The 72,089-nt window shown below is 39.5% G+C and overlaps 3 protein-coding genes and 1 long non-coding RNA gene across 5 annotated transcripts; 3 read left to right on the top strand and 1 right to left on the bottom strand.

Moving 5' to 3' along the window:
* The first annotated feature begins 12,322 nt into the window (after positions 1-12,322).
* fitm1 (fat storage-inducing transmembrane protein 1) lies at positions 12,323-16,027 on the top strand. Its single transcript, XM_034137119.1, has 2 exons — positions 12,323-13,303; positions 14,032-16,027. The coding sequence occupies exons 1-2, from the start codon at positions 13,125-13,127 to the stop codon at positions 14,699-14,701; spliced, it is 849 nt and encodes a 282-aa protein (XP_033993010.1). The 5' UTR covers positions 12,323-13,124; the 3' UTR covers positions 14,702-16,027.
* Positions 16,028-18,239: 2,212 nt separating this feature from the next.
* LOC117488971 lies at positions 18,240-19,610 on the top strand. Its single transcript, XR_004556557.1, has 3 exons — positions 18,240-18,281; positions 19,186-19,321; positions 19,528-19,610. It is a non-coding gene; the product is annotated as an uncharacterized LOC117488971 (long non-coding RNA).
* A 13,496-nt stretch (positions 19,611-33,106) lies between these two features.
* On the bottom strand, positions 33,107-42,666 carry trnau1apb (tRNA selenocysteine 1 associated protein 1b). Of its 2 annotated transcripts, none has more exons than XM_034137909.1 (9): positions 42,502-42,666; positions 41,636-41,733; positions 38,847-38,946; positions 37,925-37,977; positions 36,890-37,018; positions 36,367-36,483; positions 35,601-35,868; positions 34,548-34,593; positions 33,107-34,185 (listed from the first exon to the last, which is right to left on the bottom strand). In XM_034137909.1, the coding sequence occupies exons 1-9, from the start codon at positions 42,535-42,537 to the stop codon at positions 34,049-34,051; spliced, it is 984 nt and encodes a 327-aa protein (XP_033993800.1). In that variant the 5' UTR covers positions 42,538-42,666; the 3' UTR covers positions 33,107-34,048. The 2 variants fall into 2 exon arrangements, with proteins under 2 accessions (XP_033993800.1, XP_033993801.1); XM_034137910.1 differs by having other exon boundaries at positions 34,548-34,590.
* Positions 42,667-63,292: 20,626 nt separating this feature from the next.
* LOC117488604 (sodium- and chloride-dependent GABA transporter 2-like) lies at positions 63,293-68,606 on the top strand (the record flags this gene model as incomplete). Its single annotated transcript, XM_034137603.1, has 9 exons — positions 63,293-63,305; positions 63,407-63,463; positions 63,972-64,084; positions 64,809-64,946; positions 65,091-65,193; positions 65,708-65,808; positions 66,760-66,930; positions 67,535-67,670; positions 68,119-68,606. Coding segments are annotated over 8 exons (807 nt in total), but the record flags the coding sequence as incomplete, so codon positions are not given.
* Positions 68,607-72,089: the final 3,483 nt, after the last annotated feature.

The following is a 72,089-nucleotide window of genomic DNA, read 5'->3' as shown; positions in this document are numbered from 1 at the left end:
TGATAAAAACTGATCCAGATTTGAACACTGTCCTGACGTCAGGACGGTGGCGCTACGGCTATTGGGCCAACTCTCCACCTATCAGGGGGATGTGGGGTTGGGCCACGGCCGGCCATTGCCGCTCGAAAGCGCTGGAGACACTGTAGTACATATGCCAGGCCTGTACGTGGCACTGTAGTCTGCCACAAAAGCAGCGAAGAAGACTTCCCGCGCATGGTTGCCATGGTTACCCTTCTGTTTATTCTCCGCTGTGGCTTTTGTTCTCCCTCCCCGAGGCAAGCACTGTAATTCTCTCCGGTTAGTCCACCAGCAGATGACAAACACCCACCTCTCCGCCTCTCCGCCTCTCCGCCTCTTCCAAGGAACGACCGTGCGGCAGAGTTTCAGTTAGGTTTTCTTTCGCCGGTCAAGATGTCCGTTAAAGTTTAAATCTTCCGGACAAAATTAGAAAAGTGCCGGTCAAAGGTCTTCTTTGTTATTTATTGAGCTTTAAAACAAATGAATAACGACTCTATATAATAATATAAGAATAAAACACGGAGGACGGAGATCTCTTTTTCTCCCCCTCTTCTGACTTGATCAGAGCACGCTCCCCTCTCCTGCAGGGGGGCGTGGTCAGCTGCAGCTCACAGAATCAGCCCCCTGCAAAAACAGGGCTGGAGAACAGCAAATAGAGTGAAATGAGGCATGGCTAAAATGCATGATCTGTTTGGTATTTTGAAAACAGAAACGTATAAATACACCTTCTATAGGTATGGCCCTACAATATATCATTTAAATATAGCATGATAGGTGTCCCTTAAATAAGTACTTTAATTGACGTCAGTGCACCCCGCTGCCTGATTGTGCCTGTGCTGTATGTCATTCATTCTCAACATAGATAAAAGTACAATAAGCATTCTTCAGGTGTAGGTAGATTCTCTATTCGGACATTATAGCCTATATGTGCGACTGTCGGTCCGATGTTGTAAAAAAAAAAAAAAAAAAGAAAAATCTCAAAATATTTTTTGATTTTTTATTCTCAAAATGACGGACCAAATATTATTGCTGGCGGGCCAACAATGGCCCGCGGGCCGCCTGTTGCCGACCCATGTGCTATACCATGTTGTTTTTCCTGATATTTTTGACATTAATTAAATGTATTGTTATCTAATATTAATCAAATGGGTTTTTTGTTCGCAATTAAATAGTCTTAAATAAACATCTCCTCCTTCTCCAACATTAAAACATCTATAAATGTTTCTGATATTTTGGACATACTATAATATGTCGTGTTTTCTGATATAGGCAAGGCAAGGCAAGGCAAGGCAAGGCAATTTTATTTATATAGCACTTTTCAGCACGTGGCGATTCAAAGTGCTTTACACATTAAAAGCAAAAGAAATTTAAGAACAAATACAGCATAAATACATTATTAAAAAGGCATTTAAAAACAGGCATAAAAAGCAAAGATAATGAAAATAAAATAAATAAATAAACACAGCTGGTACAGAATACATGACTAAAAAGGCATACTGTAGTGTGAGTATGGGCAGCTCAATTAAAAGCAGCGGCAAATAGGTGCGTTTTTAGTCGGGATTTAAAAATAGGAAGTGTTTCGGCGGACGTGCACGATTTAGGCAGTTTGTTCCAAATTGTTGGGGCATAATAACTAAAAGCTGCTTTTCCATGTTTAGTGGTTATTCTCGGAACAGAGAGCAGACCCGACCCAGAAGACCTGAGACTCCTGGATCCTTCATAGTGATGGAGTAGGTCGTCTATATACCGCGGTCCTAAGCCATTTAGTGATTTAAAAACTAGCGGTAGTATTTTAAAATCAATTCTTTGGCAGACTGGGAGCCAGTGTAATGATCTCAGAACCGGAGTGATGTGATCCACTTTTGTAGTGTCAGTGAGTACTCGAGCAGCAGCGTTCTGAATCAGCTGCAGCTTTCTGATAGATTTTTTAGTGAGCCCTGTGAATACACTATTGCAGTAGTCGAGTCTACTGAAAATAAAAGCATGGACAAGCTTTTCTAAATCCTGTTGCGACATTAGTTTTTTAATCCTTGATATATTCTTCAGGTGGTAGTATGCAGACCTAATGACTGTTGTAATGTGACTGTTAACATTCAGGTCTGAGTCCATCACTACACCCAGATTTCTTGCTTTGTGAGTTACTTTATAGTCTGCTGACTGAAGCTCTGTGATTACTTTGAATCGGTCCTTCTTTGCTCCAAAAACAATGATCTCAGTTTGTTGCTTGTTCAATTGGAGAAAGTTCTGAGTCATCCAGTCAGTGATGTGCTCAATGCAACATGCTCAGTGTTCTAATCTGAGAGTAGTCTCCCGGTGTAATTTTAAAATAAATCTCGGTGTCGTCTGCATAGATGTGATAGCTTAGATCGCTCTTTTTAATAATTTCAGCCAGAGGTAGCATATAAATATTAAAAAGCAAAGGTCCTAAAATGGAGCCTTGAGGAACCCCGCATGACATATTTATCAGGGTTGATTTGTAATTGCCTATTGAGACAAAGTTTGTTCTGTCCTTCAAGTAGGAGCTCAACCAGTTTAGAGCTGTTGCTGAAACTCCCACCCAGTTTTCAAGACGGTCTAGCAATATGTTGTGGTCAACAGTATCAAAGGCAGCGCTGAGATCTAATAATACTAACACTGATATTCTGCCACTGTCTGTGTTCAAATGGATGTCATTTAAGACCTTAACAAGTGAAGTCTCAGTGCTGTGGTTAGGTCGAAAGCCCGACTGAAACACATCAAAACCGTCAGTTAAAAACATGAAATTACTCAACTGTTGAAAAACTGCTTTTTCAATCAATTTACTTAAAAAGGGAAGGTTTGATATTGGCCTGTAGTTATTCATTATGGTTTCGTCTAGGTTATGCTTTTTTAGGAGCGGTTTAATTATTGCAGTTTTCAGGGCCTGTGGAAATACACCTGATTGAAGAGACTTGTTTACTATGTGTAGTATATCTGAGGCCAGATATAGTATGATCGACATACTATAATATGTCAATTATTCCTCATTTTTTTGACATACTATACTGTGTTTTTTATTCAAATATTTTCCACGTACTATACTATGCGTTTTCTTTTCTGATATTTTCGACATACATGTTAGATGTACTATACTACGTCGTTTTTCCTCATAATTTAGACAGAGTATACTCTGTCGTTTTGTAACATTTTCGAAATTCCATACTATGTAGTTTATTCTGATATTTTTGTCAGATTTAAGACATATTATACTATGTATTTTCTTCAGATATTTTCGACATACTATACTATGTCGTTTTTGTTATATTTTCGACATCCTACACTATGTCGTTTTTTCTGATATGTTGTTTTTTCTGATATTTTCGAGTTACTATACTATGTCGTTTTTCCTCATATGTCGTTTTACCTCATATGTTAGACGTACTATACTATGTCGTTTTTCCTCATCATTTAGACATAGGCCTACTATACTCTGTCGTTTTGTAACATTTTCGAAATTCCATACTATGTCTTTTATTCTGATATTTCCACATAGTATACTACGTATTTTTTCGTGTTTTTTTCGACATACTATGTCGTTTTTTCTGATATTTTCGACATCATATACCAGGGGTTGGCAACCTTTTCGATATGAAGTGCCATTACAAAAAAAATGTAGTGTGTGGACCTGTCAGCGCAACTTACATGATGCTGAATTTAACAAACAAATTTAAATAATTGGTTTGAACGGCATAATAATAAGGACGATCGTCCGTTCTGTGATTCTCCAGAACACACATGTTATGTATGCAGCAGAGTGAGATGAGATCGCTGTCCCTTTAAGAGAGAGAAAGAGGGGTGTGGCGTGTGTGCATGTGTGTGTGTGTGTGTGTGTGTGTGTGTGTGTGTGTGTGTGTGTGTGTGTGTGTGTGTGTGTGTGTGTGTGTGTGTGTGTGTGTATGTGTGTGGATCAAGCGGCAAACTCTGGGGCAGAGCCGGGGCGCCAATAAGGAAGTGCCACAAACTGCAGTTCATCTATTGGCCGACTGAAGAAAGGATGAATTTCCACAGACCCCATGTTAAAATGCCCAACTTTACAGCAGAAATAAACATGTTTCTACCCCTGGATGCAATAAAAATTATTCGGGATATACTTAGATTCCACCTTAATGATTATTAATTGTTGAGTGAATTGTTTTATAACGCGACCCTTTTATTTATATTAGGTCTTGAAGTGTTTGCATAAATTAGGGCGTGGTCACTTTGATGGACAGGTACGTGCCTCACTGTCAGCTAACAACAACTTGTCCACTCTGCTAGGCTACAACGTTAGCTAGTTGTAGTTACTGTACTTGACCCTTTAGCCGTGTTCGTGGTGATTGTGCCTTTTAGGGAATGTTGTTACAAATACCAGACAATTAAAATGTCGTGCTGTGCTAACCCTTGAATGTACTAACAGAACTTCCAAGAAGTCTAAAATGATAATATTATACATGTTAACCCTGTTAGCAGGTGTTTGTGTGCTTGTTAGCTTAGCTTGATATAGCTTATTAGCCAGCTAAGGACGTAACCCTTTATACATATACATATACTGTTTAGTTTATGATTCAGCCTTGGGTAAGACTTCTATAGTCTATGGCTATGACGCCCATAACGCTAAACGGGAGCAAATGTTAAAAGGGGACCCAATTATCCCAGTGGTGGCCGCCGGAGCTAACGGAGCCGCAGGGGGCTAGCTCCAGCCGGCGTCCCGGAGCTAGCCCCCTGTGGCTCCGTTAGCTCCGGGCGGCGGAGTCCGGCGTTATAACTGGAGATCAAGGAATGCAGCGAAACGCGGACTTGGTTTGCCTGCAGCCCGCTGTAGTATTAGCTAAATAAATTATGTTGAACAAGGCTTATTAAGCTGAACATCGCCACAATTGTTCTGCTATGTATCGGTACTTCTTTTATTTTATTAACGTGTGAATGACAAGCATTAAGAATAACAACAAATAACAAATTCTCTTGCAGATTGTCTTGTTTGATTATGAATGTAACGTTTATATAGTGGAACTACACTGTTTTATCAAAACCAAAGTGCCATGCAGTGACTTGGTATGCATGTATTTCATGTTAGCTTAGCTTCTTAGCCTGAGCTAGCTCTGTTACTTCCAGCTCGGAGGCAGCAGGTCCCGCCTCGGCTCCGCCTCTTTGCCCTTATTTGGATCAGGCTGGAGCAGGCGGGAGTTATGGCGCATTTCCACCATGGCGCGGAGCGCGGTTTAAGCGTGCCGTGTCGTGCCGTGCCCGTTTTTGGTTGCGCTTCCACTAGGCCTAGTTACGGCCCGGCCCGGCCCGGTAGTAAAAACCATGAATTAATGCTTTGTCAAGTCTGCAGACAGACGGCAGGTGAAAAACCTTTTAAAATGCGTGTTTTCTAATTGGAGATTGGCTAAGCTAACGCAGTATATGCTCCGACCGTCCACACTCACAACAACGGCCTATACAGACATAAATAAAGCAGCGACTGTACTCGTCATGACACAGGCAGTCTGTGGTGTGTACTTGTTTAACTTTTGTCTAGTTTCTGAACATATATAAGGAGCTGTGAGCTCTGAGTGCTAACAGCTAACGGCTGTGTTGTTTTTCTGGGGTTCTCATTGAAGATGACGTCACGGCTCCGCCTACACTGCGTTACTATAGTAACTACCCCAGTTCCTAAACTGTAATGGAAGCGCAGCATGAAGTGAGCCGGCCCTGTTAAGGCCCAACGCGGCCAAGCAGTACAGAGCGTGGCCGAGGCCGACCGTGTGGTGGAAATGCGCCATTAGACTCTGACGTCACTGTCGAGACGTTAGTGGCCGACACCGCCTACGGCTTCTCAGCAACTCTGCAGAATCCTTTGGGTGACGTCACGGACCCTACGTCCATTTACAGTCTATGTTCTATACCAGTGGTTCTCAACTGGTGGGTCGTGACCCAAAAGTGGGTCGCGGACCCGTTTCGAGTGGGTCGCAGATGTGTGAGTGAAGAAAAAAAGAATTGAAAACATGTATTTTCTTTTTTGGAAAAAAGTCAAACTTTTATTTTGAAGGCCCGATTTTCTAACGCTGTGCATGCAGTATGCGTTGGACTGGAAGTACCGGAGACCATAAACGATTTTTGAAAACTCCCGGAATTGATCATCTTCTCAATAAAACATCTTTGCTGATGTTTTTTCGAGTCTTCTGGCCAATCAGAATCAAGATTGTTGCCGGAAGTCCCCTAACTTTGCGGTAGAACTATTCTTTATACATACATGGGTACAACTTCAGATAAAAATTAACACATAATGAAATATGACCCCCGATTTGATGATTGACAGGTCACAGAACAATGGGCGCTATCTACCCTTACCCACAATTTAAAGTAATTCAGACTATCTCCTCTTTACTCTTCTCTCTGTGAGGAGCAGCAAGTTCAGCTGTCAGAACAAAGTGAAAAACAAACAATGGCATAAAATATTATTAATATGTCGGGTAGTAATAGATTTATTTATTTTCTTCTCAGAGCGTACCAGAATGCGTAATTTATGTTAGTATTTCAAAAAATCTCCTGGGGGACAATCCCCCCAGACCCCCCTTCTGGGGTTGGGTTTTCAGCATGTGTGCCTTTTTATGTTATACAGTTCACCTTTGATTCCATCATCTCATTAAACCTTTTTTAAAAGCATACTTTAGTTCTGTGAAGGGGTATAAGGGATTTATGCACTGTACTTCACTTTAACATGAGAACCGCCAGAGGTTTTTGTATACCTAAAATCACCACCGGGTCAAATTGACCCGCTATTAGAATGCATTGATTTTCAAGGTAAAATGTTCTTTTATTGAACAGTGAGTTTTGATCGCACAGGGATGAAACGTATACCAATAGAATCTGTGGACTCTCAGCTTTTCATATGATATACAGGGCTCGACATTATAAATGGCCAGCATAGCGTACTTTCAACTTGCCCGCTCGGGCCACTAAAAATATTGCTTTAAAAAAAAAAAAATTGTCCTGTGGTATTGGTATTTTGACAAGCAATTTTGTTAAATTGTTTCGTTTATTAATGCTACAACATAGCGTCTCGTGAGGCGGTTGTCGTTGTTGGGTTAAAAGCAAACAGCTGTTTGCTGCGGAGCGCAGCGCGAGCAGTCTCCCGTGAGCGGGAGCGCGCTCCTTCACTACAGACTGTCGCGCCACCTAACCATTCGCCAAAATGTTTTTTCTCTCTCTCTCTCTCTCTCTATAACTATCTATCAATATATCTATCTATCTATCTCTCTCTCTCTCAATCTATCTCGCAATCTATAAGGAACCGCTGTAGACAAAAGGCGTTGCTATAGCAACACGTCATGTTTATGTTTACTCGCGAAATCAATAGCGCGAAAAGGGGTGGGGTCAATATGACCCGCTGGTGGAAATAGGTATAAATGGCCATTTTTTGGGCGATTTCTTCAATCTGACTTCATATTGACAATTTGACAAACAGAGGGTGCTACATAACACACTTTCAGGAAAAGTCACGGACTGGGAGACTTTAATATTTTATTGAAAAAAAGTTACATACATAAAAAACAGCTGTGGGTCAAATTGACCCGATGGCGGTTCTAGTGTTAATTAATATTGTATATTACAGCACAATTATTTGTTGAATAGATTTGAGTGGTTCAAAATTTCGGGTCGCGATTTTAAGTGGGGGGTGGACCTCATATCCTATAGGGTAGTCCGGGGGCATGCCCCCTGGGAAGATTTTTTTTATATATTAAAGTTAAATGCATAAATCTGGTGCACTTTTAGAGCAAAATTAGGAGATCTATGGACACATCTCTCAACACCCATATGAAACTGAACTCCAAACAGATTTTCTTTTTTTTATGGATATTTTACAAATCACTCCCCTTTTAAACTGTATTCTTGTTTTACCGTCATATAGTATTTCATAACTGTTTTTCACTTATTCTCTCATTGTTTTATAACTATAATGATCATATCAAGGTGTGCCTCGGAAAGTGACGTAGGTGTTACTCTCATCCAGTAGCGTGGCGTGGGGAAAACATGAGGCGAAGCCAATAATACGTCCTTTTTTGGGGGTCGAAGAAATCACTCTGATTGGCTGTTCAGCTAGCGAATCAGTGCATGAGAAGCGAAACGGTTGCTTGAGAATGTCTTCCACAAGCAACACTCCAATGGCTGATAGCTCCAGTACCGCACGAAACATGTTTTCGATGGACGAGAGTGAAAATGGAACGCACACGCTATTTGTTGTTTGTTTAGATCACGCAGTCTGTTCTTCTTCTCTGTCTTCCGGTTGTTGCCTCTTTTGAATGACGAATACACACTACCGCCGCCTGCTGGTAAGGAGAGTTATTGCCACTCACGCATGCGCAGTTCGTACGTGCTCGGCTGAAGTCTTTGCGGTGTGTTCCAGTGCGACACATGGCCAAGACGCAGGAGAACACGGCGACGCAACAGTCGGCGTCGGCGAGTTCTCTGGTGACTGCTTGGTGTGTCAGGGCCTTCACTCTCATCTTTGTCATTTTTTCTGATGTTTTTGACATACTAAACTATGACGTTTGATCAGATATTTGTAGACATACTTATCTATGTCGTTTTTTTAAATGCTTTACAAAAAATGAAAAACCCAAGGTCTTTATTGAACAGCAGGTTTAGTAATACATTCCAAGAAGAGCACACAAATAAAACCAGTATAGAAGAAGGCAGAGATCCAGAAAAATGTAAGACAAAGGAAAAGTCCAAAATACCATAACCATTACACATAACTGATCTTAGTTTATTGTTCACTTGTATTTAATCATTTCAAATACATAAATATATGCACGATTTGTGTTTGCATCTGTGGGTTGTATCATGTCACTGACATGGCAGAGACACCCAGAGATAGAGCATACTACATACCATTTTCACTCTGTTAACCTTTATACATTTTTCAAGGCAGAATTCACAATCTGTACACAGGATTTGTACTCAAATGAAACTGTTCAGGCTTTGAGCAATTGTTCTTGTTGGTATAAATTGTATCCTCACCGTTGTTCCACATGGTGGCAGTATGTTTTCAGGATAAAGGAGTCAGGAGGAAGAAACATTGTAATATGCTCATATATTCTCAGACCCGGCGCCAGAACAAATCTACAGAGAGGGCATATGATTTTCATTGGAGGGCACACAAAACCGCCATGTGCTGCGGCCAGTGGCGGCGCCAGAGATTTTCTTTTGGGGGTGCTGTGGGGTAGCTTGACGTTTCATAGAGGGTGCTCAAACATGTAGGGTTTCCCATTAAGGTACCGGGCGCTACAGTGGAATTTTCTACTGCAACACTCCCCACACGCACATACACAGTACACCCGCGACTGTTACAATGAAGGCTTCTCTGTTACAATGAAGGCTTCTCGTTGAACCTCCACTAGGGGGGACCGGGGGCATGCTCTATATTGAAGTTAAAAGCATCAATCTGGTGCACTTTGAGAGCAAAATGAAGAGATCTATGGATACATCTCTCAACACCTATTTGAAACAGAACTGTAAACAGATTTTCTATTTCTTTATGGATATTTTACTAATCATTCCCCTTTTAAACTGTATTCTTGTTTTACTGTCATATAGTATTTCATACCTGTTTTTCATTTATTACTCTTATATTACTATCTGACATCACATACATCGTAGCATTAAAGTTCACAGTTTATTTATAATTAAAATAAAACATTTATAAATAATAAAAAACGTGTTTATTGGGGGAGGGCAGGAATGTCAAATGGGAGTGCCTGGCCCTCCCACGGCGCCGGGTCTGTATATTCTATGTTCAAACTGAGGGAAATAAAAATAACACACGTATGTTAATCATGTCATTTAAAAAAGTTGTATTTTGTGTTATCATAAACAGCAAATGGATATAGTATAGGATATATGCGTTTAACCTGTTCACATCTTTATGCTTTGTAGCCAACATATTTAATCTTTCTGTAGAGCAGCAACACAAATATAATAATGGTAGGTGGCGCCACAGTTTATTACTTTAATATAACTCTTCGAGGTGCTGTGGAGCTATATATTTATTAGTAACAGAACCATATTTTGTACAGTAAAATCTAAACAATCATAAAACAGATTAAAGTAGAGGTCAATAAAATAGTACAGTTAAAATATGATATTATTAGTCTTGTGCAGTGTAGGATTGTTGCTAATAAATAAAGTAGGCTACGGCAGCCTATTGCATCATGATTATGACACACTTTCACCAGTAACACCAAATTGAACAATAGAATCTTCATTTTTATAAAACTGTAACTTACAAATTAACGTAATGTAATGCAGCAAGTAACTAACGTATGTTAGCTACGCAAAGTACATAGCAAAACAACAGGGGGAAAAAAAGTGATATTAAAATAATGCAGTTGCATTGTTATCAGCCGTGATGGCAAAGCTGGTTTGTTTTCAGCCTGTGAGTCAGTGTGTGTGTCATCATGGCAAAAATTGCACAGCCTGCGAACATGAATAGCTTCACATAAGTAGGATCTGTTGCAGAGCTAGTGTATAAGGTTACATTGCCTTGCAGAAGTGTTTCTATTTGTCTGGACACTGTTATTAATAGCTTTTTTTTTAAGTGAACTCACTAATTGAGTCATTGGAGACAAATAACATTGACAGACCATGTTAACATCTGAGCAGTACAAGACATTCCAACACAAATAAGAAGTGTGGTTTCCGGTATTTTGTTAATCATAATCACTGCAGACTTGTTTGGATTGGCCCAGAAAAATATATAATTTAGGTGCCCTCAAGTATGTAAAAACATTGCCTTTTTATTTTTACTTGAGCTTGAATAGAAATACAAATAATTGTTACTGTGAATTCCTGGTATTTATTACTCAGATGTGATGTAACAAATGCTGTCTGTAACTTAATTAGAAGGTTTAAACATGGCACGCAGTTGGAAAAAGAGATGGGAGACATTTAACACTTATCAGGTCAACCTGTATTTCTGGACTGATGACAGAGAGGTGTTGAAGAGAACAGATTGACAGGACGGTTCAGCTCAGACGTTTCAGAAATACAAAGTACAGCAGGGGAGAGAAGAAAGATATAAAGGGGTAGTGCTTCAAATTAGAGGAACTTACCTTATTTTATATGACACTTAAGCGGTCGTAACATTTTTTTTTTTTCAGTGGAAATATCAACCAATGACAAGTGTTCCACCAAGTTGGGACATGACACAATGCACCGCTCCAGATACTTTAGGCAGGCAAGAAAATGCATTTGCTATAACACTGTTTTTAAACGTAAAACATCCAATAACACCACCTAACTTCTGCCTTTTGTCTTCAGAGTGAAATGTTAAAATTCCCAGGACAAATGACTCTGCAGTAGTCATGGTGTTCATCGGCTCCAGCTGCGATTGGCAGAGATGGAAATACAACACCTATTGGAAATGCTAATTTTCACCCGCTGTAATGTTATTAATTTCTGCAGGGATTTGGACAATTCAAATGTATTTAAATGCTTAACATTCACAAAACCAACCTGATTTGAAATGATACATGACATAAAGCATAATGAAACTCATTTATATGTATTAGTTAGTATTTTATTGTTTGTAGGAGTTTGATAGAAAGACAGAAATAGTTACATAAAAGAAAGCGAAGTGCTTTCTTCTTTTTACTAACCCTGTGTGTGCGCGACGTTGAACACCATTTTCTTTTTGTCTTTGAAAAACTTGCATACACTTGCTAATTTTGGTGGAACCAGGATGGGCCTATAAGTCAACTTGTTTTCTGAAGGAGCTCGGTGGATAAAATATTACTATGTGGTTGTTGATAAAATTGGGTCATATCAAGACATTTGATTAAAGTGGGTAATACCTGAGAGAAAGGAGAATAAGGATTACAAATGTGGACTGTGTGTGTGTTACCATTTTCTGATTGACAGAGACAGACTGCTGCAACAGCTGAGTACAAAGATACAGTACAAAGGTTATTGCTATTAATACACACACACACACACACACACTCACAAACATAAAAATACACTCACAATTTGACTCATTACATCTAGTTTCACATTATTTTAGTCAACTCAGGACTTCTCTGTTACAATGGCTCGCATGATACTGCTCAAACTAAGCAGTGCCATGAGACTCAGATTCAGCTGGCAATCGATACTACAACCTAAGGAACCCATGTCATTGGCTCAACCTCTCTGTCCCCTTCAGGCAACCCAGTAGGAGCAATGTGACACCTTCAAGGCCCTGCAGACATATGTACGGGGTGAGAACAAGGTGGGTGTGAGTGACGGAGAAGACCAGAGACACCACGGTCACTGAGATAGTTCGTACAGGGAAAGTATTCTCAAATCAAACCAATGGAAGCCTTACGGTAACACAGTGGTGGCCATTGCTGAGTGAAACACGGCGGAGGACATTGCATTTATGCAGAAGTAATCTAATGGGAGAAGAGAAGAAAAGGAATGACAAACCAGGGAAACCTGTTTTAAAGATCAGATAAGACTGAAACTCTTCCCAGGAAAAACCTGCAAAGCAACTGTCATGTGGTTTGGTTGCATTGTTCAGCTGTAGCTTACTCTGCGCTGAAACTACTTGCAGATATATTAAACAGCACTGAGTCCGGAGAAGGAGCTCCTACTGGATTAAAGAATTTCGTGGTTGGGTTTCACAGTGAGCACATATTTTCAGTTGGTGGAATGCTAGGGTCCAGCTGTCTCTTCATTCCTTGTATGCAGTAAGCTCTACGCATGGATTCCGAACACTAGCAGCTAACACAAATGGACTTCGACTATTTTTACTACACAGCAGCATCTTTGGATTTCTCAAACTGGATTAGTGTTCGATCAATAGACTGATGGATCCACTGTCAAACTGAAAAAAATGCAGTTTGTGTAGTACGTTTGGACTACTTGGTAAACTGGATTGTTGTATTATGCACCAGAGGTGATCCACAGCATCAACCTGTGTGTTAAGTGCATTCTAGAGAGGATTATCACATTAAACAGTGCATGCTATTTAGTCCAAAGTGTATAATCTACACCAACAGGCTGCTGCATTAAAAGCCAGCAGAAGTGTCATTCTCATATAGAAATATTGAGTTAGTTTTACATCTGGTCAGTTCTGGGTCCAGATGTTCTTCAACACGGTGCTCGTGGTCCTGACGGACCTGGCGGCCCGGTGCCTGGGTAGCGCTATTTTCCGGAAGCACTTCCATCTGGTGCTGTCGGTACTGGTGATGTTCGGCCCTGCACTAAGCTTCTGGGTCTCCCAGCACAGCGTCTTTGCCAAGAAAACCCACTTCCTCTACAGGTGAGGCTGCTTCCTGTTTACTTCCTGATCACTTGTCTTCTTTGAACCATTTATTGTGACAAATGAGGTACCTGCAATGCCAATATTTTCTGAGCGTTATTGTATAAAGAAAAGCCTTATGCTATTTTTAAGACGTTTTACTGTTTGGATTATTTTAAAGCTGATGTACAATATATATCTAAATGATGATGAAGAGTCTGAAGACCCCTTTCAGATTAAACCCTGTTGGCTTTTTGATAACATAAAAAAGTAATGATGAGGAAAAATGTATACAATGACCAACAAAAGTAACTAACAGTGATTTTTGATTATATTTCAAGTTGAATTAACCACTGTAGATAAAGGGACAACAGATTATTTCTGATATGTTGAATCGTCTAAAAAAGGAAGAGACATCAGAAAGAGCGACATTAAAATAAAGAACGGACAATCAGAATGAAAATGAAATAGGTAAATTGATAGATAGCACTTCTGTGTACCATGTACCATTAGATCAACTGCTTAACCTTGCAATGTGTGAACTTTTGCTGAATAGGAACCATTAAGGGATAGGACTACCAGTGGCTGCGTTCATATAACTCTAAATGTGGAATAAATGCCCTGATGTTTAGTGTAATAAATACTTAATTTTTAACATGACAAAATCTAATTTCCTCCCATTACTTCTACTTCCATAGTCTCTCACTAACCTTCCAACCCTCATCAAATCTCCCCTCTTCTTCTTCCAGGATATTCTTGCGCTCTGGTTGGGGCTGGACCTGCATCTTTGTTGGCTCCTTCGTCTTCCTCCTCTCCTTCTCCATTCGTCGCTCCATCTCTCTGTCCATCCGTCACCTTTCTCGGCTCGGGGTGGCAGGCGGATTGTGGGTCGGTTTCTGCAAACTCCTGGACCTTCTGGAGAACACCACCGGAAGCTGCTACGAACGTTTACTCAACAGCCCGGAGGTCACCAACGGGCAGCCTCTGTTGGTGCTGCGAGAGGGGGCGAGTAAGTCAGAGTGCCTCAGAGCTGGGATGCTGTGGAGGGGGTATGAAGTTTCAGAAGATGTCTTCCTCCTCTGTCTCTGCTGCCTGCTGTTGGCAGAGGAAATCGCCGTGTTTGGCCCTTACCTGAAACTGGGTGGCTTCGCAGGTGGCCCTCTGAGGATCCTCTTCCTGTTCTGTGTTCTCCTGCTCTGGCTCTGGATCTTTCTGCTGCTCTGTCTCTTAGCTTACTTCCCTCAGTTCCCCACGCAGCTTCTAGGGGGCGCTCTGGGGTGTCTGAGCTGGAGGGGACTGTACCAGAGCTGGTATCGCCTGGGGCCCAGCTGGTACTGCCCCGGGAGGCCTGGACAGGGACTTCTCAACACCAAGACCAACGGAGCTGCAGCAGAGGACAAACTGAACCATGATCAGTAATTCATTCAAGAAAAAATAACCACTGACACAATGGAATTAATCAGGAGCTCTAGGTGGTTGTTTGGAGACAACCTTGACATTTGTGTTTGTTTCCTTCTCTTAAAAGTAAGACAAAAAGTCCTGTTGGAGCTTGGGACAAACAGATGAAGTGGGCTTTCAAAAATGTATGTGTTTTTCTCTCTATATGTATCACACATGCTCTTTCCTACTGTAGTTATTAAAGGATTGTTTGTGTGAACTCATAACTTGGGGTCATGTTACTCCCAGGAATACCCACAAGAGAGGAATTCAGGGGACAGTAGCCATTTAGATTCAGGCTGAATGTATTTGAGACACACAGACTTTGATGATATACAGCTTGTTTACATGTTGAGAAAAAAATGCCTTACTGAAATGTTTTGATGGGTATTCATTGTGCTAGTTTTATCAATTTGACAGTTGATAATTATATAAATGTATAACTTGTGAAATAATAAACTCAAATTCTGTAAACTCTGTTGATAAGATCGAATATTAGCAGGTGGACAGATGCTATAAAACATTCATGATTTCTCTGTCAGTTTTAAATTCTGCAACAGTAAAATGTTTGATAAAAATCAAAACAATGTTGTGACATTATCTGAACAGAGAGGGGAACATGGTTTTTAGTTTGGTTGCAGCTTTTATCTGGTTCTAACACACAAATTCAGTACTGTATAGGCAAAGCAAGTCATGGAAGAAACATAGGGATAGGCGAAGAAAATAACAGCATTAAGAGAATAAGCAACAGAAATGACATGTACAAATAAGATTGAAATAATTATAAGCCTACATAACATTGAATAAAAAATACCAGAATTAGAGAAACCAATACATCAAATGCACAGGAGAACAGGGGTCTTCAGGTGCATACTGTAAGTGGCTAGGCCGGGGAATGGTTTTAAAAGAATCTAAACGCATGCTAGCAGCCCTGTGCGGCTGTACTTACAACAGCAGTGTTTTGAATTACATGCTTATTCTCATAATTAAAATGCTACCATGTTAAAAGGTATTGTATTGTGTGCCTCCACTGTGTATGTTTACATGCTTTAAGTTTCAAAACGTGCTATATTTTCTCATACTGCCTGTGCTGCAGCACCTCTTTTCACCCTCTTTCTGAAACCAGAGTCCTGTCCGCTTTGATTGGTTAGTTGGCAGGCTCTTTGGTGATTGGTCAACCGCTTAGAGATGTCCCGCCCCTTAGCCTATCAAACACATTGGGCCTTTCTTATTTCTCTAAATTCCCCTCCTCGACTCCTCGACTCCTCGGTCCTCCGGTAGTGACCCGGAAATGGATTTCAGCGTGCCATGTTGAAGGACGTCTCATTTCTCTAATGCACTTCGAGGACCGAGGTTGCGGTCGGATAATCCAAAAATCAGCTCCTAACATCTAACCCTATCGTCTATTCCTTGACCTCTGAGTGAAACGTCATGGGGTTAAGGGATAGTGGATAGGAGAATTCAAAAGGATTTAGGAGAAGAGACTGCGGTACTCTAGAGAATCCGACTGCACTTTCACTATCCGACGTGTTTATGATGCGCCAGCGGACGTCATAAATGTGCGTCTGCTGCTGTGGGGAAACTATGGAAACTACAGTTTTCTATACAGCGGACTACAACATGGATGTTTAATAAGAACGACGGACTACTGTAAACTCATCTAGAGACTCTGCACCGTGCTCTGATGCTGTTGTTTTATGCTTTATGAATGGGGACAACAGAGAAACATATTCTTCATGACCAAAGTTGGAATTGAAATAAAAAAGGAAAGTGAAACTTATGCTCGTCACCCTCTCTCTCCGGTCCACATTAATACAAATGATCCCAATACGTATGATTGTATGAACTATGAAAAGATCTTAAAATCAATACAAATGTATTTATTATAAACGTTAGTCCTTAACATCTATCACTGTGTATATCACCATTCAAACATCTTAAAAGTTGAACAAACCCCACACAGCTCTGTAAAGACTGTGAAATGTTGACTTTATTTGATAATTTCAGTAAAAACTAACGTTCATATTTCTCTTTTTGATTATAATACTGCTGAACGTTCAAAACAAAGCACTTTGGCAACTTACCACATACGTTTTAAAAAGCTTAATAAGCACCGTAAATTTCATGATATCATTTCTCGTTCATAATCGGTTGTTTCCGTGAACGGCCGACTGTTGTGTGACGGCAAATGCTGCGGCTGCAAGGCATTGTGGGGCAGCATTTTCTCCTCTCCTTTCGGCGAGGGAGGTCCAGTGGTTCCTAAGCTAAAGGAGATTATAAAGGAAGTTTGAAACCTCCTTTCCTTTCATCTGGAGAATTCGAACGGCACTTATCATGGCTGCCACTGAGGGACTTCCGGGTCATTTCACTCCGTTAGGAAGGTTCCTAAGCTAAATGGACTATTCGACTTCAGCCCGAGGATCGAGCATCGAGGAGGCTCTCTGGAGGAGCTATAATCGAGGATACACTGATGGGTCCTCCGCTGATGTATTTCCGGCAACAGTGATGTTTAAATAGTCGTGCCCATATGGCGCTGGTCGTGCCGCACGGCCGGACTTATCTCAGCCAATGACAGCTCTGCATGCATCCCCTGGATATTATTTTATTAACTACTTGAATCGCAATGCGATGTTTACAGTGAGAAAAGCTGTGAGGTCCGTGCAGAAAGCAGAGCAGTGTATAATATATATCACTCAGTATAACAGGCCTACATTACTCTCTTTATTTGTATGCTTTAGTTTAGTAGATATCTACAAACAAAGAGTTGATATTTTTCTAAAACCATTTTGTGCTTAACATAATAAAATACACAACGGCTGTATCCTGATATATATGATATGCTTTAGGAGCTGTAGGTGTGTGTGTTGTACAGTGTGTAGGTTTGTGTGTGTGTGTGTGTGTGTGTGTGTGTGTGTGTGTGTGTGTGTGTGTGTGTGTGTGTGTGTGTGTGTGTGTGTGTTTGTGTGTGTGTGTGTGTGTGTGTGTGTGTGTGTGTGTGTGTGTGTGTGTGTGTGTGTGTGTGTGTGTGTGTGTGTGTGTGTGTGTGTGTGTGTGTGTGTGCGTGCGTAGATGCGGCGGACAAATAGGTCTCAGTTAGTTTGGTGTCCCATGCTTACTTTTAATACTTGTAAATAACACTTTTAAAAAATAACAATGAATTAAAAGTAAATAAGTCATCATGAACACAGTTCTGTCCATCAGTGCTGCTGTGCCTCCTGTCATCATTAATGGACGTCTCTTTAAAATGACCGTTCAGAGGATTTCTCATTTCTCTAACCGCCTGCTGCTTCCCCTCCTCTCTCCTCGGTTCCCCTCCTCGATTCCTCCGCTCGCATCTCCTGTGGGCGAGAAGGGTCTAGCTGCGGCCGCGGCCAGTACACGACACTACACGACACGCCCCCTACACGACACGCCCACCTGACACGACACTACGGTGGCTGAGAGACATTACGGTACATGGCAGATTAAAAGCGAATTGACGACACTGACGCTGACGCAAGGATATTTAAGGAGACAGGAGGTTTACAGAGAACAGACAAACAATATGGCGCACCGAGTACAGGTAATTAACGTATTGTGGTTTTAGATATAATTACATACTATTTAGGTTCTCGTTTGTTTGTCGATGTGGCTGTTTAGCGCAGTGTAATTGTGTTTATTTTGCTAATTTGTATTTTAAATATTAAATGTAAAGGAATGGAATACATATATATATATAAATATATATATCTTAGCTTGACATGCTCGACGTTCAGTTAGCATATATGCTAACTGAACATGCTCGTTCAGTTAGCATGTCAAGCTAAGAGCAAGATATATGTATATATTTTAGCTTGACAGATGGAACAATGCATGTACTCGCATTTTTACAAGAATCTGATTTTGTGTAAGTTTTAAATATTCATTGAAGGTGTCTTTCACATTTGAATGTTTTAAAAAAAAAAACATGTATTAGCTGCTATACTGACATGCACATATGTATAATTATATTATTATTTTAAGTGTGGTTTAAAGTTAAATGATATATAGTTATTGGGTAGAGCCAAGTAACCCAGGTGGATGCAATCAGGCCTCTGTTTTTAGATGGGGTTTGTGGCCATGCTGTAGGCCTGACATTTAAACCATAGACTGTATATATAAAGATTTAAACTAGCTGAAGGGCTTTCTGTTCGAACCACAGTGACATCTAGAGGTTGTTTTGTGCATAACATGTCAACCAAAAGGGTAGAGCTGGCTGAATCAGATGGAGTTAAACTTTTTTTTTTTTCAACAAGATATCAAGACACAAAATGTGCTCTACCAAATGGTGGCGCTGGCAGTTAAAGGGTTACCTTCTGAAAGTGAGGAAGTATGACCAGCTTTGTCCCATAGGATTATACAGGCCAGTCCATTGCTGCTTGTTTAAGGAGTTAACTATTTCCAATATTAAAGTCACTGAAATTGTATTCTATTTTATTCACCTATAGACAAACAACACAACACTCCGTGATGGAGCACGCCCAGAGCTCAACAAATTGGACTCGGACACCTTCCGTCCGGACACAGACGGAGAGAAGGTTCACAGATGAGGTGGCATTCGTCATGGATGTGCTTCTGCCAGAGGTTAGATTTCACTGACTTTTTATTTGTCGACTACACATTATATAAAATTACATATGTTGCACTTAAACTCATGGTCAATGTCCAGTAGAATGTTGATGCCAATTGGTCTGGCATAATTGTCACCTGCAGAATGGTACAACCTTTATTGGATGTCTACATTTTACTCTAACTGTTAAACGTGTGGCTTTAATCCCTTCATGTCACAGGCGACAGTCCACGCCCTTGCAGCTGTACTCTCGGTTTCCCTTGAAAGAGCCAAGGAAACGTATAAATGTGGACCAGAGTATGACTGGAGGTAAGCTGGAAACATGAGGAGAATGCTAATACAATTTCCATTTAAAGTGTACAACCCCTGATGCATGTGAATTTATAATATTACATATATGACTTCTTTATACCATCTTGTCTTATCAGTGAGATGGAACTTTGTTCTCATTACCTCACCAAGAACATGAGTGAGGAAGCGCACCAAAGGCTGAAGGACTCCAGTGAAAGATTCCGAAGAGCTTTGGATTCCGAGGAGTTTTTAAATAGGCTTTAACCTCCTGCAGGTCAATCCTGGCTGCTTACATTTTTATTTAAAATCATGTTGATTTTACTGTTGGGATCAATTTAAAAGGTTATTTTTTTTTTTAAGCAGACCAGGTTGAATAGTGCCCCTCTGATTTTCCACATAATGTTCTGTTCAATAAATGTTCATTGAGGAAAACGGTATCAGTGTCTTATTGTATATTCATCACAGTGAATGCAGTGAATGCTGAACTTGCCGGACCATATACTGTAGTTGAAAGTACACAATGAAACACTGGCTTGCTTGTATCAAATCAATACAATTCCCACATGCCCTACCCCAGAACCTGCGGTCTTCAGACTCTGGCCCCCCGCAGCAACCTGCGATCCTTCGGGGACAGAGCCTTCAGTATGGCAGCCCCCACTCTCTGGAACGCTCTCCCTGCGGAGATCTGCAACATCCCCACGCTTGACGCCTTCAAAAGGGCCCTCAAGTCTGCCAAGGTCTTTGGCCCCAAATCTATTTGTTTTGTCTGTCTAACTGTTCGTCTGACTGCCTTTTATGTTTGTTTATACTCCTGTTCTTTTTAAAGCGACCTTGGGTCTCATGAAAGGCGCTATATAAATCCAAGTTATTAATACATCATTGGAACGGTAAGAATCTCAGCTACAACACTGACTAAAGCCTTCCCATCTCCAGTATGCCTACATGACAAGCATTTTTATAATATACAGTAAACATATCTTTGACTTATTGCAAAATTATAAAATGAAATTCACCCCTGCTGTCATTCTGGCTTTGACTGTTCAAATGAGATGTCAACCATCAAAATGGGATAAGGGGTTCCAGAAATATCACTGTGCAAAACACACCGGCCAATTTTGACCGATAATAGTATGGGAAGGGGGGTATGACCGAATGCAAGAGAAGAGACAATCATCAAGCCAGATACCAAGGTATTTACAACAGGCAACCACTTCAATTACTTTTCCTTTATGTTATTTGGTTTTTATTAGTGCTTTTGTCGTTTTGAAGGAAATTAAAATACTGTATTGAGTTGGTTTCTTCTGTTTTGGAAGCCTTGCATATCTTTTTGGTCTTGTTAGAAATACCCCATGGTAAAACTGTGTTCTAGCAGCAGTTAAAGAAGCTTAGTTTGCTGTCTTAGACTGCCAGATGTATTAAGATGGTTTGTTCACAATTTACACATAAAACCTAAATGTTTATCTGTTTATTGTTCTTCTTCCTTTATATTCAAAGCATGTTGATTGTCTATTGGCTATATCTTGACATTATGTTAATTTGAGCATACTTGCCATACATTTATTTTAATTGATGCGATTCCTTCAAAGGTTTTGTAATAGACCCCTAGTACTTTTAATTTATAAAGTAATAATAATACATGTGAATGATTGAGCTCATTAGTGGCCTGACTGGCCCTCCTACTGTAATTTGTTCCTTAATGACCCCATGATGTGATTATGTATATCTTAAAACCTTTAACAACTATATTTAGATGTTCACAAATATCTACATTTATGTATAAAATACATGTGTAGCAGTTAGACAAACATAATCAATAGATTATCTCATTAATACCTATTTTATATCTTAAAAAAAAGTTTAGTGTAGTGACCCGGAAATGGATTTCAGCGCGCCATGTTGAAGGACATCTCATTTCTCTAAATAGAGAGGCGAAGTCCCGCCCATCTACTTCCGACCCATGGGACCTTATTTCGGAAAAATTATGTATTGAAGTCAATGAGGAGAGAAAGATTATCTTTCGATCCCGTTTGAATTGTGCCACGAATTACACATAGCCTATGATGTTTGTCAATCTTAAAAAATAATTTCCACGTCAAAAAAGTCACAGTTTGTCGTAAAACTGTTGAAATATAAGACAATGACAAATACGCAACTAGAAAGACTACGAATGTGTAATTCGTGGCACAATTCAAACGGGATCGAAAGATAATCTTTCTCTCGCCATTGACTTCAATACATACTTTTTCCGAAATAAGGTCCCATGGAGTTCTTTGGCACAAAATCTATGAGGTGTGATTTGTGCCAAAGAACGAACTCACTGAGCAGACAATCGTGTCGATCGTCGCCTACCATGCCGTGAACTATGCCGCCAGAGAAGTAACGTGACACTCTCGTCGCCACCCCTCTCATCTGAGAAGCTACGTGACGTCTGGGTCTGAAGTTACTTTACTTTGGTAGTTATCACCAAATAACCCAGTAATGTTACAGCTACGTAGTTGCTGTTCAAGCGAGACTCTATTTCAATATAGTTTTGATATTTAAATAATGTTACACCCCTTGTATGCCCTGAACGCAAAAACAACCACAAACAAGAATATATATTTGTAATTATCAAAATGATAAAGGCTGAAAAAACAGGAGAAGCCTGTCTTCCCTTGGTCTCCAGGAGAAAACGCCACTGTATATCACCAAGTTTTCATAGTTTTGTGTGTAAAATAGATCGCTGCAGTGAACACTTAATCTATTTGTTTATGGTTTATTTGATATGGAGGGATGCAGTATACATAGAAGTTCAGAGAAGAAGCAATCCCTATATTGTTTATTTTATTTCGTTTCATTTTGGCACCATGGCAGAGGCAAATATAGAGTTAATGTGCGGAGATTATGTCCCGTTCACTAAAATATGTATTGTTTTATGATGTTTAGTTGACAAAATAGTCACTGTGCTACATTTTGCTGCACTCAAGCATATATCTGAAGACAAGAGTTGTGTCTCCCTTTGGCCACAAGGGGGAGTATACCTTTAAGTGAGCGCTTCTGTCAGGAGGAAATAGGTTCGCAAACACATTGCACTCTACTGCTGAAAAAGGCTGTACAAAGATGTGAAACGATGTGCTGCAATGTCTGTGTATTTTTGAAGAATGCCAAGTAACGGAAGAAATAATCACTCGCACTGAGTCTTGATATATTACTTTATTTCCTTATTTTCCCCCTTCATTTGAGAAACACTATCCAATGATGTATTATTTCTGTGTTACACAGACCATTACTGAATTAATGCTAAAACCAAGAATAACCTACAAGGACGGACAAAACAAGGACACCACACATGATTCTTTTCCAATTACAGTATATTTATTTAAGTAACTAAATTGTGATATCAGTTTAATCAGTAATGTGTGTAGTGTATGGGTGTTATGTGTCAGTATATCAAGCAAAGAGAGAGAGAGAGAGAGAGAGAACACCTTGCATTTTATGCAATAAAAATAACTTTATATATTATAATATAGATAATAACAAAATGTAAAAAAAACTATTTACAACATTCGAAATAGGAACCAAAAGCCAACAGGCTCAGTGACCACAAACCGGCAAAACATGCCACAATCTTAATAAATATTGCCTGATTTGCAAGTGTATGAAATATACAGAAATGCAAAGAAAGGGGAAGCGTTAAACTCTAAACAGCAAATGCTACACAATCCCAAAAATCTGACATACATATTTACAAGAGATTTACTGGTGAACAGGAATCTTAAAATAAAAGGCGATGTACTTTCCAAAAGCATGGACTCTTGCAAAAATAGTCAAGCTTAAAAATGTCCAGGTTCTGCTTGACTCGTGTTACAAATTGCTGTACGAGGAAATGAGCAGAGCCCCGATAGAAGTCTGTAGAAACCCACAACGAAGAGTTTTCCCTCTGAGGCTGAAACGCAGCGAGCCAGGGCAGTGGACAGACGCAACATGGAGAGGAGGGTTCGGGCGGAGAGAGAGAGAGAGAGAGAGAGAGAGAGAGAGAGAGAGAGAGACTGGGGAACAAGGGGCCATTAGATCCTCCCAAATGTCGGGGACTGTATGATCCCCGAGATCATATATCGACAAAACTCATCAAATGCGTGACCCAGGGGAAGCTTTATGCTAATGGCACAAGTGTTCGCTTCCGGAAACAATCTTCTTGCGCCACACAGGTTGTCATGCAGGAATGTGACTGTTGGGGTCCTCTCAAAACCGAAGGCTGGAATGGCTGATGCCCCAGAAGCGAAGATGAGGACATCTTCCAAGGACACTTGCATACTGTCTCCACCCTCTTCTTGGACTGCTGCGTCTCCATCTGTAACATACAACCCAAAATCACAAATCGAGCATGATGGGGTTTTTATAGCAATCTTGAGAAGTGCCTCCATACAAATAACGGTGTAGTTGTTGAATTTATATGATTCAATAAACTCACCTTCAACCAGGATCAGCCAATCCCGCCAGTTGCCAACTGCCACCTCCTCCAAAGCCCTCCTACTGCTTCCTCTGGGAGAATAGTCCACAGTGAAGATGCTGAGCAAGGTTGCAGCTGACAAGGTAGGGGCTCCACCACAAAACACCTGTTCGAGAAGTCCTGCTTCTGTCTGCAGTGCATTTAGGACCCCCAACACTGCCAGTCCTTCCTTCATCCTTTCAATAAGAAAGTATAGTATGTATATTTTCAGATTGAAACAACATGTTTTATCATCAGTAGGATTAGATAAATATTTGACATGCAAAATAACTTTATACGTGTTCATACTGAATGGTGGATCAATGACTCATATTGAACAATCTTACTGTTTCAGGGAGGTCTCCAGTCTTCCCTCAACATAAAAAGTAATGGCTGCCTGGACCATGTCATCCCTCTCTTCGAGGTTCGAAACCCTGGAAAGGGCACCCAGCATGCTGAGGCTGTTTGATGCCTCCATCATGGCGCTTCGGGCCTCTTCTAAGGTCTCTTTTTGATCTAAAGTTGAGGTTGTAACGACAGGTAATGTTGAAGATTAAGCTTTTTTTCATTGAATATGAATTCCTTCCAAAATAGCTATATGAAAGAATCACTACAAATCTTGAGTTTGACATGAATACCAATAAAACATATTTTTTACTACTCCAACACGTTTCTTGAGCGTAACAGCACTCTAGTTCTCATTAATCAGAAATATCTGTCAAAACAGCTCTTCAGTATTGTGCTTTGTTTACATTATTTTGTTTTGGTCTGATGTGCGAGTTGGATTTTAGTAGGTAGTAACTTACTAAACTATACATTTCGCCTGAACTGTCTGGTATGGCCATCGATAGCAACCCCTCATGTATACCCAGTCAAATCCTTCGCACACATCAGACCAAAACAAAAACGTGAACAAAGCACAATACCCAAAGGGCTCTTTTTCCTATAAGCCGCTGATGTTGGAAGTGCAGGACCTCACCCGCTGGTATCAGTACAATAATCTACTCCTTAACATTAGTAAGACTAATGAGCTGATAGTGGATTTTGGGAAGCACCAAGAGGCTCAGGAAGAGCTTCTACCCTCAGGCCACTAGTACCCTAAATGAGGTCACTGCCCCCACCTACCCCCTGCTCTATTCCATTTACGCAATGATTTAATGACCTTTGACATGAAACAGATGCACCAAATATGTACATACATATAGTTTTAACTTACATTGTCCAGTTGCTCGCGGAGCTCAAAGTCGTCCACCTCTGTTATGTCCACTGGGGGAGCAGGGAGCCCTGACAGCTGCGCAAACATCCTTCTGGACAGCACACAGGGACCCACCCCCCCATGGACAAGGCAGACAGCGAATATCATGCCCAGCATCTTGTAATTCCCCCTGGAGAAGGCTGCAAAATTGTTACAAGAATACATTTTTAATTAGTGATGCAATTAGGGTTGTAAAATGCTGAAAATGTTCCATTAGAAGTTAAATTCTGGTCTTTCCGTAAATGTCCCCTAGTTTCAATAAAAAAAAAAAACATAACTTATAATGGTGCAATTGTTTTGGTGTGAATTATATATTATACAAGCGATAGTAGGTCTTGTACCATGTTCTGGGTTACAATAAACCCATTTAAATGGACATTCCGTTTTTTTTTTTTCTCATACTGATATTCTGCACAAACTGTGCTGTTGTATTTGCTGTAAAGTGTCCTTACTGTAAGGTAATTATTATATGTACTGCACTTTGGCTCGACCAAAAATCGTTATTAAAATGTGCTATATAAATAAAACTTGATTTGATTTATTGCAAACCTGCACTCCATTCAATATGCAGTGCACTCCTCAATCACACAGGCAAATGCAAGCATCCAGAAACGATATGAGCACATGGATGACAAGGGTGGTTTTAAAAGGATCTATGAAACTAAACATGGCGTCAACAGCAAAAATAATAGTTACAAAATAAACATATTCCCAATAAATAATTGTGATATTATTTTATGTTTAGTAAAGTACTTTTTAAATGAATAATGATCCCATGCAAAAAGCTGAGAATCACGGGTAGTTGCCATGTTAACCAAGGACTCCATAGCAGATCCACTGGATGGCGCACGCATAGAAGCAGACCGCATTGTGTTTTTTGATAAAAAAAACTGCTTTTTGTTGACAGTTATTCACCAGTGAATTCAAACATGAAAGTTCAATTATGATATGCATGAAAAATTCAGAAATACGGATGACTCAAAGAGAGAGGGGTCTGTTCTTGGTTGTCAATATATACAATACAAGATTGTTATTGTTTATTGGGGGTCTGCTTATGATATGGTAAAAGGTTTACATTTCTATCTGCTTAAGACATGGAACATTCAGCCCTGGCAAATAACACCTACATTTCCCTTTTATTCCTGTTCATTTCTATGGAAAGTTTCCACCTTCGAATATTGCAGAAATGTAGTAACCTTTGTTGCAATTAATTTGTTTTCCCTAAAACATAAAACTACTATATTACACAACAGATGTACATACCAAGAGAATCCAGAGCCAGGCTCCTGGAATTCTGGGGTCCCACAAAATACTGTGACTCCATCATAGATTTTAAGAGGAGCCTCAGGAACTCCCGGCAAGGACCACCACCATCCACAGAGCCCTCCTCAACGCCACACGTGTCCACAAAAACTATATCCAACCGCCTGTTGGGATCAAAGGCCCGCCTCCTGAACGTCCTGAAGGCGCTCTCCAGAACGTCGCTCCTCAACACATTCACTGTGTTGGCCAGTGAGAGGTTGTCCCTCCAATCCATAGCTGAACGGAGGGTCACCAACAGTCCCCTCAAGTCAGGTCTGTAAAGCAAAGTTGGTACGAAGCTGGTATAACTATGTCGTTTTGCTTCTTACAAAGTAACGTGTCTGAAAAATATGGTTAACATTTAACGTTACAAAAATAACTAATTCCATGTAATAATTGCGATGTTAAATGTAGTCAATTCGCTAAACTGAATTATTAATTATTTAAGTACAGGGTTGTCGGTTTTCAATGTGTTATGTGCTTATGTGCAAAGAGAACAGTATTGAAAATGTGTTTGAGATTGAAATTACACAAACTTGCTTGGGAAAACAGTTACTGCATCTAATAAAAAAAGATGGATGTTATCGTAAAACATTATAATAAACATACTATATTTATCAAAAGTAAGGAGACATCCATGTTAAGTGATCCAGCAGCATCTTAAGTGGAATCATACAGGACTTACAAAGGACTACACAGCTAAAACGAGAAGCTGTCAAAAGTTGCAATTCCTAACTAACACACAGAAGGACTGTGGACAGAAGGTTGAGCCTTTTCTTCCGGGTACTATGTTACTTATAAATAATAAAATGGTTACCGAGTATCACTGGCTGCTGGGGTTGAGGGAAGAGTTGAGGCGAAGGTGGAGGGAAGAGTTGAGGCGGAGGGGGAGGGAAGAGTTGAGGCGGAGGTGGAGGGAAGAGTTGAGGCGGAGGTGGAGGGAAGAGCTGAGGGGGAGGGAAGGGTTGACTCATAGGGGGAGGGAACAGGTGAGGGATAGGGGGAGGGAAGAGGTGAGTCATAGGGGGAGGGAACAGGTGAGGGGGAGGGAACTGTCTCTGCATCCTGTAGAAGACAAAAGGAAAGCAATATCTTACTGTAAAGCAGTGGTTATAACTTTCTAATAGATAGATAGGCCTACTGCTGTATTCTTTGAATTACATCCCATATGGGTCATTTGTTCAAATGTATCCATACTGTTCAGTTTCAGTATGCCGTTATACACCCAAAAGAGTACAAGAAACAAATCTAGGGTGAGATTTGTTTTAGCATCTCTCCACACAGAATAGTTGGCTGCATAGAGACTGTGCAGGAAACTCTGTGAGCGTCCAACAAAATGTATACATAACGACACAGTTGTCTGCATTACGGGCTGAGTATATTGACATTGGTATTTATTCTGAAATGTCAATAGATTGTTTATGATGTGACCGATTACGGACAGAAATGATTTTGGGGGTCCTCACATGGATGTGCACGCTGATTGACTTTGTATTTTCTTGGCAAAGGGGGGGTTTTCTTAAAATATGTTTTCAAGGCAGTGGAGTAGTTAACATACATTTCAGTCATAATTGAAGTTGGGCTTGTGTGTTTTTCCTCACCTCTGCATCATCCGCAGATGAGTCGCTGTCAATGGTTGCCTTTTATTTGTAACAAATAGAAAAAGCAATGTGAGAAAAAATGAGGTATTCACCGTTTCATGAATGATTATTAGGGACAGTTAAATTAATAGCCTTATAATCCAAACATTACTTTGAATTTTGACTTACCACGTCCATGATTGACTCATCAGTGTCATGTAATGGTTGCTGTTGAATATAATTGAACAAGTGAAAATCACATAACAAAGATTTACAAAACGAAAGCAATGGGAGATGAATGCACTTTAGCTTTCCATACATTTTGTGAGCTTACACTTGGCCTAAGGTAGAGGGCCGACCTCCCCAGAGCTCCAGTGATCCTAATTCCACGTGGGGTGTCCTCCGAGAGTTGTCTGACCACACGGTAGCGGTCTACCCGGCAGAGATCAAAGTTGATGTGACTCCAGATTGTGCGTGGACTTACACTGTACATTGTGGACATTTCTCTGATAGTAAAGTTTTCTTCAAGCAAATATTGCAGTTGCTCTTCGTGAAGAAAGAAAACACTTTGGCCGGTTTGGACAGGCCATGCATGGACTTCCAGTTCATTTAAAGCCGAGTTCAATAGAGCGAAAATCTCCTCCTCATGCTGAAGTGTTCCGGCCAAAGTAAATCTGGACAAAACATGGACAATGCTTTCCAAGCGATAGTAGAAGTGATCTTGGTGTGTATCTGCTGCAGTCTGTCTCAGTTCTGCAGTCATTGATTGCAGGCTGTCGATGATCACACCCATTACCTCTGGGGGAATTGGTGTTCCTTGGCTGAAATAAAAAAGAAGTCATGTCAACTAAATTGTATGTCTAGCCCAGAGCCACTACTAGGCCACTTATAACAAAACCTTTCTTGGATCATCATAGTAATTATAGCCTACTTGTAAAGTGATAATTAACTTTTTTGTTTGTAAATAAACATACACGTTTTACTGCTGTACTACTACATCCACATCAGTACATTGCGTAGCTTCAGTCTTGTTTAAGTGAGAAGGAACAGGTAGACTATAGAGTGGTGCAGTGACGAGTCCTAAAACTCAGAAGTGAGTTAGCATTTTACCACTTCCGGGTCCCTCGATTTTGGAGAATATCTGGAAATAAGGTCTGTGGTCGACAGACGGATCACGTTTTGTTCTTGAAAGCAAGTAACTGACTCCTGCAAACTGTTAAAAGAAAAACTACAACTTGTACCATTTTGAATCTGTATTTTTGAATATCGATCTTAAATTGGCGTGACGTTGAAGTCGTGCGACCCTGCTGTGGTTCGTTTATAGCATAAGGTTAGCATTTTGCTTCTGGCGATTAGATTTATGATTCGAACATTATAAAAGTAAGGTAGACATGTGGAGATTATCCGGCTGAACAAAACGCGCATTTATCAAACAGGTTCGTTTTACACAGACCTTATTTCGAGCTATTTTACAAAATCCTATGGAGAAATCCCATTGCTTTTTGTCGAGGGAACCCATGCGCAACTTATTTCCTGGTAAAAATACGTCATCCCTGCACCACTCTATAGACCTTATAAATTATGTAACCTATTAAAAAAGCTCAGTTGCTCACCCAAACTTTGCAGAATATAACGTTAACTGCTCCACTCACCTAAACATTGTCCTTTATGACTGAAAAAAGTTTCGTTATCCAACTCATAAACGACGCACACCAAACATGGCGTCTCCCCCGCAACTCGGTGAGGTCGAGAAGCATGTGTTTTTCTCCCAGCCAATCAGCAAAGATCCCTCTACGTCACAGAAGGCAGAAAGTCGGAAAAAGCAGTTTGGTGACTCGGTTTACTTACGGAATTCGATGAAACATCGAAAATAACGAAAACTCACAAATGTTATGGTTGTGCTAGGTTAGGACATTCGTGTTTTCTGCAGAGAAGTTAGTGAAATTAAAATAGCCTCAAAACACCCTTTCATACTTTACAATGTAATCTACCGGGCACTAAGACCCTGGGGGAGGGGAGACCTAAATCATGACTATGGCCAGGTAACATGGACCTGGTTAACTTGACTAACATACATTGTTTAGGTCAAACTAGAGTTAGTAGGCTATGTTATGTACATTTTTGGACATACGCCCGATGCGTCTAGTAAGCCATATAGTGCATTTTCCTTAGAAATAAGGCAATACAATTTAGGATGTTATGTTATAATGTTGCCAAAGTATAACACTCATTATACACACAGTCATTCAGTGAAAAGTTTAACCCATTTCTACAAATGTTAAAGCTATAGTGAATATGATATTCTATTTTATCTATTTTGTCAGTTTTATGACTTTATAACATTTGTTTAATGTTTTTTTGCATGTGTTGGACAATGTAATGACGACGACGGCGACAACGAGCAGCCAAGAGGCCCACCAAACCCAGGAAGTCAGCATCAAGGCCAACCACCTGGCACAAAGCTGAATTGGACAACGCAGCACTGCCTGAATACCAGCACTCCCCCCTTGACTACATTGAAACCCCTTTTCAGTACTTTACAAGGTACTTTGGTCCCAAAGTTATCAGGCATATCACATACCAAACTGACTTCAACACCACTTTCAACACCAAAGAGGATGACAGAGCAGAGCTGGACATATTCTTTCAAGGGAGGGGCAGATTCTGAGATGTTGCCCCACATCTGTGCAGCTGTGCAGTGATTTGGTGTAAACTGAGACCGTGTGTCTCTTATTTTGAGGGAGGGAGGGGGAGCAGCATTGTTTATTATTTAAGTGCCTATATTATGTTATAATGTTCTCAAATAAATGTTCCTTTCACCTAATATTTATTTTTCTTGTATTTGTTTTTACCACAAACAGGCAAGGAACCATATGGTAACTTCATTGACCTTGATTTTATACATGAAGAGGAACACATTTGGAAAATGTCACAAAAGTAAAAAGGTCTTATGTTCTCCAATAACACTAGACTAGGGTTGACATTTTGAATTTCAAAGTATTTCAATGAGTGCCCTTTAAAGGGTTAAGCTCCGCATCCCAGCCGCTGCGTCTCAGCTGCTGTCTGTCACATGAATGCTGGAGGGGAAATAACTCTGGTTTCGGCTTTTAGCGCATTAGTGCAGAATATGACAGTTTAATGGTGGAGGTACACACATAGGTATTGATAGATGTCTTGTAATGCACTGTTTAGGAACCTGCTCATTGCATAACTACACCGTGTGTAAATGATATGTCAATAAACCTTAGAAAATCTTGAAATCTTGAAAGGGATGTGCAAAATAGCCATACAGTCTTTAATCAACCAGAGAATAACTATGCTTTATAGGAATCTTCATATAAATGTTTAGTCTTCTCAAGCCCCAACTATCAAATATCTCGCCTGATTGTTTGCACTTGACAATCACCTTCACTGAATTTTACTCAGGTGTAACTAAAGTCTGATTTAAGGGTTGTTTATATTTCACATCATTAATCCAAATCTGCAAAGTCATTAAAATAAATGAAGTGGAGTAAAAATACCAGGTTAACATCTGAATTGTAGTGGAGTAGAATTACAAAGTAACAATAAATTGCATGTTGTAGCCTACATGCTGCTGTAACGAAAACATTTCCCAACTTGGGATCAATAAAGTATATCTTATCTTAAGATGATCGATGGCTACGATTAAACGATTTGTTTATCCGAATCGAAGGGGAAAAACACAAAAGCATTGTACACAATTTAAACCTCACAATTTTGTGTAATTAACAGGCATAATCTGGTGTTGTTGAGTTGATGATTTCACTGTAAAATCAATCGACATTAGAGAGAATACGTACTTCCGGGTGTAAAATTCTCTAAAATTCTGTGGCCAGAAGACGTAAGATCGGCACATTCTTTTCTCTTTGTATAAACGTATAGTATCCTAATAATAATAATTTGAATAAAGGCCAGCAAGATTGTTCGAATTAATAGCAGCCCCGTGCGTGGTCGGGCGCATTGTAGGAAAGCAAGACAATAAATGGCAAATATATGTAGAAAATAAACGGATTTGAGTTACGTCCAAAACAATCGTAGCCTAATGTGGGAGAAAATAACGTTACTTACTTAATTACGTTTCTATAATTGAGAATGCAGTTTAGTTCTGTGGGAACATAATTTTGAGGAGACAAGGTTGCACAAGAACATGTAGCCTAGTTGAAGAGAGTGCAGAAAATGCATTCAGAAACAAATTATTTTCAATTGAATGGATGGCATTATCTGTGACTTGAGTGCAAGGTTCAATATCAGAGCAGCAGTATGTGAAACATTTGCGCCCATTCTCAAGCTGACAGATATGACTGAAGAGCTGATAAAGACAACATGCCGGGCACTGACAAGAAAATACAAGGATCTCACAGCTGAATTGGAAAATGAAATGCTGCACGTGAGCACAATACCTAGTGCCACCAGTGCTTGAATTGGAATAAAAAAGGTGCCAGTACTCTAAATCAGCAACTGTTTCAAGTCAATGTATTTATACAGCCCAAAAACAAGAATTTGGCTCAAAGTCATAGTATATCCTATAATGCTGGTGGGTTTGTCTCTTTACTGTATATTTTAGAAAGGCTCATTGTACTTAAACACAATGACTCAGGGTGCATCTGCGATTAGAGGGGGTGCAGGGGTGAAGTGCTATTTTTTTTAAGTGGGGAGTGGATCTAACACAAGATTTTTTTTTTAACATAATAGGGCCTCTTTAATGTTCAGCGGGGCTGTTCAACCTCAATTTCTGAACTTGTTAGCTAATATGCTAATTAGCACATAACACAAAGTATAGCTGAGGATAATGGGGGCGCCATTACTGTTTTTAAATCCTCCCAGAAAATAACCTTACAGTACGTATCAGCTGCAGGAAAAACACTTCTCCGGAAAGACAAAATACTTTTTTCCTCCTCAGTTTTATTGATAAAACATCTCCACAAAGAAAATATATACAAAACATCAGCTGTCAAACAGCAGAAATGAATGCTGCCTTGACATCTGATCAGTTCAGCAGTCAACCTCAAAAAACCTTTAGTTTCACAGCACTCAAAAGTATTGGGAGGTTGGACCATTCATCCATTATACAGGAAGACATTGAGCTCATCATCTGGAAAACAGTGATAAATTAAATGTATGATTGATTGCTGTTGAGTAAATTCAATGTCATAATCAGCCCAAAAGTCTTTTACTTAATCTATAAAGAACAAATAGAAAAAATGGGGGCGCAAAGTCCTTCATTAAAAAATGAACAAGACCATAAAAAACTGATATCCTGTATACACAAAATCATTTTAATGTCCATCATAGACAAAGAGGAAGTACATGGCGAAAAAATTAAGGCATAGCTTGAACTTGTCTTGTGGAAAAAAAAATCTCTTTTAAAAAGTCAAGTCCAATGAACGAAGCAAGCTTTTGCTGGTGTCACCATTTCAACATGGATCAACAAAAGACTTCAGTGATATTCATAAATGGGGAAACATTGACACATGACATTCAGTTTCCAATGCTACAGCCATAAACCTGCTCTGGTTTACTGAGGTGTTCATAAAAATCGTATGTACTATAATAATTTCATTGACTATAGAACACTTTTCTGAAAATTACCAACATGGTAAACATTAAAATTAAGTGAATATTTGTGTTGTTTTTGATGAGGAACGAGTGCATATGCATGCACTCTCAGCCTTCAGGCAGGCTTAGGTAGCCAGTGTCAGTGACAGACAGTGAACTGAAGTTGGCCTTTTCAAACATTATTGTGATCATGGCATATTATGGGAAGAACAATATCATAAAAAGAGAAATATTTGAAACGTTTAGGGCATCAGAATAAGTAGATTTATCAGGAAAGGGACGGGATGGGGGAGGTAATAGAGTCCATGGGTTCCCAGTGAGAGCTCATCATGGCGTCATAGAGCTCCTCGCTGCGTTGCATAAAATCTTTGTTCCACTGCTCCACGTCACACTCGGGGATGGGCTCTGTAAACACCGACCAAAACGTGTACACATTCAGATTTTAAGCTCACAGGAGCATGTAAATAATTCAACGTCTTCACACAATTATTCTTGACACCTCATCAGCTGCTGGGATAAGAACCAGACAACCCTGAAGTTGTACATTTGTCATTTACGAGTTGCATCTGTGAGATATTTACATCGATAAGTATGACACTTAAATAAACTAATTAACCAGTTATTGTAAATATGGAAATGTCTGATTAAAGGTGCTCCAAGCATCTTAATAAGCAACACAAGAATGCATCTACTAACACGCCTACAGCATATCCTATAAGATAACAATGAAACATAGAAAGAACTTTCCATGATATAAAAAGTCTTACCTTCTGAATTATCCTCATCTATCTCCCCACCCTCCTCGTGGCTCTGCTGGGAAAACATCAGATATTGTGAAATTATTTCTGAAATGTTAGGGCTGCACCGTTGTAATATGAAGCATATTAATTAAAAATGGTTCTTTAATTAATATGAAGCATATTAATTAAAAATGGTTCTTTAATAGCTGTCAATTAATTGTCCTAGCCCTAATGTATTAAGTGTACTTTTATTACATTAATAAAAAATACTGGTTATCATGCAAAATCCATATCCAAGTTGTGATATACACAAGATTTGTAACAAACACCTTGAATATTTGTACCAATCTTTGTTTCAAGATGATTTGAGTTATTTTGTGTAAAAGTATTGAAACACAAAGATGTCTTCCTGGTTAACAAAGTATTTTCTTTGACATACTCTAATTTCGCATCATTAAAGTACTTCCATAAAAGGGGTTAAATGTCAAAGGTCACAATGTCCTTTCCCTAACAAAATAATCTCTATTTTAGAATATATTTTCATTTAGTTTAGCACAGAGTATGTTTTGGTTGTTTCTGTCTTTTTACAATAAATGTAATGCTCAAGTTAGCAAGTTTAGCACAAACAATGGAAATGGGAAGGAAAATAGTCGGTAGGGGGGGGGAAGAGCATGCTCGTGAACTGTTAGTGGTGGTGTTATGCCGTGTTATGCATGCCCACCGAGATAAGCATACACCTCGCGGGAGCGCGTAAAGCGAAAACTCACAGGCATTTCAATGATTTGTACGGCAAAGTACAGTTTGGAAACAATATCATTTCCTTTTTGGCGGGCATGCATAACACGGCATAACACCGGAGCCTCGCTGTGGGGAAACTTTGGCGCTGTTCCAAGTTTGTTCTAATCTGTCAAAATGACAGACTGCTTTCAGATTTTTCAGTCATTGTTAAAAAAAATCCGTCATAGACGGAAAATATTCGGTTCACGCGACCACTGATCCTGAATCATATCTACTCACTGCACAGATACCAAGCATCTCAATCTATTCCTACAAACATGGGTGTGAACGTGTTCTCCTCACCTCTACAGCTCCGGACATGTCTGTAGACGTTGGGGGGAACCCCATGGGAGGTGGTGGCACCATTTGGCCTGGTGGGGGGTATCCATAGGGCCCGTAGTTATAGTTGTAGCCGCTGTTGCAGCCGCTGTACTGGTCATAGCCTCCCCACTGAGGGTAGTAACCCCCCTGACCCCCGCTGCCTTGGGTGCCATAGTAACTGGACTGGGACTGGTTGTAGTTGCTATGGAAATTTTGGCCCTGGCCCCCATGGTAGTTGCTCATCTTTTGGCTGCAACATAAGAAATACAACGCAATTCATTAATACAAAGGTTCTATTAATTGATCCATCAACTATTAAACGGATAAGCAGGTTTCAGCAAAAACATGTTCCTCCAAAAAAAATCAAGTCAAACATTTAAAGTTCATTATAATGTAATGTGATGTATAATTGGGTTTGCATATTAAAATAAAAAAAAGTTGGTTTAAAATGTCAATGCAATGATAACAAATTGATTTACAAAGGCTCTTTTGCTTCAGCGGTGCAACCCCAAAATACCTATTGGGTTCTATTAAAGCCCATTTTAACCAAAAGCAACATGAAAAAAAGAGGGAAAAAACCCCATTATTATTTCCCAAGCAAATGCTTCCTTGAAAACGGATAAAATACAAGTCTCAATAAGCCTGACACGCATGAACACACAAAGAGGCATTGTCAATAAACATTATATGGTCTTTGGCGTAGCTTGTAGTCTGGATACTTTGCCATGTTTCCTGTCCTAGTTCTCACCTCTTTGCCACAGCAATGCTGAGTCTGAGCGGTTTTCCCCCGAGCATCGTACCCTGGCACTCCTCGATCGCCTTCTTCTGCTCGCCCTCATCCCCAAACTTGACGAAGCCGTAGCCTCTGCAGGTGAAACAACCGTTAAACCTCCTCTCCATCCGACACACGCTCCATACTTGGCATTTAATAGCCACTTATGAAAAACAGAATAGAATGGGTATTATTATGGTAGAACTGAAACTTGTTGTTTTACTTTTAACATGAGGTAGCATCACTTGAATTGTGAGTTGCTCTTGCTTAGCCTATATGGGGAAAACAATAGTTTTAGCAAGACGGCACGTAAACATTTCTTCAACCTTTGTTCGAAAAAAGATGAAGATGTACTGGTGGTTTTTAAATTAAACAGAAACCAGGAAACATTGTTGTATTATTGTATATTTCTTACAAATGATGAATAAATCAACCTATTGTCAATCTTAATACTAAACATTTCTGACGCCGTCTGGTCCACCTCTATGTGCCGACGTACCTGGAGTATCCATACTGATCAGTAACTACTTTGGCTCCCTTGCAGGAAAGGTACTTCTTGAAAACTTGATGCAGTTGGAAGTCGTCCACCTCGGAGGCCAAGTCGCCCACAAACACTGAGAACTCCGGCCTGCGAGAAGTAACAACGTTGAATATATATTCAAACACAGATACACACTGTCAAACATTAAAAGGGGCAGCTGACTTTGGGAATGCCATTTTTGTTATGTTTACCTGAAACCCTGAAAAAAATGAATGAGTGCCTTTCCTACATTTGCGAAATAACTATTTATTAAGAGAAGGCCTTGGCGTTAATTTGAAAAGATTTCTGAACCTCTTAAGTATGGAAGAAGCTGCTTCCTCCCCGTTATATTTGGTTAAGCCACATAATATGCAATGGGATACAACCCATCTTGGCCAAAAAAAGAAAAGAAAAAAGAATACAAGTGAAACAAATGGAGAAAGTTAATTTGGAACCGGAGAAAAACAAATACATTTATTTATTTATTAATAATGAAAGTATATCTATGTTATAAAAGTAAATCATGTATTAATACAATGCCATGTGCATGCGTATAATTGAATGGACACTGTAACCCCATTACCCTCCATTTACCATCTGGTGTTAAAAATTGTACATCAATCAAAACACAAATAAGTCATCTTTTTGATAATAACAAGCAGAAATGAATTGACCTATATCAGATAGAGGATTGAGGCAAAGCTCTATATAGTCGAGACTTTAACACTCGTACACATTCCCACAAAGTAATACAGCCTAATGTTAAAAACAAACAAAATTTGTACTGGTAATTCATCTCGACATATCTTCAATGTTTTCTTTTTCAAACACATCTTTTCTATTAAGGGTTATGTTAGTTTTACTTTGTACACATTTCCTCAATCTCAGGTTATAGGTAATAGGTTTACTGAGGCTTAAATAATAGCTGAATTGTATGCTTTTTTCATAATTCTCTAAATGTTAACTTTTAGAGTAACAGGCAACCTTTTGTGAATAGTGTGAAAAATGACTTACCCTGCCTCTGGCCGTTTCCCGTAGGTGGCATAGTTTAGCTTAAATTTCCGGGGCTGCAAAGGGGAGAGAGAGAACACACACACTAAGCCAACGTGAAACACCAAAGACTTGTAGTATAGCACTGAAATTGCTGAAAATAGAGATCAGAGTTATTATGGTTGTTGTTATTTGGGTTTACATACCTCCACCACCCAGACCAGCCTTTAGCCCATTCCTCAGTTAGTTCCTACCAGAGACTCTATTCACCAGCTTCAAACAAAGTACATTCATGTACAAGCAGCCTCTCAGCCACCTTCAGCAGTAGGACAGGGGAGCCCAGTAGCTTGGCCAGCTCACACGGGCCAACAGCATTTCAATTCAGTAGCAAGCAGCTAAAGCCCACAACTTTACACATGTTGGATCATTTCTGCGCTAGCGGGACATTTTTTAAATTTATTTTACATCACCAGACCAATGAGGTTGGCTTTTAGTGCAGCTGATAAAGAATATAGTTTTACTTATCAATAAATAAAATGTGTTACTGGTATTTAATATCGCTTATTTGTAAACACTTACAATTAAAACCCACAGGGAAGGCAGAATAGTGGTATTTTCTATTTATTTTTTAAACACAAACAGAAAATTGCAGAATCTGGTCTGTTACGGAGCCAAATTACAGCCTAATAATATGTTGACTTATCAACTGTCAGTAGTAAGAGTTAATGTAGTGCAAAAGGAGGACCAAGACTAGTGGAGCTCCACTATCCACAGTCAAATCAACAATAAAATACTGCTTGAAAACATGGACTAATACTGGGAAAAAAATGAAAGGCAGTATTAAATTTGTAATAATATATGAATATTTGTGGAGAAACAATATTGCAGTAGGGATTGAATGAAAGGTATAACGGTAAGTATTTTGAAATTAAACCATGAAACTGACCGGGTTTGATCCAGGAACAAGTTTTCCGTTTAGTCTTTGGACACAGCGGTCGACACTTCCTTCGTCTGCAAGCTCAACAAAGCAGTATCCGGCTGAACCGCTGCAAGAGGACAGAGAAAGAGAAACATTTAGTATTAAATCAAAAACATTAAAACCACCTTAAAAAGGCAACCTGATTATTTAGCCTTCAACTAAAGGGTATGCTATAGGTTAGCCTTGACTAGGGCTGCCCCCAATTAGTCGACTAAACGTTAGTTGTCGAAAAAAGTATTTGTCGACACATTTTTCATTAGTCAAAAAAATTTAAAAAAGCTCCATCCGTGCGCTGCATGTGCTATGACGCGTCAGCCGGAAACCCCCTCAGACTTCATTCAGAACTGTGCCTGGTCATTGAGTTAATTTGGTCCAAAGTGTGGATCCTTCTGAGCATGTAAAGGACATGCAGACTACGACGGCAAAAAGTCTCCTCCATATACACACCATCAGAGCACAGCTTCCTGAATGCAGGCTTATACCGCTGACGGGCGGACCGCTGCGTCCGTGCAGTGCGCTGTGACTATCATGCACTCTCTACATTTGATTTATATTTCAAAAGGTTAATTATTATAGTTTTATTTAATATTTTATGTGAAGCACAACGTACCATGCTTTTATAATAACGCTCTTTATCAGCCTTTGAAACAGAAAACATTTTGGGTGGAAAAAAAAGAATTATAAAATATGTATATATTTATTATCATAACATATCATAAACGTGCGACGATTAGTCGACTAATCGCCTTAATTGACGACTATTGGTCGACCAGAAAAATCTTTAGTTGAGGGCAGCCTTAGCCTTGACCCTTGCAGGGCTACCTGTAACTGTGTTTGTGCAGGCGGGCTAACATTTAAGTAGGGATGCTCCGATCAGGGTTTTTGGGGCCGATCACCGGAATCAGTATCGGCCGATACCGATCCGATCATAGGGTGGGTGGGGGCTATGGGGATCTTCCATTTAAAATGATGTTTAAAACTCAGTTAATGAGCTCATTTTTATATTGCTTCAGTTTATAATCGTAACGGATCGAAAAGTTCAGATACATTTTTCAATACATGATGCGCTTCCACAAACAACAACCAACATAATTATTGCATTCAAATGAAGTACATTGTTCAAGTTTACATTACTTTCCATTTCACTTGTTAGACGCTTTTATCCAAAGCGACTTATATACATGAAGTACTGTGGGCAATCCCCACAGGAGCAATTTGGGGTGAAGTGTCTTGCCCAGGGACACAACGACATGCGGACTGCAGTGGGACTCGAACTTGCTACCCCCTGATTCGAAGTTCAGCGCACTAACCACTGAGCCACAGCCTCCCGTTAGTTTACATTAACGTTGGATAATAACACGGGAGAAACGAGCGGAAGCGCTCTCTTTTCCTCTCTCTCTCTCTCTCTCTCTTGACAGCCTGTCAGTATTTTTTTTTTTTTATATTACATTTTTTATATTACATTTTTTTTAATTGGTTTTTCAGTTGAATTATACTTAAAGTTCAGGGTAATCAACTGTTAAAAACATACTGTTCAAAAACAATTTCTCCAATAAATTGATGTTTTCAAAGTAAATGGATAATCGTTTTTAATAATCGTGATATCAATTATTGTCCCAAATAATCGAGATTATGATTTTTGCCATAATCGAGCAGCCCTACCCGACAGTGAGTAATACATATATTTATAACAGGTTTAGCTTGTTCCAGAGGTAGATAAAATAGCTAAGTGTGTTAGGTCTAACTCTTACGGAGTGTCCACACAGCAGCGTTAAAAAAATCTTGGAGGTGGGCGTATCTGAAGCTTGGGGATTTTTTGCGAGCAACGCGACCAACAACCAATCACATGAATCTCTCGCCCCCGACATACAAAGCAAAAAAGCCCGAAGTAAACTGGATATAAACTCCCCAAACAGGCGAAAACCTACCACTGTCTCTGCCACCTCCCTCCATGCCTGGCTCCTCCGGTTTGTATCCCGGTAGGTAAATAGGGACTGGTCATAAAGCACCGGGTGATTCCCTACCGCTATAATTAATTTCTCCTCCATTTTTTGGAATATGAGGAAATGAACTGCGGTATGTCACTCCCAGCATACACGCGGTTTGATTGGCTAGCGTTTGAACTGTCAGATTTGCATAAACGGGATTTGATTGGCTGACGCTTCCACCTCAGCTTCAAAAGTTGAACATTGCTCAACTTTGAATCCTGAAAATCCTGAAAATCTCCGCTCTGCTTCCCACAATGCAGTTCGGCGAAAAGTGAGGCAAAGTGACGTCACCCCATTCAAAGTGAATGGGCAGAAGCGTTAGAAGATTTTAATGCTGCTGTGTGTTTTGCTCCGCTCACCGGTCCTTCACAGCGGGTGGAGCGACAGGATTTCTGCTTCACACACGTTGCATACCGCTATTTTATTGTCTTTTTCAGACACCTTAAAATACTGCCAGACTGGTGAAGCCATTTTGGCGAGCTTGTTTTGCCGCGCACAGAGAAAAGTGTCATGTATTTTACGTCCTGTGATCGGCTCTCCTGATCGGCCTTTATAGAGAGCACCGATCGATCGGCAGAGAGTAAATATCGGCCGATAACGATCGGCGGCCGATCGATCGGAGCACCCCTACATTTAAGCCAAAGCCATCAACCTCTGCTCGACATGTCTGATGAGGAAACCTACCAGCACATCTAATATTGTAACAGTTGTCCTCAAAGCTTGAAAAGAAGGGCAGGTGTATGGCATAATGTGCTCTGTATATCTTACCCTGTTATCCTGTGAGTGATGATCTTTACTCCAAACGGTGATTCTCCCATAGCGCTAAATGCCTGCTTGATGAAGTTCTCATCCATGTATGGGTCCAACTAAACACAGGAAAGGAAAGTGGAGATTCCTTAGATAGCATTGAAGACAAACGTTTATAACAGTAAATATCTTTATTTTCTAAAGACTGTAAGAACATTTGTATAATATTGTTACAAAACCAGCGGGATATTTACTTACGCCTGATAATACTACAAAAATTGTGAAGTGTGAATTAAATTGTCAAATTAGATTATAATTGAAAAAAAATGCGATTCATCACTTTTTTTATTAAAATTGTCACTAGGGTGTTATTATTAACTTTAATGATCTCTCTCTCTCTGTTCTATTTTGGTATCCCAAAAAGCCTTAAGACAGCCAGAACGCACAATCCCTAAACATACAGGGAATGGGGCCATTATCAATGAAAACTTAAACATAATGGTTCTCGCCTCGAGAGACGTCACTTCCATTTCTTGTGACGATGAAATGCATTGGGCGAATTCTGCATTATAGCATTTAAGTAAACTGTTTACGTGAGCTCGTAATAAGGCAATTGTTCGCTAACGTTAACGCCTGCTTCAAGGTGATGAGTTTAGTGTGCAATGATTGTGTTTAAAGGTTTTGGTGATGCTTTTTTCACACAATGTTGGTTACTATTGAAGGAAAAAGGTATCGTATCGGTAACAAGGTATATAAATATATATTTTGGTCTAACCTTTTAACAAAAGCGGATACATATTCGGGGCTAAATGAAGGTATCCGAGCTAGCAACCAGCACTCGTAGCTAAGCTAACCACACTGAAAGAAAGCTGTTTATAGATACATACATCACCCATCCACAGGCTGGTCTGTCTGTTAAACATCTTGGAATTTGGACCGGGGGTGAAACTGTAGAGGGGTTCGTTGGAGATAGATGGGGGTGCAAGAAAATGCTAAAGTGTACAACGTTAAGAGTTGTTGATACGTACAAGCTAAACACATTGGTAGTTCCGCTTCCGCCCCCAGGTCAGTTAGTTTGTATTGGCGGTTGACAACGAGTTCAGAGGTGCATTACCGCCACCAGTGGTGGAAAGTAACAAGTTCATTTAATCAAATATTGTGCTTTATAAGAACAATAATAATAATCATTAAAAAATAAAGCGCTGTATAAATTAAATGTAATTTATATTACAAAGCCAGCGACCTACATCTACTCAACTCTGTGAACAATTTCCACAAGAGAAAACTTGGATGAAGTGTCCAGTCTTGCTCAGAGGTGGGAGTAGTCATACATTTGCAAGTCATGAGCAAGTCTCAAGTCTTGATAAGTCTCAAGCAAGTCCCAAGTCACTGTGGTGAGAGTCAAGCAAGTCAAGTCAAGTCATTGCTCAGGTCAAGCAATACACAAGTCACAAGTCAAGTCGTGTGTGTGTGTGTGTGTGTGTGTGTGTGTGTGTGTGTGTGTGTGTGTGTGTGTGTGTGTGTGTGTGTGTGTGTGTGTGTGTGTGTGTGTGTGTGTGTGTGTGTGTGTGTGTGTGTGTGTGCGTGTGCGTGTGTGTGTGTGTGTGTGTGTGTGTCTGTGCAGACAGTGCGAACACTTAGCACTACATCGAGATTAAGGTTAATAGTCATTCTACCAGAAACGTATATTTCCACATCTAAATATACTGAAGAAAAATTATTTATTTCTTTCAATTTCAAAAACAGGTCATATGGAGAACATGTTAAACTGTTAGGAACACATATTGTTGTCCCATCTCAGCATGTTTTTATTATTGAATCAAATCAAGTTTCACCCTTAAGATGTCAGGCCCTGTCACAGACAAATGTGAGTACGGTAGAATGGTTTCCTAATATATTCTTTTAATACAAATAGCATTTTCCCATTGATCACATGTCCCTGATTGTATCTAAAATGTTTTTTTTAATCCTTTTAAGAATTATTAGCAACCTATCAGTTAATTGTAGTAGACAGTAAGGAAAGAATAATCACCAGGTAGTCATATTGTTGTAAAAATATAAAAAATACTTTTACACCAATTCTTTTTAAAAACAGCTGATGTGGATATGACCCCCCACCTCCATGCTCACAATTGCAGAAATTATTGCACTTAAATAAAAAATAAAAAAGTCAATTTCTGTATTATAATTTCCTGTGTGACAGCCAGGACTGACCCTGTCGTGACAGGGTTGACAGCTTGTGACAGTACTGACTTAATAGATTTAATTGATTCAGAAAAGTTATGTTTGTATTTTTTAAATCTTGTTTTGGTAAGTTTTCCTTTTTTAAACCATTATCATGATTCAATATTAGACTGATGTGGTAATAATCATTTAAGGACACACGATAAGATTTAATAGAAATGTATTGATAACTGCTCGAAGCAATTTTTTAATAAACACATGTATTACAACATAACATTGGTAATTTAACAATTCATTTAATCTAATAATTGATTAATTGTCAGCTTACATTTTTTTATATATAGATAATACCCTCCATTACAATGTTAGCAGGTATTTAAAGGTCCCCTATTATACTGTTTTTCATCAATATATTATAGGTCTCAGATATATACAAAACATGTCTCTGAAGTGTTTGGCTCCAAACACCAAAACAGATCATTGCAGCATCCCATAATCCCTTCTGTTTCAGCCCTGTTTCAAAAGTGCTGATTCTCTGTCTGTTACTTTAGATGAAAATAAGGAGCCACTCCCCACGCCCCTCTGAGAGATATTTGGTTAAAAAGAACACAATAGCCGCGTTCACACCGGAGTACTTTTCCCCGTACTTTTCGCGTTTAGTTCCGTTAGTACCCCTTATGTCGCGTTCACACCAAAAAGAGTACTGAGTGCCGGGAACTTTTACCGCCATTTTTAGTGCCTGCTGAGAGATGGTACTTTCCTGGGGGAAAAAAGTGCCCCAGTTCTGATTGGCTGGGAGAATTGCAAACCACGCCCCGTAAAACTCTGAAATGTTTTGTTGAGCCGCCATTTTATTATCCTTGCATTAGCATTATTAGCATTAGCATTCGCCCAGCGCACAAACGCAGAGAGACTAACTTATGGCAACACAAAATAAAACATGGGAGCGGTGGAGATGAGGAGGTGTCGGCGTTCTGGCGATTTACTCGGAAGGCTTCAGTAGAAGCTGTTGGGAGTCCCAGCAGCTTCTACTGAAGCCAGTCCCCAACTCCGGGGACTTCTGGCCGGGGACTTCGGGTGGCAGTATACACCGTGAAGTTGTTTGCGGCCTGCCAGTAAACCCAAAGCAGAAGAAGACGAAGTGACGTCAGCGGCTCATTTGCGTAATCTTCCCTAATAAGTGCCGGGGCACTAAGTACGGCAAAGTACTTGGTGTGAACGCGGCTAATGTGTGTGTGTGGGGGGGGGCGATATCACAGAGTAGTGCACTACTCTGTGGTATCTGTGGCAAGTACTTCCGGCATATGCCACAGATGCCACAACTTGCCACAGATGCCACAACTTGCCGAGGCATCTGCCGCTGCTGAACGGGAGTTGCCACAAGATGCCAGAGTAAGAGAAGGTTTACGGTAGCTGCCACTCGCCTTCCGTGGCAAATGCTGCTATTTAAACCCGTATTTATCGTGTAAAATGTTGCTGTTCAGGCATGACTTTATCGAACTGATATTGTAATAAAAAAGAAATATTGGCGAGTGAGGGTTGCAACGCAAGCCCTTGGCAATTGTCGCTTCTTGAGGGGAGTTTCCACTGCTTGCTACGATAAACCAGGTGTATTATTACTAGTGAAGACAAATAATTAACAAATATATATATGTATTGACACAGCAACGTGTACACTGGTGTTATTAGACTTGGCTACAGAGTTAGGGAAGCTGTAACTGATTGCATTTGCCACTGCTAGTGAGATGCTAAGATTTATACTTTATAAATTAGGCAAAGTACAGTTATATTTGATTGTACACATGTATAAATGTGTTATTTTAAATCTAGGCATATGTACTTAATTTGTATTATTTTCGTTGTTAATAAACAGATTAATGTCATTGTATCTGTTTTGTTGTTTAATATTTTAATTCTGGTTGAACATTTTTATTTAAATGCTTCAGATGATTCTTGTTTGATATTGATATCAGTGAATCTAAACAAACCATGTTATTCCATTAAGACAATCATGACAGTATATTAAATATCAAGACACAAAATGCGCACTGCCGAATGGTGGCGCTGGCTATTAAAAGGTCAATGAAGGTTTCACGTTGTCATGGTTTATTGTTATTATTGGAATTTTATTTTGATACTTTGAGTTAGGATAAAAGGTTAACAGAAAAGCATGGCAGTTGACTTACTCAACTTTTCCTATGCAACCTGAAGAGTTTAAAAGGTCAAGTCTGTCAGAAAACAATGACTTTTCACTCCGTTTGAATGTCAGTTTACTGCAAAGAAGTCATTAAAGGAGCATAAACGACTAATATTTGTCTCTTAATTAATGAAGTATACAATTACCTTGACTTTTATCATACTAAACGTTATCATAATGTCTGCGTGGTACTCACGTAGGTTTAATTTATACAAATTGATACCTTGGCAATGTAAATGGTGGCCAGATTTGTGCTTTTCCTGTCATGATGGATAATTTAAAGGTAACCTTGATTTTAAGTTCCGCATATTGTTTTATCCTATATGATTTGACATGCAAGTATTCAGATGCGTCACATATATAGGGTATGACACATAATAACACAAATAGCATGAGGTAACTGATCATTTTAAAGTAAAAAAAGTGTTCAGTGGGAGAGTTTATTATTTCAATTCATTTGTATTCTATTCAATAAAGTTGAATTGTATCAAACAGAGAATGAGGAGGTCAAATATAAGGCAGTAAAAAGTTTATATGTCATGCATTCAAATATAAAATCATTGTGTTGCTAATTAACATAAACAGATTTTGATATGATACGTTGTATTTACTTTATTGATCTAAAATGTCAAAATATTTGCGTTACAGCAGTGTTTCTACAAGGGATAGGAAACATAAAATAATAATAATAATAAAAAGAAACAGGAAACAATATACACATTATTAGTAGATATTTATCTACAGAGTATCTAAAGAATAAACAATATACAGAATACCTAAGAATACACTATAATAAACCATCTTACTAAAACCAATAGAAACATATATTTGTCTTTCTTAACCCTTTCATGCATGAATTATGAAAGCCTCACTCAGGATTTTTTTACCAAGTGTTTTTATTGTTCTTGGGGCATGACAAACAAGATTTTAACTTTAATTTAATTTTATCTAGTTTTTTCAAATTTAGAAAATTCAAAAATAAATTCAAAAAATGTTAAGGATGATGTTTTCCTTATTAATAAGTCACAAATCACAAACTCTGTAAATGAGCACTGACATAAGAAAAAAACAGAAAATGACCACTAGTTGTGATAAAGTAAAACAGTAACAATAGGAAATTACAGTCTTTTCAAGTAAATGTATATATATATATAAAATAAACAATAGAAGCACACTTACTGTCAAGTATACCAACATTAAAATAAGATAATCCTTATGTGTATATTATGTATGATGGAAATCCATCAAGGGTGAAAGGTTCAGTTTAAACCAGTACATTACAATGGTTATATTATCATGTGCACAGCTATTGCTTATGGCAATGAAAATCGTAGGTCCCGCCATCCTCCAACAAAATATATAAAGACTTTGGTAAAGTCAATGACAGAAAGGAATTATGTTAATATGCCACAGAGTAGTGGTCTCTGTAGCAGAAGCCGGAAGTACTTGCCACAGATGCCTCGGCAAGTTGTGGCATCTGTGGCATATGCCGGAAGTACTTGCCACAGATGCCACAGATGCCACAGAGTAGTGGCCTCTGTGGCAGATGCCGGCAGCACTTGCAACTGCCTGCAAATGCCAAGGCACATGCCACGGCGAGTATAGTGGCAACACTCATTGTGTTCTAGTGGCAACACTCATTGTGTTCTAGAATGATAAATAAAATAACATTGTACCTTGACAATCAATGCATTCTAATAGCGGGTACATTTTACACGTTGGCGGTTTTAGGTAGGCTATACAGCGACCCCTGGCGGTTCTAGTGTTAAGTAAAAGTAGAAGTAGCATACCTAAATGTAGGAATACTCTGTTACAAGTAAAAGTCCTGCATTAAAATGTTACTCAAGTAAAAGTGCAAAAATTATTAGCATAAAAATATACTTAAAGTACATATTACATGTTTTCATTATAATTAGTGATCGTTAAAGTGTTATCAAAGCTGGTAAAGGTGCAGCTAGTTTTAATGACTTTGTATACTATAGGGTAGCTTGTGAATTTACTCCAGGAGTAACTAAAGTCTGATTTAAGACGTGATTATATTTCTAATCAGAATCTGTAGTAAGTAACTACAGGTTGCCTATTAAATAAATGTAGGGGAGTAAAAGTACACAATTTACCTCTGAATTGTAGTGGGGTAAGTACTAAGTAACATGCCATTTACATACTCAACTAAAGCACAAGTAGGCTATTTCTAAATCACAAGTACAGTACTTGAGTATATATACTTAGTTAGCCTATTTCCCACCTCTGGTCAACAATGATAGATCTTAATGTCAATAAATTGTCTTTATTCACTTATAATATATCTTGAGTATTATCATAAAAATAGCACGTTTATTTATTTTAGCAAACATTTTACACGATAAATACGGGTTTAACAGTTAAACAGCAGCATTTGCCACGGAAGGCGAGTGGCAGCTACCGTAAAACCTTCTGGCATCTTGTGGCAACTCCCGTTCAGCAGTCGGCAGATGCCTCGGCAAGTTGTGGCATCTGTGGCAAGTTGTGGCATCTGTGGCATATGCCGGTGGCAAGTTGTGGCATCTGTGGCAAGTTGTGGCATCTGTGGCAAGTTGTGGCATCTGTGGCATATGCCGGTGGCAAGTTGTGGCAAGTTGTGGCATCTGTGGCATATGCCGGTGGCAAGTTGTGGCAAGTTGTGGCATCTGTGGCATATGCCGGTGGCAAGTTGTGGCATCTGTGGCAGATGCCGGAAGTACTTGCCACTGCCTGCAGATGCCACGAAATGAGCCAGGCCCTACTGTACAATTAACGTAAATCCTCTATGCCTCCAAGCTAATAAAACATGCACAGACATGCATGCGGTAACAAAAAAGAAGAAAAGCGAGCCTCCTGCCGCCATTTTCAACCCAGTCTCACGGCATTTCGTGTTATTAGTCACGAAATTAATTTAATCTATTGATTCGTGTTCACCAACACGATTTTAAATGCAATGTATTTCTATTGGTAGTATGTTTCGTGCCTGCAACACGTCTTTTTGTCCGGTCGGGTCTTGGAAGACCGGAAGCTGTGTGGTTCATAAAAACATGTTCTTACTCAATATCTTACCCTAAGCCTAAGCCTAACCCTATCCCTTTTATTTTAAATTGTATAATGTCGTCAGTAAGGAAAAGAAATGGCTCAGAGCCTCAGAATACTAAAATCTGTATTTTATGTCATCTTTTTTTCCTTCTAATTTGTTATTATTTGGTGCAGGCACATACTACCAATATAAATACATTGCTTCTAAAATCGTTCTGTGTCAGAATACTTAAATCTGTATTTTTTTAAATGTCTTTTTCCTTCTAATTTGTTATTATTTACATTGCTTTTAAAATCGTTCTGTGTGACACGAAAAAATGGCGAAATCGTGTTGGTGAACACGAATCAATAGATTAATTTCGTGACTATAACACGAAATGCCATGAGACTGTGTTGCCATTTTAGGTTCGAAAATAGTGTTTCTCAGATCATTTTGTGAAAACTTTGCAACCCAGCTAACCTTCAATGTTTTTTCTCTTTAGGAAACTGAAGCAACTGGCAGATATATGGCTTCTTCAATCTGACTCTAATGGCGCGTTTCCACTACAGTGCGGAGCACGGTTTAAGAGGGCTGTGACGTCAGCGGCCCGTCTTTGGTTGCGTTTCCACTTGGCCTAGTACCGGCCGGCGGGTCCTAATTCACAGTTTTTCTGGCCTCATAAAATCGTGGGTCTAGGGCCAGAGACAACGAGGCTGAGTCGGGCTGAGTATGCTAAACTAGAGTGAGCATCGCTGGCAAGGGGGCTACAACTACAACAAGATGGACATATTTGACGGTGATTTAATTGTAATACACGTTTCAAAATGATGCCGAAGTAACAATATACTGATACCGGTTAGTAAAAACCATGAATTAATGCTTTGTCAAGTCTGCAGACAGACGGCAGGCGAAAAACCTTTTAAAATGCGTGTTTTCTAAATGGAGATTGGCTAAGCTAACGCAGTATATGCTCCGACCGTCCACACTCACAACAACGGCCTATACAGACATAAATAAAGCAGCGACTGTATTCGCCATGACACAGGCAGTCTGTGGTTTGTACTTGTTTAACTTTTGTCTAGTTTCTGAACATATATGAGGAGCTCTGAGTGCTAACAGCTAACGGCTGTGTTGTTTTTCTGGGGTTCTCATTGAAGATGACGTCACGGCTCCGCATACACTGCGTTACTATAGATACTACCCCAGTTCCTAAACTGTAATGGAAATGCGCCATAAAGTGAGCCAGTCCTAACTAGGGATGCCAGCGATTATTCAATTTTTCGAATATTCGTTACAGTCTCCATAATCGAAAATTATTTTTAAAATTCGATTTTATTTATATATTTTTTTATTATTATTTATGTTTTTCTTTTTTTTCTTGGCTTAGTTTCAACCAAAATATAGACTAATGCTAATAATAGTAATAGTATTAATAATTGTAAATGGCCAGTTTGTTTTACTGTAAACTTGGAGGAAGCCAGCAGCGCAGGCTGCGCAGAGTGCAGACTGCTGCAGCCTGCTACACACCGACCCCGCCCCCCCCCCTCCCCCTTCTCCGTCACACGTGCGATTGATTTATTGGCGATATACAGAACAGTGAGAACACAACTAAAGATGAACAAAGAAGAGTTCCTCGTGGAACTGACAAGTGCAAATGAAGTAAAATGCAAGCTCTGCGAAAATATATATTTTTTTCTCTCCCGCGGTGGTGGGGGGGGGCGGCGAATAATCGATTAATATTCGCCAGGGCTGTCCGATTTTCGAATTTCATCATGGTCAGTTTCTGGCATCCCTAGTCCTAACGAGGCCTAGCCATGCCGAGCGAGGCCGTGTAGTGGAAACGCGCCATAACATCAAAAGACCAAAGAGGGCAGAGGTGAATTTCTTGCCTAATTTCCCACTGGGTGAAGATGGTACAAGCCTTGAGCGATTGAGACTCCAAATCGTAGATGAAGTTACGAGGAGTGATAAAAACCTTCCCTTGATTGAAAAGTTAATGCAGACTACCTTTGCCCTGCGGCGCAATGAGATCATCAATGATGAGCTACCTGTTGGAGAGATCCTGGAATGCTGGCCTGCCTTGAAAATGGAGTCACAGGTGAAAATATTGTATTTATTACCACTATATAATTATTTTGTGTGCCTTTGTCACTGATAACTTTGACATGTTTTACTCAGTTTTAGCATGTTATGTTTGTGTTTTATCTCTGCTGCCTTCAGTCCACATGTACATTGTACTGTGAATGAAATAGTCATTTTATATTTTGGCAGATTTGTGCAGAGTTTCACAGGATAACAAACCTCAACCTGAAGAACCACTTCTATGCGGAGTTGGATAGACTTGCCCCCCGTCTTCAGAGCCTGTTCAGGAAGAAGGCGGCAAGCAAAGGGAAGGTAGCTGAAGTTCTGAATCAGCTATTCGTCTCCTATGACCTCCAGGTGAGTCGGTTTATGCCTCTTGGTGTTTTATTCTCATACTAGAGTGGATTATCTTTGTCAAAATGGTAATCTCTTCAGTCATGGAAGAGCCCTTTCTTGTGATATCAATTGTTGTGTGGCTATACTGTTTAGCATCCAAAGTAAAACAAAGATATGTTCTCACACTCAAGGAGCAAGGTGACGTCCATGTCCGACGTGCTGCTGTGCTCTGCCTGCATATCTGCATGAAGATGACTCCACATTTCTGAGGCTGTGGCATGTAAGTCAGCATAATAACTGTTTTGAATGTATGTGACAGATCATCAAAAAATATAGTTTATCTTGTTACATTGTTTCAGGAGCTCTATCGCAGGAAGACAATTATTTGAATTTTTATAGTGAAGAAATTATAATAAATGATAGATTTAGTTTGAAAAGTATGAACTGTCCTGGTGTCATCAAAGCTTGATTCTGTCACTGAGGTTATATTACTCAAACATTATCTCTTGTGTTGCTCACATCCCATTCAGGTTCTAGTTCCAAGATTTGAATATTGCCATAAGAATTGTAATTATTGTAAGGTACACAATGGATATGTTGAATATAATCTCCCTTTACTTCACTACTTTAGGATTTATTTGAAAGCTCTTTAGGTTTCAGTGTTAAAAATGGGCTCACGTGATTTAATAAAATATACAATTAAGAGAGGGCTTTCTTTCCTGCAGCATCAGTGTTCAAAACAAAAGAATCTCCAGTGTTCCCCATATTTTTGTATGTGTAGTAGGGAGAGATTATACTGTAAATATATATTCAGTTGCCAGTTTATTAGGTACAACTAGCTAATAGTAACACAGTCTAATACAGTGATACAATAAATCCTACCCTTATGAAGGTTATAAATGTTTTTTTGTAGAAAGCATTTATGTCAACTGATTGGTTATTTTGGAGGTTGAAGTTTCTGGGGCTGTAACATTATGTTGTGCAATGCTAATAGGTGTTTCCTTAACCCTTTAAGCACATTTTGTATCTTGTTAAAAAGAAGTTGAACTCCATCTGATTCAGCTAGCTCTACCATCTGGTTGACGTGCTATGCACAAAACAACCTCTAGATGTCACTGTGGTTCGAATAGAAAGCCCTTCAGCTAGCTTCCACTGAGAAAGTTGGCAATGCTAAAAATCACTGCTGAAGAAATCACTATTTTTGGTCAACTTTTGTAAGGTAACCATATCAATTTTGACACATGTTAGTGTCAAAGCACTGAGTGAACATATTTAGATAACTTGATGCACAAAAAAAGTTTTAACAAGGGTGTAATTATTTTTTGGAAAATATGCTCAACCAATCGGTGGAATTGGCTTTTTATGGTAAACTAGCAATATGACTTTTTCAGTGATGTTTTCCAATAAAATATGGTAAATAAATGGCTAGATTCATGGTAATATTACTAAATCTGCCTTATGAGTCTCAGAGTGAAAGAGTGATAATAATTTATATAGTGTAGTGACCACTATTTAACTAGGGTACATAATTCACGCATGGAACTACAGGTTGGGGGTATTGTTTCCGCCCGGACATATATGTTGACGGTACCTCCGGGGTACCTACAGTGTGTGTGTCCCTTTCACTTTCTCTTACTCTTCTCGGCTCGACCCGACAGCATGTCGATTTCTGCTCCTCAATAAAGCCAGATTTGTACCTCCGATGCACCGCCTCCGACTCCCTTCTCTCGGCACTACAATAGCACCTTTCATGCATGGCATTCAGCCCAAAGTTGCACACAGATGAGCAAGTTAGGCCAACACAGGATGTAGACATTTGCTGTTAGGCCAGTGCAGAGCCGTATAATAGAAGAGTTACGACATCTCCGTTCACTCCAATGGACCAGTTTTTTTACAGCAATGGCGGATCGTGCAGCCGTCAAAAGTTCCCCGGAAGTTAGCTTGCCGCTGACTTCCGGGGAACTTTTGCGACCAGCAACACAGTAGAGTTGCAGCATAATAGACCGTTCGTGATGGACTTTTAAAGGTAAGAAGACGTTTAAAGATTTATATTGCAGATATTATCAGCACATCTGAGTCAAATGAACATGTGTATTAAAGGATGTTAGTGGATTATCCCTAAATCAGTAGATTTAGGGAACGTTTACAGATAACAGATTAGGCTAGGATACCGGATAAAGTTAGCAACACACGTGAACCATGAACAGCTATTAATCCGTTCTCCTAATGTTATTTCATCCAACGTTGTGGAATTAGAGAAAAAGGGCTTCTAAACGTGATTTTTTTGTGGGGTGGAGGAATATAATATTAGTTAAATATAACATTGGGGCACGTGTGATTGTAATGAGTGGAGGTGGAGAAATTACGATCTCCATTTTGGAGTAGACCTACAAGCTAGTATAAATAAAGTTAACGTTACACAATAATAAGGAAGAGAGCTATTTGTGTGATACAATCGCTATTGATATGAATTTAGAGTGCATATTTGAGACTTCCAAACAGTAAACAAAAACGTAACTTATGGGTGAGTGTTTTTAGTGTATTCTGTTGATTATTACCTGTCTGTATTATGTTGGCAGCTCAGCTGATTTTGAAATGATGGCAAAGTGAGAGTGAAAACACAAGGTAAATGTAATACTACTGTTGTATATAAGTAAGCATACTAAACATGTATTCTATCACTGTATTATATAAGTAATCTTGTTAGTGTATATTAGTAACCTACTGTATGGCAGGTGGAGGGGCAGGTGATGTTACAGGTGGGAGGACTTACTGGACATGTATACACTCATTACATACTGTACGTAAAATACGACCAAGAATGTGAGACAACTTATACAAATTCATATCACATCCATTACTGATGCCATTTGTCATACTTTGTTAAACTCACAAATAATAAAGTTCCATAACTTCAGTTGGAAACAAAGACCACACCTTATCTCCCCAAGGCAATTTCCCATCCAATAGGTGTGCTATATAGGTGTGTGTATAACCCTTTTTCCTGTCTGTTTCTCCCTCTTTCAGCACAAGAACCAGAGGGGGATTCAATAGAGCCTGAATACCTGCACTGAGACCCTCACCCTGCACCCTGAGTCTCAACTCTCAGAGTTTTTCAAGCCTTTCCCTGTTATTTGTATTAAACCAAACATTAAGCTTCCCAATGGTGTGGTCTTCGTTTTGTGGAAAAAGTGCAAATGCAGTGTTTGAATATGATTACCTCACATATTTTGTTGCGGCTGTCTGTTTTGATTGTTAAATTGCTCCTGCTGACTTGAGCTAGCCATTTTGTCCTCCTCTCTGTGTCAGTGGGGAAGCCGTACATTCTGATTCTTACTCCTTTCTCTGAGCGATTGGAGCATCCCCAGGCAGCACAGCAAACCATGGTGGAGACTATATGCCAGGACAACACGGAGGAAAAGGCACAGACAAACTGCATGACATGCTATTCAATGTTTATTGAATTCCATGTATTTACAATGGATGTTCCTAAAACAACACTTTTAACGTCATAATCGTGTTGCTGCTAGTCCATTGATAGTCATCTGTTGGTCTCCTGTCCTTTCTGAAAGTCATAAAGATGACATTAGTCATTTAGATTACGTATGTCCTCAAGTACCATGGGATTACTGAAACCACCATGAATTAAAAAAATGGTAGAAATTAATCTAATCTAAATTTTGAAGCATTCCTTGCCATCCCCTCCCTCTAAATATATCAAACATTAGGAAGTGATGCTCCTGACTACCATACCTGTTTAAGAAGATAATATTTGTTTTAAATAATTCAAAGTAATACACAACAGCAACAGGCTCTGTAACCAAGGCAACAGCCTAACATGTATATGTTAACAAGTAAACTAGCTGTTCACACTATTCCTAATATTATCCATAAATATTAGCAGATTCTATTTATTTTAAAAAACATATTGATGTAAATACATACACATATCGGTATGTTGTATACATATTGCAAATCAAGACCTTTATTCACTACTTATTACCAAAAATCGTAGTTCTATCTCCGGTAATCATGCATTCATATGTCCCGCCACGAACTTCCGGGGAACTATTGACTCTCCCTGAACCACGTGACGATCAAGCATTTTGGACTTCCGCTGTCGTAACTCTTCTATTTATATGGCGCTGGGCCAGTGGTTTCTTGTTAGGCCAATTCAGCATATACAGTAAGATGAGCAAGTATTTGTTTTATTATTAAAAACACTTTACATTACTTTTTTTCCATTTTCTTTTTTTTACAATTATAATTTATTATCTTTATGAATATATCTGGTTGTATATATTGCTCATTTTCCATAAAAAAAACAATGTATTTCAGTTTGTGTTTTATTTGAGTTTGATGCGTACAAATACTGTACTGTATATGATGATTCTTGAAAATGCACTTTTACCATAAAAGGGCCCAGCTCGACCATTTGGTAGAGGCTCATAAAAACAAAACTGTGAAAAATAAAATTATTGTGTGGCCCATTGAATAAAAAAATGCAAACAAATAATTTTTCCATAGCTTTTTTCTTGGTCTGGCAGTTAAGGGTTAAAGCCACATTATGCACAAACATTAGGTTATTGATGTGATATGTCACTGATGTATCTTTAGAAAAACAGATTTCTGAGATAGCCAAGGCAATTGGGGGTAATGGGTAACGTTTATCTGTTCTTGTCATCAGGTGGGAGCAGTCTGATGATCCAGACATAGAGGACATTGCGGTCGGACTTCTCATGATCAGTGGCCAGGTCAACAGATTACCCACGCTCTTCTGCCCAGGAGAGATCAGAGTTATCGCAACTCCCCACACTGGCTGACGCATTCATCCTGCTTTTTGCACTGACTTTTGCCCTGCATCTGAGCTACCCAAAAGACTTGGCCAACACTTTCGACTTCACCCAGAAAGTGTTGATGGGCCTGGATGAGGGGAACTTGAAGCCCAGGGTGTTGAGCCTGAAAAATGAGCTTTTGGCAGTGTAATCCTACCAACAAAGTTGCACTTTACAATCACACACACACACACTGTTCTCCTCTGTTTACATCCTGCTGCTTTACATCTGTGTTCTGTATTGCATTGACAGATTTGTTACAGATTTGTTACTGTTCAGCTTCAAGTTGAAGGACTGTTTGTAGATGTTGTTTTATACTTTTATATGTATTGGGTCTTTATGTCCATGTGTTAATTAATACGCAGAACTGTTCCTGAAAATTGTGTTCACTCATAAGTGATGGTTAAAATACACACAGATATTTCATCAAGGCCCTAGCACTGTTTTTAAGGTATTTTTTTTATTTAAAAGAGTTATTTGCTATACTATATATATTTTGAGTTTTCTATTGTCACTTAATAAAACAGTGATTTGCATTTAAATTGTCAGTGTTAAAGTGCTTTTGAATGTTTACAGGGTTCTTACACCTTTTCCAAAGTCAAATTCAAGCACTTTTCAAGCATTTATCAAGGTGCATTTCAAGCTTTTCAAGCATCTTACAGCTGTTGTAAATTACATATTTATATACACATACTTATACTCAAATGATTATTTCCCTACCTCACATTAAATCTGATGTTCTTTATGCTATAAAGTATAAACAACCAAATGTGTGTTTCATAATAGCATTCTACATGAGGATGAAACATTTTAATTTTTAGAAAAGAAAACTAAGTTTAATATTTCAAAATGAGACCCATCTGTACGTAGACTGGGCATCCCATATAACCTGGCTGAGCCAATATAAAACAATCAGCCAAATAACTTTTCAATATATTATTGATTACTATTTTTGAGGTACTTTTAGGTTGGCAGTAAACATAAGTCAGAGGTAAATGGTTTACTTTTACTCCACTACATGTATTGAATACCTTTAGTTACTTTACAGATCTGGATGAATGATGTGAAATATAATCAAGTGTTAAATCAGACTTTAGTTCCACCTGGAGTAAATTCACAAGCTACTCTGTAGTATACAAAGTCATTCAAACTAGCTGCACCTTTACCAGCTTTGAGAACACTTTAATGATCAATCATTATAAAACATATCATATACAATTATTAGGGATGCTCCGATCGCCAATTTTGGGGCCGATCGCCGGAATCAGCTTGTTCCAGAGGTAGATAAAATAGCTAAGTGTGTTAGGTCTAACTCTTAATGTGTGTTCTGCTTCGCTCACCGGGTCCGTCACAGCGGGTGGAGCTGCAGGATTTCTGCTTCACACACGTTGCATACCGCTATTTTATTGTCACTTTTGGACACTTAAAATACTGCCAGACTAATGAAGCCATTTTGGCGAGCTTGTTTTGCCGCGCACAGAGAAAAGTGTCATGTATTTTACATGCACGATAGCCTAATCTAAAATGCTCTACTATGGCGTACCTTTCGTGTGGATGTGTGGCGTCAGCGCAGACTCTCGCATCGTTATTGTTGCACACTTTGCAGGAGGCTACTCTTGGGCTTCGCTTGGACCCTCGTCTTAGCCATGGCTTGTATTTGTCTTCTGCTAGCCAACGCTCGTTGAAACGGCAACCCTCCTGGCATACTGTCATCTATCACTCTCATCAGAATGCCCAGGTCACACACGTAACAAAAACACTTGCCGGTCACGCGCATTGCGCGGGAAGGCCGGAGCGGAGCTGTTTTATGTAAAAGCGAATTAAGCGCGCTCCGACTTCTTTATTTTCTTTTAATCTAAAAAGCGAAGTAAAGCATTTACAATTTCAAGCACTTTATCCCAAATTCAAGCACCATTCCCAAAATTCAAGCACTTTTCAAACCTTGAAAACACCTCGTACAATTTCAAGCATTTTCAAGGATTTCCAGCACCCGTACGCAACCCTGTGTTTACTCAATGTTAACTTAGGGATTTTGAGTTACAGTTATCTGAAAATATTTATGTAATCGGTTTCAAAAAATGTTTTAAGTACTCTACATTCAGTCAGTTTTGAGTACTAATCAATTGACGTTTTTAATTCATATCGCGTTTTATACAGCGAAAAGTTTTTTATTCAGAGATAATACAATATTCAAGTTAAATATATTTGATTTGCATTTGTACTGTGCTAACAAAATAGCTAGTTGAAAAGATATGAACATTTTTAAGTCAACAATACTTGATCTTTATACGTACAGTGTTAACACAAATTATTAGTTAAAAGAAACTTAATATATAATGTTTCTTTAACTTACAAACAATATGTTTGTGTCCCTTGAAAATTACTACTAAATAGAACTCAATTGATAAGATTATACTTTAACTTAAAACATTTCAGTTAGGTATAAGTATTACTCAAAAACTTCTAATCAGTTTCAAAGAAATGTTTGAGTTCTATTAATTTGTCAGGTTTTACAGTGTAGGCTCAAAACATTTTCGAAAGACATGTGCCGACAAAACTGAAGGCTTTCTGGTCCAGAGCTGGTGGATATTTGCTGTCATTCATTTGGTGTTGTGAGTATTCTGACAAAAGTTTCATTTGAACAAATCTCCTGCTGAACTAGTTTTACAGTTTTTGTGTGCTGGATTTTAACCCCTAGATTCCACCGGGTCCGTCTGCGGCGTGTTACGGGCACGCTACGGCTGCGCCGCGGTGCTCACGGCGATCGCGGCTACTATAGTCAATGGGTGTTATTCCACCACACGCGGCGCGTTACGGCTCAGAAGCGTCCCAAAAGCGGCTCGGCGCAGGGCTCCTCTAAAATTAGGATCGAATCCTATTTTTGTCGCGGCGCAGCCGTAACGCAAGGTCGGGCAGGCAGGAAGTGGAACTTTCAGAGCATATAGCATATATATATAGATATATACACAAACACAAACTAATTTTGCAGACCCTATCCCTCCGTAGTCTTTCGAGGAGAAATGCCAGCGTTCTCCTCCGGTTTACAGGCACTGTGTAAATTATATATATAGAATAATTATGATGATGAATGCATTTTTTACCACTAAAATACAGCAACACATCTTTGATTCATGTCGTTTATAACTGGAATATTACAGTTATTATTAACTTTGTCTGTACAAAGTAGCCTGTCCAGGAAATATGCCCAAATCAACAAAAACTGCGAGCCGGCAGGCAAGACGCTCCGCTTCTGAAATGCTTCTGAAACGCGCCTGGTAGGGTATGACGCCCGGAGGAGGCCGGACCAAAACCGCAACGCGGCGCAGACGGACCCGGTGGAATCTAGGGTAAGTCGATTTGTCGGGAAGCAATGCTTTATAACTTTAAGGCTACATTAATGTTTTATACGTGGGAAGAATCTGGACGTATTAATTGTCTTTTTCCTCAAACTGCAGAAAAAGATCTCTTGCAACAAGAAGCAGTTTAGTGTGTGTGATGTTTTACACCCATGATACATATAGAAGAGGTTTAGGTCCACATGTAGAGGAAAATAACAAAGTGATTTTTTTTGTTCTGAGATGAAAGTCAGAATTCTGAGAAATCCTCTTACGTACGAAAAAAATGGTCAATTTAGGGAATGTTTTGTGAGAGGGTTTTATGTTGATTGGAGGAGAGCTTACAGCGAACTCAACCTAACGACTGACAGTTTAGGTTGGGGACACGTTAACAGTCATCTGCAGCCTAATGTGAACACATAATTGGCTGAGTAAACCAACAGGTTGTTTTTTCTTCTCATAATGTGGAAATATCATTGACGCTAAATAACACGTTTTTTTTATCATGTGGAGCATTTTAAAAAGGCATGAAAAAGCCAAGAGGTTACAAGAATGCGCTTGAGGAAAAAATGTGTGGGGGTGGGCAGCACTAGCTGTGGAATTTGCACATTCTACAAAATAAAGTTTCATAGTAACCCTTGCACCCACAATTAGTGGTAACCTGTGAATTATCATGATTAATCTCAAATAACCAACAACTGGTAAACATGTATTTGGGGGGTAATAAAACAAACACATGTGTGGTGTTGTAATAAATAAAGCATAACAAACTGTTTAAACAAATCCTTTTTTTTACCTTTATTATTACATTGAAGCTTAGTTTTTTAGTTTTCTGAATTATTGGCATGAAGTCTGACCATTTCCAGACCCTTAGCTAAAACATTGACGCTATCACAGAAAGATCTAAATCCCATCTGTATAATCTGTGCTACACAGGGCATATGCTTGTATGTCATATTGCGAGCACTATCTGTTCCTACAAGTGGTGACCTTTGACCGCTATGTCCCACTCTTGTGGAACTATGCGGCTCACGCTTCAGCAAAAATGCATTCCCTCCGTTTTCACCACACCTAAAGCAAATGAGTGAAGTTGCTATTTGTCATCAATTAAATGTACCGCTAAACTGAGGTAGTGATGATTCTTACCGGTGGTCTCCAGTAGGTGCAATGCATGTATCTTGTACCAGTTCCTAGACTTTCTTTGCCTTTTCTACTGCCATGCAATTCATGGCAAAGAAATCTGTGCTGGGATTATGTGAGAAAGCTGGGAACAAACTTGGTAATGCTTATAATATTTACGTATTCCAACTTGAAGGAACCCATCATGTGAAAACATTGGTCAGCCCATCACTTATTTAGATTAAAAAAGCAATACATCTGCACTCTACTGAGCACACTATCATATTTCTATACATCATGTGAAATTGTCGGTGCGCACAGAGAGAGTTAGTATTTCAAAAATATTGGTGGATAAAAAGAATGTGCTTGTTAAACATCGGACTACATTGGTTGAAATATTTGGACATCAACAGCTTTAGGATTTGACCTGCGGGTCACCAAACCTTTGCGCAGCAGATAAAAAGGACATTTGCACTATGGTAGAGTTTTAGATTTCTTTAGTGCTTGGAAGTCGTTGGACATAAATAAACAATTTTTTAATAATAATAATAATAATAATAATAATAATAAACTTTATTAATATAGCACCTTTCATGCCCAAAGTGCTTTACTGAGTATGACACAAATAATGACAATAACAAATGAGGAACATAATTAAAATATGTAAACACATTAAAACAATAAAACATGTACAGTGATACTACTAAAAATGAGAAGCCAAATTAAAAAGATAGGTCTTTAATTTACCATTACGTGCTGTACCCATAAATTAATGACCAGAAGTGTTTTTGTCTATTATAAAGGCTTGGCTGAAAACTAAAGGGAACAGGGTATTTGCCGTCAGGGCCCAGAGGCGGAGAATTGAGCAATCACACATTAACAGGAATACAAGCAGGTACAAGTTAGGTTTCAGGTCTACCAGAGGAAAAAAGCAAAATTGATGATCTGCCAATGAGAAGGTGGAGAAGGTGAAAATACTATTGGGAGTAATAGGGAAAGATGAACATGTGAGCAGGAGGATGTAGGAGTCAAATAGGACATGTGGGAAAGTCTGAGTACATCCGGAGGAAAGATACAAATTTTGTTAGAGTTTCTAAGACATGCATGGAAGTGGAAATGTGGCTTAAGAAAGGGACAGAAAGGTAGAATTCTAAATGGCTGAACCAAGTACACAGTATAACAAAGTATAGTTGTATATTATACAACAGGGGTCGGCAACCTTTTTGATATGAAGTGCCATTCTAAAAAAAAAAATGTATCAGCGTGCCGACGATCGTGAATTATCAAAGGGGGGGGGGGGGATGAAGAGCTCGACGAAAACACTCGTGAAAAGTGATGTTTAAAACTCAGTTAATGGGGCTCATTCACTGGCGCTTCCACAAACAACCAACATAATTGTTACATTCAAATGAAGTACATTATTCAAGTTTACATTAACTTTGGATAATAACACGGGAGAAATGAGCGGAAGCGCTCTCTTTCCTCTCTCCCCCTCTCTCTCTCTCCTGACAGCCTGTCAGTATCTGCATGCAGCTCACTGATCCAGTAATGAGTGACAGTGAAGAATAAATATATGTATAACTAGTTCCAAAGGTAGATAAAATAGCTAAGTGTGTTAGGTCTAACTTGTGTGTTTTGCTCCGCTCACCGGTCCGTCACAGCGGGTGGAGCTGCAGGATTTCTGCTTCACACACGTTGCACCGCTATTTTATTGTCATTTTCGGACACCTTAAAATACTGCCAGACTGGTGAAGCGATTTTGGCGAGCTTGTTTTGACGCACACAGAGAAAAGTGTCATGTATGTTACGTCTCGCGATCGGCCTTTTTAGAGAGCACCGATCGATCGGCAGAGAGTGAGTATCGGCCGATATCGATCGCCACGCAAAAACTGCGGCATTTGTACAGCTCGTTATGGGTACTGCAATTTGTAAAGTGCTTTCCTCTGTGGTGAAACTATCAGCACTGCATTACGGAGGAAAGCGGCAGAAAGTCGCCTGGAGTTAAAGAGAGTGGGGCTGCGTTGCGTGCATGGCTTCCTTCTGAAGGTAACGGGGAGACGCGCTCTGGCGGCGGTCTTGTTCAGGATCCAAAAATAAAATAAACATTTTGTACACTTATTCCACTTATTCCTAGTGTGCCACTGGTTACGGTGCCGCGTGCCATTGGTGGCACGCGTTGCCGACCCCTGTTATACAAGTATAAACATCATATGTTTCAATATTTAAAAGCATTTAAAAATCACTGGCACTGCACATTTAACTGATTTAAGGTGTGGATGGATGCTGGGAGCCAGGTATTATTCTCCTATTGCATTTGCGTAGGCAGTTTGCAAGCGATGGGAAGCTACAACAAATACAACAACAACTGCTACAAGTAAGGATAACATTGTATCCTATGTTTGTACATTATATGCATTTAACGGTTTATGTCATGCAGGATAAAATACATAATCGTCCTTTTTAATTTCGCTTTGTGCACACTAAACAGTTTAACCAGCTTGTTGCTGGCTTTGCAGTCTTCTCTGTTCTTGGCTTCATGTCGCATGAATTGGGTGTTGACATCTCACAGTAGCTGAATCAGGTATGGGATGGTTTGAGGAAAAAACATTGCGGTGTATATTAGCTTTGTTGTGTTCCTATGAAAAATATTAAGTGATGAATAAATTGTTTTGTTTTTTTCAGATGAAGAGAACAAATATATAATTCACAACTTAACAAATTCAAGTCTCACAATAACATGTGAGAAGAAACACTTGGATTTTGGTCCCCATAATGTCATGTGGGACCTCACAATCAATGTGTGCTGCAGGGTTCTTTCAATTATAATTCACAAGAACATCATTCTTGTACCTGTAAAGTACTTATGAGGACCCTCTACTCTCTAAATGTATTCCTTATTTCCTAAACATAATCCAAGATAAAATCTATTAATAAATCAAATCCTGCAGCACCTGATATTTTGACCCATTGGCGGCAGCAGAAACTCGCTGTAAACACAACACAGAAATATTATCACCTTTTTTACGACCAGTGTGTATGATAGTGCCATCTCGTGGTTAGATTGCATATTGCAACCTACTGAATACCAGCTGGTGTACATGGGGCCAGAAATAAAAGATTTCGTTTGAATAACTCATCATCACTCAAACTAAGCAGGTTCTGGTCTAATTCCAACCTTAAAATCAGGTGCTATATATAGAAATTATAAGTGTACTAATTCCTAAGACATTTAGCTATCTACTTGCAGGTCCTGGCCTGGCATTCATTGCTTACCCTCGGGCTTTATCCATGATGCCTTTACCTCAACTCTGGGCTGCCTTCTTCTTCATCATGATTATCCTTCTTGGATTGGACAGTGAGGTAAAGTTTTCACATTCAGCTGTATTTAAAATATACTGTACATAAGAATTGTATAACATTTGGTTATAAGCCCCCCTGATACTTTAATTATAATTAAATGCCTGCATGAAAAGACAACATCAATATATCTCTATTTCCTTTTACTTTTGATTGATTTGTATTGCTTTTCATGTGCAAATATTCCATAAGATATTTTCAATGGTTGTGTCTTGTGATATCTAGATCTAGAGATATTAAGTATCCAAATACATAAAAGCAATCAGCAAAAATAAGCAATCAGGCTTAAGTTACAGTAAATGCTTGGACAGAATATGCACTGCCTTGTTGGTTGAAGTCATGACTAAAACATTTCCAAAAGTCTTAAAGGTCTCCTATCATGCAAAATGCACTTTTTGATGTATTTCATACATAAATATGTGTCCCCGATGTGTAAGGGAACTCACCAAGTGTCAGACAACCAGCAGCTACTGACCCAGAATCAGCACTTCTCTAACAGGGCTGAAAAAGAGGGATATGAGGGATGTCTAAAATGCATGATCTGTTTGGTATTTTGAGCAAAACACATCATAGACATGTTTTTTATATATTTTTATATATCTGAGACCCATAATATATGTCTAAAAATAGCATAATAGGAGACCTTTAAGACCTGAGAATGGTTAGAAACGTAATTGTTATAATCAGTGTAGAAAATGTAAATGTAACATTTATCTTTTACCCACAGTTTGTGTATCTGGAAGGCCTGGTGACAGCCATATCAGACATGTTTCCATCCTTCTTTCTTATTGGTCATCGACGTAAACTACTTCTGTTGATCATCTGTGGTGTTTCCTTTGTTATTGGCCTGTTTATGGTGACTGAGGTGAGAGTCTACTTTTTTAATCTATAACATTAAGAATTAAAGGCTGTACCATTAAGTCTCTCTTTCCGTGCTAAATATCTTGTGCATTTAACAAAACAATCTATTTTGTGTTCCTGTTTCTGTCTTCTCTGTCATGTGCTGTAGGGAGGACTTTATGTATTTCTGCTGTTTGATTACTATGCTTGCAGTGGAATACCAATAATGATTTTTGCCATTTTGGAGTGCGTCTGTGTGGGATGGATATATGGTAAGCAACAAGATCATTTTAAGCAAGGAAAATTAGGAGTCCAACAGACATACAGTATATATATGTTAAGTAATGTTAGCCCCTAAAACTATACCATTATGAATAACAGTGATACTGTAAAATATTACAAATCATGTTAACAAAACATTGTATTGATATTTGCTCATTTTACTCACTTATCAAGTTTTTTTTCATCTGCACTGCATAAGTAACCAGAGGGCACTGCTAAAGCCATTAAAACATTTGAACAACTGCCTGGAGGGCAGAACATTTCCCGCCTATCTGTGAGGCCAGTACTATCTTACACATTAACTTAGCTTTCATTCCTCTTGGACCAAAAGAAGAAAGACTTGAGACCGTTCTCAGGAATGTAAAGGACTCAGTAGTAGTGCTGAAATTCTTCCCCCTTGTCCTTATGAGCACGTGGCCAGGCATCAGACCTTGCCCTTTTATATCGTGATGTAGATGAATCCCAGTGTTTGATCATATTCTTGAATGACTCCCTGACTACAAGGTGCTGATCGTTATTATGACAATATAAAGGAAATGATTGGCTACTACCCCTCATCGCTTATGAAATATTGTTGGAAGTTCATCACACCATGTCTCTGTGTTGTAAGTAAATGTATTGAGTATTGGTGTATCTATTTTTCAAAGGTCCCATGACATGATTTTCTGGTTATTACCCGTCCCCTTGTGTGTTATGTATCTTTTTATGCATGTAAACGGTCTGCAAAGTCACAAACCCTCAAAGTACACCCTGTAGCGAGTAAAACTCTAACACAGAAAAGACCTGTCTGTGCTGCCCCAGAACGCCTCGTTGGAGATTTTTCTTTTTCCATTTTTTTCTTCCTGAGTATAGTGACGTAACGGTCATAGTGACGTAATGCAGCTCCACGGATTTCCGCAGGCTGTGAGTGTGTGTGTGTGCTCAGGCTGAGTTCCGCGGAGTCTCGCTGTCTCGCAGACCCCACGCAGCAACCAGGAAACGACACCAGTAATCCAGCTCACACTGGCCGCTCCTCGAGCCTCAAAGGGCGCAGCAGCGAGCCCCGCAACGTCCTGCCAACACGGCACCCAGACCCCACGCAGCATTCTCATCTGTTTGTCATTACTGGTGTCATTTTCTGGTTGCTAACAAACGCCATTGTAACACATGACACTGATGTTCCGCTGTAACGGTGGTGGACTCATCAGAACAGAGTGGGCGAGCTGACCAATCAGAGCACAGTAGGCTCATAGGGAGGGGGGGGGGGGGGGGGGGGGGGTGGGGCAGGAGCTCCAACAAGCCGTTTAGGACAGAGAGTGAATACACATACTATACAGAGATGCTGTATGAGAAACCAATGTGATTTTGGAACATTGAACAATGTAAATCTATTCTAGTAGACCTCAACAATGGAATTATGATCAGTAGAAATGGCCATGTCATGGGACCTTTAAGACATTAACCGGAAAAATATCAAAATGACAATAAGACAAATATAAATATATATATATATATCCATTGATGAAAATGTAAGCTGCTCCTCTGATTTTCTTTTTATTCCACTTGTTTTGTCATAGGGAACACTGATATTCTCTCTGGTCAAGTTCACCCCGCTGAAATACAACAACACCTACGAGTACCCCTGGTGGGGCTTTGCCATTGGGATGGTTCTTGCTTTATCTTCAGTTCTCCTGACTCCTCTGTGGATTATCTATCGTATGGCTGTAACCCCGGGAACACTGAGACAGGTAAGGTTAAGGTTAAGGTTAGTTTATTTATATAGCACATTTTCAGATACAAAGGCACGTAAAAACTATATGCAGCATCGGCATGTTTGGTTCTGATCCAGGGAACAATGAGTAAGCCCGTCCCCAAAGATCTGAGAGCTCTGGGTGGCTCGTAACAGAGCAGCATGTCCGACTTATATTAGGGTCCCAAACCAATTAGTGCTTTATAAGTTAGTAATACAATTTTAAAATCGATTATGTAAGTTATTGGTAGCCAGTGCAGAGATCTAAGAACTGGGGTGATGTGTTCTACTCTTCTGGTTTTTGTCAACGTTATTAATGTTCTCAACCTGAATCACAGCTACTACTGTTTTCACAGCGTTCTGGATCAGTTGCAGTTTTCTGAGTGATTTATTACAGAGACCTGCTTAACAGTCTAGGTTTAGGTTTATTTCATTTCGGTCTACTTCGATACTCTGTCGATATATACAATATGTTATATGTGAATGGACTGACCGAAATCTGAATCATTACAGAAGCTAACTTGGTGGATTTCAGTGGGTACTGTTATGTTGTAGTTTATGCTTTGTAGGCAATTATCTGGCAATTTATTTTCTTTCCATAGAGACTGAAAACGTTATGCACTCCTGCATCCGATCTGCAATCTTCTCCACCAAAGAAGACTCTTTACCCTGAAACCCCTACTCCTGATACAGAGCTGCATGCTTTAACTTAAAAACTAAAACATGGCAGTACTGAAGGTAAGCCACCTTTAATCAGAGACAACAGTGATTGATGTTCTCAGATTAAACCACCATGGTGTTGGGGACTGAACATTTCAGCTTTTATGTTTCAGGACCTTCATTGTTTCTTAGTACACTTACGCTTCTAATGTACTATGCTGACACTCATCTAAACACAACTTGAACACTGGGATAGTAAAATAACCATCCTGCAATTTGAGTTGATCCACACATGATGATCGAATTTCGATTTTGCATGCCCATGTTATGTCTTACAGTATATATTTATTGACGCTTAAGCATAGAGCTAGTGAATGAAAAAACAGAATTATTTTGTTCCTACCCTGGGATCAGTGTTATATAATTTTGTTCTGATTATTAAATACCCTGAAACTGAAATTCCAGTACATGTAGTAAATTAAATGACCAGTGTAGTAACAATTGCTTTGTATCTCCATCCTCACAGAAACTGATTGGATTTGTAATCCCTTATTACCTGATGAATGCATCACCAAAGAAGAGTCTACAGCCAGTTACAAACTCAACGCAGGAGATCTTTACATCCTTGGTGTCTGAATGTTCTTATTTTAAAAAGTCAGCCGTGTTAAAAAGTTACAATTGTAAAAAGACCTTATCATCTTATATAACTTTTGGTGGTGGATATTATTACTTGAATTGTTCCTTTTAAACTATATGGGTTTTGGTTGTGCAAATAAATGAATCTTGATTGAAACTCCATGTTAACTTTGCCATCGACTTCTATGTAATCAATAACCCCTCAGTATACCCATGCTGTTTTTTTATCCAAAGTGTTACCCAAAATGATCGTATACTGCATTTAATAAAGTGACAAATAAAGGAAAGACAATATGGTGCAGTAAACAAATCAATCCCAAATTGATTTGGTGTAGAAATGATCATAATACATCATAAAGTAGACACCTACAAAGCATGCTTAACGAGAGGGTCTCCATGTTTAAAGACGGTCGGGTGGCCCCCTGGCACTGAGGACAGCTCGCTACGGAAAGCAGCGAAGTCTGGGCGGCAGGAGGTGGGTGCTGTAAATGGTAGAGGCAGAAAGCCACCTTCACTAAGCCTACCAACCATAGAATGCTCATGTTATAGGCATTGGGATGCAGCCAAAAGGAAATGCTTGGAGGGTATTGTAAGCCTTCAAGCCTTTTCTTTCATGTTAAAACTGTTTAAAAAGCGACTAATCATGTTTGAGGGAAGACATTACAGGTGAATATAGTAAGGTTTAAAGAATACATTTCACCAAAAAGCTAACCCAGTGGATCATTTACAATTGGACAATTATTTCTTGAATATTCAAATAAGGCATTAGCTCATTGAATGTGTGCTAATTAGCATATATTTCCATAACTTAAATCTGACATTTTAATAAAGCCAAGATCAAAATTGCTGTATGAGTCCATTGAGATGATTACTTAATATACTGCTGATAGTAATGAATCATACAGTATATTTTATTCGTTCATAAAATGTTTATATTTGTTGATAAAATGCTGATATTCTAAAAGTAACTAGTGATGTTGTCAAGGCAAATGCTTGTAAATCATGCCAAAGGGAAAATGTATCACAGTCTGTCTGTTTTCCTGTTTTATTTTGACATTTATTTTCTCTTGGTGTCTTACTTCCTGTGATTTACCTCCTGTGCCTGATGGTCTCATTATGTTCACCTGCTGCCCCTGTGTTTGTCACCATTTTTCAAGAGGGCTTGAGAATATCATTTATTTGCTATAAAATCTCTTTCACTTGCCCTATACTGTATAAATGATTTTGGGGTCAAATCACACTTTTTGGACCACGTAGAAACTGGATTAAAAACAAAAATGGTATTATTATTAAAGCTTAGCAACAGAGTCGACAAATTTTCACCCCCTCATATTTATTTATTTATATGAGTCTTAAAAAATAATTAAAATACCAATTTCATTGTAACTATATTGTGCAATATGCAGACTGATCCCTAGAGGGCGATAGCGCTCGGGTGGAACCAAAAACTCTATAAAGGCAGGCGCTGCAGAATAAACACTGCAGTCAAGCTCAACACAAAGAAACATCTTCTGTCTCTTCGTGTTCTTAAACAGGTAGGTTTAAAGTCCTTAAAATCTCACAATTGTAGCCCAGTATAATGAATAACAGTGTTACGAATATATTGTGATAGAGTGCATTGTTTAGGATGGGCGGTTATTTTCAGTTATGTGGTTATGTATTGAAAACTGCAATGTCATGCTAGCAGCTAGCTGCCAGCGGTTAGCGGCTAGCGGATAGGATGCTTATGTTAAAGGTCACCTATCATGCTATTTTTAGGCAATCTCAGATATATAAAAAAATATAAAAAACATGTCTATGAAGTGTTTTGCTCAAAATACCAAACAGATCACCCATTCTAGCCATGCCTCATATCCCTCTATTTCACTTCCTGTTTCAAAAGTGCTGATTTTATGTATAAAGCTTTAAAAAAAAAAGAAAATACATTTGATAAAAAAGAGGAGTTTATGCCTGCTCATGCGGGAGATTCTACCGGCAGATACTGCGGTGATGAAACGCCATATCATGGATTATCAAGGATTATTTCTGAAACAGTATGGAGCTCAAAGGCTTTCTCTCTTGCCGGTTATACCACAAGGTGAGTTCCTTTTTATTTCCTGCTTCTTCACACACATGCTCTCTCCAGTACAGGTTAGCTCTGAGTGTTAGCGATGCTAATGTAAACACCGACCATATTAAGTCCAAAACAGTCGGGCATTGTTTCTGATAGTGCTGTGGGTCCGCATTGCCGATATGACGTCAAATCACCGCAAATCTGGATCAGCTCCATTGTACCCCCATTTTTAGAGATTTGGGTACGGAGGAAAAGAGAGAGGGTTGTGTCAAAAAGTGCATTTTGCATGATAGGTCCGGACCTATCATGCAAAATGCACTTTTGTACGTCTTTTATACATGAATATGTGTCCCCGGTGTTCCAGGGAACTCACCAAGTGTCAGAAAACACAACCCTCTCTATTTTCCTCCATAAAGGTGGTAAAGGGGGGCTGTTCGCCGCTTCTCCTATGCCTCAGGGTTTTTATCTGCTTTTAAGCTATTTTATCTGCTTTTAAGCTATAGTTATATGGCTAAACTTTGAGTCTGTTTAACAAGTGCTTTTATATCTTAAACCTCGTGATTATTGACGGTTTTGGACCCGACGGCTGTCGGGACTCACCTGCTGTATCGCCCAAATTCGCCGACTATCTCCGGCTGACTGCTTGCCTCTCTCCCGCTACTACTGTGATAGCAGGCGGACTCCCAATCCTCTGTTTCATTCCCAGACGTGAGGTCTACTAACGGGATAGCCCTCCGGCTGTCTTGTTGCTGTTAGCCCTCACTGCTAAGCACCGCTACCAAACTTCTTCGGCGCCCGACATGTTGACATGTTGAGGTTTTCTATTCCCCAACTCCTGAGTTTCAACCACTCCAATGCTCCAACCTGCACCTCAGTCATTAAACAACTTGGACTTCTTCGTCGGCCTCGCGATATCCACTGAAGCCAAAGAAGAAGACAAACTGTATATTCCCAGCACGGAGATGCAGAAATTCCATCCATCCACTCTGTCTGCCGTCGTCTCGCACATCTGACGCGTCATCAGAGCCCGGTCATGGCGGGGTCAAATCGCGCCAGAAACATTGCGAGACCGCTGCATGAATACACGGAGAGCATCGCGAGACCGCCACACACGAAGGAGTCTGGAAAACGTGGAGTGGATACAGCCTACTCCGGCCCCTACAGAGATTCACCACATCTTCCAAAGCCAAAATAGAACTTCTGAATACACAATCCCTCAGTAATAAAGCATCCTTCATTCATGACCACATCACTGATGAGAAAATGGACTTCATGTGCCTCACGGAAACCTGGCATCAGCCAGAGGTTTACTCCACCCTCAATGAAGCTTGCCCTCCTGGCTACAGCTACTTGGAGAAAGCCCGCAGCACTGGTCGTGGTGGAGGCCTAGCTGTCATCTACCGAAGGGAATTGGAACTGTCACTCCTGCCCCTGCCTGTATTGTCCTCTTTTGAATGCCTTGCATTTAAATGTAAACCCCCCTTCGCCCTGACAATACTTCTGATCTACCGGCCACCCAAACCCAACTATCCCAGAGATACAAGACCTTCTCACTACGCTATGCACAACCTCTGCCAATATTATCATACTTGGAGATTTTAATATTCACGTCGACTCCCCCTCATGCCACTTTGCCACTGAGTTTCTGCTACTTCTGGACTGCCTCAATCTGACACAGCATGTTAAGGTCCCCACACACGCCAAGGGCCACACGCTCGACCTGGTCATCACAAACTCCGCCCCCATCAGCAATCTGCTGGTGTATGACCTGGGGGTGTCTGACCACAGGACCATCTCTATGGAGCTCT

The sequence above is a fragment of the Trematomus bernacchii genome, unplaced genomic scaffold (assembly GCF_902827165.1).
Source record: "Trematomus bernacchii unplaced genomic scaffold, fTreBer1.1, whole genome shotgun sequence".
In the NCBI taxonomy this organism is placed as follows: Eukaryota; Metazoa; Chordata; class Actinopteri; order Perciformes; family Nototheniidae; genus Trematomus; species Trematomus bernacchii.
This window is presented reverse-complemented; position numbering and strand designations above follow the sequence as displayed.

Coding starts and splice junctions, on each gene's coding strand:
- trnau1apb (XM_034137909.1), bottom strand. CDS start 42,537: ATGTTTAACAGACAGACCAGCCTGTGGATGGGTGAT. Junction 35,869..36,366: donor AGCATTGCTGTGGCAAAGAG/GTGAGAACTAGG, acceptor CTTATGTTGCAG/CCAAAAGATGAGCAACTACC. Junction 34,594..35,600: donor ACATGTCCGGAGCTGTAGAG/GTGAGGAGAACA, acceptor ATGTTTTCCCAG/CAGAGCCACGAGGAGGGTGG.
- fitm1 (XM_034137119.1), top strand. CDS start 13,125: ATGTTCTTCAACACGGTGCTCGTGGTCCTGACGGACCTGGCGGCCCGG. Junction 13,304..14,031: donor AAAACCCACTTCCTCTACAG/GTGAGGCTGCTT, acceptor TTCTTCTTCCAG/GATATTCTTGCGCTCTGGTT.